This window comes from Panicum hallii, chromosome 6, assembly GCF_002211085.1.
Source record: "Panicum hallii strain FIL2 chromosome 6, PHallii_v3.1, whole genome shotgun sequence".
In the NCBI taxonomy this organism is placed as follows: Eukaryota; Viridiplantae; Streptophyta; class Magnoliopsida; order Poales; family Poaceae; genus Panicum; species Panicum hallii.
In genome coordinates this window covers 32,704,267-32,776,030 of record NC_038047.1, presented here as the reverse complement: position 1 = coordinate 32,776,030, position 71,764 = coordinate 32,704,267, and the positions used below count along the sequence as shown (strand labels likewise).

The window sequence follows — 71,764 nt, the reverse complement described above, 5'->3', positions numbered from 1 at the left end:
ATCAGTTGCAGGATTTGCACCACTAGCCGATCTAGGAGAATTTGCGCCAGGAGAACCAGGAGAATTTGCGCCAGGAGAATCTGTGTCCACGTCGGCTTCCTCTCCTATTGGCAACGTGGCGCCCTCCTGTTGGGTCGAACCTGCACCGGCCGATCGGAGGATCGGTACAGACACCGAATCCCACCTGTTTTCTGCACACACTTCATCACATGAATTATTAGAATTAAACATATGATCACTCGATAGTTCTCCCCCTTGATCAAATGTCGATGGCCTAAGATCAGAAGGAAGAAGAGAGATCTCATGACGAAGATGAGTTCCTGCATTTGGATGAAGTTGGGCAAAGGGGAAAATATTTTCATTAAATGTGACATCCCGAGATATATAAACTCGACCTGTAGAAGGATCTAAGCATTTAAATCCTTTGTGTAAAGGACTATAACCAAGAAAGACACATCGTGTGGATCTGAACTGAAATTTGTGGGTATTATAGGGGCGAAGATTAGGCCAACAAGCACAGCCAAAAATCCTAAGGGAGGAATAATCTGGTTTTTGATGAAATAAACATTCAAGAGGAGTTTCAAAATTTATAACTCGACTAGGAGTATGATTAATCAAATAAGTGGCAGCGATAAAGGCATCCTCCCAAAACTTAAGCGGCATAGATGCATGCGCTAATAAAAGCTAGGCCAACTTCAACAATATGCCGATGCTTTCGTTCGGCAGCCCCGTTTTGTTGTTGAGCGTGAGAACATGAAACAAGATGAGAGATGCCAATGCGCTCAAAAAAGGAGTGAAGTTTTTGATATTCTCCTCCCCAATCAGTCTGCATAGATATAATCCTGCGATTAAAGAGCCTCTCAACAAGATTTTGAAATTCATGAAATTTCTGAAAAACTTCAGATTTGTGCTTAAGAGGATAGAGCCACACAAATTTGCTATAGTCATCAATAAAACTAACATAGTATTTGTTTCTTCCAGCACAAAAGGGCGAAGGTCCCCAGACATCTGAGAAAATAAGCTGCAAAGGTTGACTCGAAACACTATGAGATTTTGGATAAGGAAGCTGGTGACTCTTTGCCTTTTGGCAAGCATCACACACAGATTCTTTATTTGATTCACTTAAACAAGGAAGATTATTCATACTAATAACTTTAGAGATAATGGGAGCAGACGCATGACCCAAACGACTATACCACCTTTCAAAAGATGGCTTGACAACTCCAAAAGCTTGCTTTATGGTGGACGAAGGAGGAAGAGGATATAGGCCCCTACGGCATGATCCTCTAAGTATGGTGTTCTTCGTGACCTGATCCTTGATCAAAAAATAATCAGGGTGAAATTCAAGGAAAGTGGAATTATCTTTAGTAAGACGATGAACGGAAACAAGATTTTTAGCAGTTTTTGGAACGTAAAGAATATTATTTAGATGTAAATCATGAGTTGGGGTATGAACTATTGGATGACCAATATGTCTAATTTCCATACCTGCACCGCTTGCGGTGTGAATCTGATCGCCTCCGTTGTACTTGTCACGAATGGTGAGCTTCTCAAGATCACTAGTTATGTTGTCCGTAGCACCAGTGTCCATGTACCAGTTTTGATCCATGGAATAGAGGCTCATAGCAGCAGCAACGTGTCGTTCCTCTGGAACATAATTCTCATCAAAACAGTGCCAGCATTCAAGCACCGTATGTCCTATCTTGAAGCACACTTGGCAAATGGGGCGCCCATTGCTGTCGTGGGTTGCAGTAGGTCCGGTGGGAAAATTCCTGCGTGGCTGGTTCTGCTGGTTGTGGCGTGACTGTTGCTGCTGTCCACGCCCACCAGAACCGCGCCCACCAGAGCCTCGGCCAAAGCTTGACCGCCCACGACCGCCACGGCCAGAACCACGCATCTGCTGGTTCCCGCCACGGCCGCCTCTCCCTGCGGTGTTGGCTGATGAAGATCCTGTGCCAAGCTGTAGTTCTAATTTAGTCTCAAAACTTAGTAATTGTGAGTACAGTTCAGCAGGGGTAACAGGTTCAATCCTAGTTACAAGAGCAGAAACTAAAGGATTGAATTCTAGATCTAGACCATTGCAAATATACATCACCAACTCTTCATCATCAAGAGGCTTTCCTACTACAGCCATCTCATCTGCAAGTCCCTTCATCTTGCCGTAGTACTGGGCTACGGTCATGTTCTCCTTCTTTGTCGTGGCGAGAGCGAGTCGTACATTGGTGGTACGAGCATGCGTGTGCGACGAGAACATATCGCTGATCGCCTTCCATGCTTCAGCAGAAGTCCTTGAGATGGCGACTTGCGCCAAGATGTCCCTGGACAGGGAGCTGAGCAGAAAACCGAGGACTTGTTGATCCGCGGCAAACCACTCCTCATAGGCTGGGTTGGAGGCCATGATGGTCTTGCCGTCGGCCTTCTTTTCTTCAACCTCTGCAGCTGGAGCAACAGCTTTACCGTTGACATAGCACTCCAGCCTCGCGCCTCGTAAAGTCGTGAGAACCTGCGCAGACCACATTGCATTGTTCTGGCGGGTGAGCTTCTCGGTGACTTGAACGCCGAGAAGAGGGTTGGACGTCAAGCTTGAGGACGCCATGGAGATCTTGAAGCTTGAATCGCCTAGGCTCTGATTACCATGAAAAGATCAGAGGTGCGGTGAATATTGTGGTGGAACGCCGGCCTCCAAACTCGGAGATCTCAGCGGTTGCGTGTTGATTAATTTAAACACACAACATGATGCGATACATATATATGGCGCAGATCATGACCGGCTAGGAGATATTCTAGGAAGAAAAAGATTTACAACAAGAGTCCTAGACTTATACAACAATCTACATCCTTAGCCGGTCAAGTCTCTCCATATTTAGTTACATTTCCATATTTGGTTTATACTATGTTTAACACACGGGACATGCCCCGTCAAGGATTGGACGTCTCCATAACAGCGGCGGCAGTGAAGTCGGCGGTGTTTTGGTGCATGTCCCACAGAGAACCTGCAGCCATAGGAGCGGATTGTAGGCTATCGGCAGCGGCTCTTGTGGATCCAGCATCCCGCGGCTATGCGCGTCAGGTGGATGGGAGATTCGGACTCCCACACGACACTGAGATATTCTGCCTGGAAGAGAAACGCAGGAGAGATTGGGGGGCTGGGGGGGAGGGGTGGGGGTTGCGGTGCGGGTGCGCGGACGGGTAAAAGCATCGCTAGTTGAGTGGCAGAAATATTTTCTTTCTATCGATTTTTCGGTCTGCATCTCTTTCATCATGCCCTGTCCTACTTCTTTGACTTGCATGATGGATCCAACGTGAGAGGTAAAGAAAAAATAGTCTAGGCGAAAAATGTTTCCAAAAGTTTTCGTTGTTTATAGTATATAGGCCTTTACAAGTGGGGCCTATTTACCGTATCATTTACATTCAAATTTTCCATCTCTAAGATTGTCTGGTAGTAAAACAATAACAATCGAGTTTTATCTTTTTATTGCTATGTTACTTTGGTAGTGTGATAACAGCGAGTAATGTGTAACTCCTTTGTGGGGCCATACCAGCTTTCTATCTCTAAGACTGTTTGGTACTAACAATTAAACAAGTTTATGTATCCACATTTGTTTGGTAGTGTAACAGTAGTGGCTTATTTTCTACTGAGAGTGGGACCATCTACTGGTATAATTTGCGATATCTTTAAATCTCTAAGATTATTTGGCCGTGTAAAAATTTGCACGCCAGCTTTCTATCTCTAGGATTAATGGACAAGTAAGGCAATGACAATCAGACAAGAACTTCCTACCTCTTAACATTGTTTGCAGTGAGACAATAACAGTTAAGGATAATCTTTCTATCACTATGATTTTTTTGGGACTGTGACAACAATGAGATATGTGCCACCGTGAGTGTGGCTAGTCTACTAATAACATTTACACAACCATTTTCCATCTCTAAGATTGTTTCATAGTGATGTTGTGATAATAAAAAAACATCTATGTATCTTTAAGGATGGGTTCTGCAACTGAATTTGGCTTATTTAGCTTTCTATCGGCCAAATACCCTTGTTGCATAATACTTTCTAGTGCAACAACAATACCGAAAACTGAGGAGCACGTTTGTATCTTCAAGGAATGTCTTTGTTCGGTAGCAGATCTAAAAAAATCTCTCGTTGAGGTACCCCGGATATGCTGTCCGGATACCCCATTTTCATTTTTCACATATTCAGTTGATATGGTGATATGTGAAAGATATACATCTTGAAATAAATAAGTAGATATCAATGTAACAATAAATAAATACAATAGATGGGCTATAAACGGCAGCGCTGTTCTACATAAGGTGTAGAATTAATTTTACATTTAGAGGGTGTTTGGTCACCGGGACTAAAATTTAGTCCTTGTCCAATCGAATCTTCGAATGCTAATTAGGACGACTAAATATGAGATAATTATAAAACTAATTATATATATAGATGGAGACTAATTCGCGACATAAATTTATTAAACCTAATTAATTCATCATTAACATATGTTTAATACTTCTAATTAGTAATTAAACATTCGATGTGATATTTGATGTGATATGAACTGATCTTTGGAACCAAGCACCCCCTTAACCAACCCAAATCCAACCAGCTAACCAAACCAACTCGGCTTCCACCACCTGGGCCCTCCTCGGATCAGCGGCGCGCGGGGCCAGCGGGAGCTGCAGTGCGCGGGGCCAGTAGGGATGCGGCAGCGCGGTTCAGCGGGGCGCGAAGGCCCCTGCGGGCGAGGCGGCGCATGTCAGCAGGGCCGCATCATGTCAGCGGGGGCGGGCCAGCGGGAGGCGCGTGCGAGGCGGACGCTCAAGTGCAGGCTGCGGTGGGGAGGCGAGCGCGAGCAGGCTCGCCACGCGGGAAGCGGGGGCGCGGCCTCCTCCCCCACGCCAAAAAAATAGATCACGAGTGCGAGCAGGAACGCCGGAGCGACGGGCGGTGCGCGGAGCAGACGCGGCGGATCGGCGACGCGCGGGTCCAGCAGGGTGTCACGACTGGGCCGTGACGCAAAGTCAAGATGAGGACGTACCTACTACTTTACGTATTTACCATTTCAAAATTGTAATAGTTGTGGGCTGACGGGTGGGATCGGTTCGAGTCGAGTGAGGAGGGTATATGTACCCAGACTTGTAACGCGAGAAGACATGAACTGAAATCAAATCACAAATTGGAAGAGGAGAATCATTCCTCATTCCTCCCGAATCTCGTTGTCTCTGCGATCGCTCACGTCTCGGCACCTAGCCGACGGCAACGGGAGTAACACAGGGGCGCTGGCGCGCGCAGACCAGCGAAGCTGCTGCGACGCGGGTGAGGCAGCAGTTGCGGCAGCGGCGGCGCAAGGGCAGCCGGGCGAAGGGTGCCCACGGTGGCAGCAGCGCGTTCTGCCAACCTGGGTAGGCGGCGGTTTGGCAGAGCAGCGGCGGCGCGTGCTCCCGCGCCTGAAGGAGCAGAGATGATGGGTCATTCCCTAAGCCTGGTTTCTGTTTGTTTTCAGGATGGGATTGTTTTTGTTTGCTGCAATTGCTTGTTGCACGCTTTCCAGGTTGAAGTTGTCTGACAGCTTGAGCTCTTTGATGCTTTGAAGGCGCTCGATCCCAGAAAGAGAAATGGATTGTGGCCAGCAGAAGACCAAACTATCTCCTTGTGCTTAGAAGCCGCTTCATCAGCAAAGTTGATGCTGGTGATGTGTGAGCACTCTATGACGAGGAACTTGAGGCTTTGGAATCCACCTTTGCTAAAGGCTAGCATTCTTTCACTACATGACTCTTCCTGAAGCCAGGTAGCACAAGCTAGTGAGCTCGCCAGGTAGTCAATAGTCTCTTATGCATAGTTAGCTTTTTGAGTTCTCTGAGGACTTTGACCCATTGAGGCAATCCATTTGCTAGGCCACTGATTTCTAGTTTCGTGAGATACTTTGGAGGCATTAGTAATGTAACTTCATTTCCCGTGTAAACATCTGCATTCTTATTGTCAGCTATGATCTGAATTAAAGAGTGCGGAGGCTTCTGTTCAGATTCCCAATTGCAAGATACATACAGATGCCTGAAGATCGGTTTTCGACATCCACTGAGAACCAGGCCCAACTTCATTTTTTTTTTTGAGAACGTGCAATGCACGTGTTTCATTATGAAGGAGTAAGAGTGCGACCAAGGCTTACAGACCGAAAACCAAAAAGAAGAATAGCAGAGCGACCGCCTAGACTAAGAACTAGTCAGCTACAAGGAGGAGCAACAGGAAAAGGAACAAAAGAAACCTAGACAGGGAACCATTCATCGAAAACGTTTGCAACCAAACCGGCCGCCACCCATCTATGAAGCTCCTCAAGGGTCACCTCCACCAACCGTGCTGGACGCAAGCAAACTCTTCTGGAGATACTGTTCCTTTTATTCCGTAGGCGCCAAGTGATCAGCAAAGGAGGAGTCAAACAGCTTCCTCGCCTGCTTGTCCAGGAGCTTTATGTGTTGAGCCACCAGGGAATCAATGAGGGGTTGGCGTTTGGGGCCATGGCTCCCTACTGAAGCGCCTTGAACCACAGCTCCCTACTTAAGACGCACCCCATCAGCAGGTGGTCCAAGAATTCAGTCTCCTGTGAGCATAGGGCACATGGGCCGTTGTTCCTCAGACCGTGGCGTTGAAGGCGCTCAGAAGTCCAACAACGACCTGGACAACCAGCCAAAGGAAGAACCAGCACTTGTTTGGCGCACGTATACACCACAACCGTTTGGCGCCCAGCTGTTCTGTAAGGCCGTGGAAGAAGGCCCTGTAGGTGGAAGACGCTGAGGAGTGAGTACTGGCCGTCTCCAGACCACTTCCAGAGGAAGACCTCCGGTTCCTCAGTCAGCTGAAATGTGCTCACAAGGCCCCAAACACGAAGGTAGTCACAAAACTCATCCTCCTAACTGTCGAAGTAATAAAACAATGCCTAATTTCGGCTATGGTTTGCAGAGTGTGCTAAGTGTGAACTGATATTCAGACGCTGAACTAGGAAAATATTCCTTGTATGAAGCAGATAAGCAGTGTAAAAAGTTAATGCGCTGCACACTGCATATACTTTTAATCATGAAGGCATAGCATAGCGTCCATTGATTAATAAAAGAGGTGGAACTTCAGATTCTTGTTGGACAAATGGCGATTGTGACCCCCCACACCTTGATTTTGGATCGGAAAAAGTCTAATTTTCATATGAATCCATGGGGTTTTAGCCAAATCCATGCCTCTCGAAACAGGGTCCTAAGGTAGAATTTGCTGATCACAATAGCATATAGAATACAACATGCAAGTTCGATTTCAGAACATACAGTAACATGGTTACAACAGACATTTTTCATAACTAGACACATATAGTTCGTAACCTGACAAGCACTTACAGTTGATCACGAGAGAGCAAGTAAACTTAGTACATATAAAGTTCATCACCAGACAGACTCGAATTTATCACCTGACACGACATACTTAACAGAGAGCTCAACAAATAGACACTTGCAGTTCGTCATCGGAGAGCACATATAATACAAACCAACAGACAGAGAAACATGTAGTAACGGAACTCACACATTCAATGCCATGATAAAAGAGGAGGATTCAATTGAGCTGCTTCCCTTATCCCTAATACGACCATTAAAGCATGCAGTATGATTGAGGAGTAGATACTGCAGGTCCTCACTCTAAGCATCATTTCAGATTGTTTTCAAACTGGGCTTGTTTTTGTTTGTTGCAATCGCATTTTTCACCCGTCCAAGGTCTTCGAAGCTAGCCTTCAGATTGAGCTCTTTGAGGCTTTGAAGGAACTCGATACCAGAAATAGACTGTAGGGCAGTGGAAGGCAAAAAAAATCTTTGCAAGCTTAGGAGTGGCTTCTTCAACAAATTTGATGTTGGTGATTGTTGAGCAGTCCATGACAAGGAACTTGAGACTTTGGAACCCATTTCTGCTGAAGGTGAGTGTGCTTTTACTGTACGATTTTTCCCCAAGCTTAAGGCAGCACAATCTCGTGAGCTTTCCAAGAATCAAAATTTCATCCACTGCCGGGAGAGTATCGTGCAGTGCTATTTTGAAAAGTTCGTCCATGCTCTCAATCCATTTTGGTATTCCTCTCAGGCCGCTGATTTCCAGTGTCTGAAGATATTTTGGGGGCATAAGTAATTGATGCATGGTGTGAGACATATCTATTTCTGCATTTTTGTTGTCAGCAGTTTCTCGGATTGATAGGGAGCGAAGACCTGGCAGGATTTCAATGGCTCGGTACAAGTGCCTCATGATATGTTCCTGACATTCATTGAGTACTATGCCCAACTTCCTCAACTGCAATAGTTGACCAATGTCAATCAACTCTTCGCCACTGCCAAAAACTGCAACATGGGATAGAAACTGCAATTCTGTCATGGTCCCTATACTCTTGGGCATCTTTACAGTGGCAAATTGTTCCTCTGAGTTGATGGTGTTCTGGCCTTTGCAGTCATTTTGGTGACCAGCAAGTAGATGCTTTAGCTTTGGAAGCGCAACATAATTTTTGGCAAAGGCTTGTACCTTTGTTTGTCAAATGTCCAGAGTCTCTAGGTACTGAAGTTTGTCGATCTACTTGGGCAGCTCGGTGATGTCAGTATTCCGCAGGCTCAAATACTTCAGCTGACGTAGATGGTTGCATATGTTCTTCAGATGGTGATCCTTCAACTCTTTGCATTCTTCTAGGTCAAGCACTTCTAGGATCCCCACCTGTGCAAAGGGAAGTGATTCCAACAATATTTTGATGGCATTGGACTCATCCATTAATGCTGGGTAGCTTGCCTTGAAAAGGCAGCAAATGTTCGGATAGACCTTGGAACGTGCTGCGTGTACTCGCTGTGTAGCTTCTTGCAGTTGGAATGCGTTGTGAACAGGAAGGTGGTGAGCCAACTCGAGGGGAAGGTTTGCGTTGTGGAAATGATCGTGTGATGCAATTTGGTGATGAGTTCATGGATCAAGTCACGCATCACATAGCTTTTGACCTTTCCGGTGACAGTGTCCTTGGGCATAACAAATTTGTGGGCAACAAGCACATCTAAACAGTGGTCGGCCTCAACAAGTGCACCCAGCCTCCCTCTTTTTGTTACCATGCCTTCATCAGCCCATTTTCTTACCAAACTTGTCCGTCTAAAAGTGGTATTCTTGGGGGAAGATGATGAGATACCGCAAGCAGTTCTTGCAGTTGCTGGAAAGGCTATTGTAGGCAAACCTTATTATCTGCCCCTCGTTCAAGGACGGCAAAGAAACCAGGCTGTCTTGTAAGCTCTGGAAATCCTCTAGGGCCCTACTAGGATTTACATAGAGGGCATAAAGGAACAGCTTACAATTGTGGGTTTGGTAGACCAACTTTGCCAGAATGGCCCTTAGCACAGGCTCGAGGTAAGTGATTTTGTGGTTGTTGTTGAGTAGGGAGATCACCTTGCCCAAATAAAAATATGTGAGATAATCATAAAGGCCAGGATATATGCTCTCCACCCTATACATTTCAATTTCATCCGGAGACAAGTGGGTGGCCACGACAAGAGACCCTGTTGTTACTAGTATTGGAGAGCAATTGGTGTTGAGGAAAGCAGATTTGACGCCATCATAGAGAGGACCATCCCTGAGGTCATCTAGCACGATCAAGAACCTTTTACCTTCCAGGTGCTGCTGAATCTTCTCTAGCAGCTGCGTGTCGTGCCACTTGGCGGTGCCATCCAACTAGTCTGCCGGAGGTGCTAGCTTCACTAGGATGTCCCGGAGGAACATACTGTGGCCTACAGGACACTGGTTTCCCAGATGGATCCAGGCCATGCAGTCAGAGGGGCGTTAGCTCGCCGCCCCATGGGTTTTGAATGATGTCCTTGCAATATGAGCCCTGGCCTCTGAATTGTGTCCCACCAGTACAATGACTCTTGGTGTGCCCTTCTCTTTTAGCCTGGCGTCATGTCCACTCATCCCGCCAGTTACTAACAATCCTGGAAACGGTGCAGGCTCAGATTTGGCCAATGCACGCCGTCGAGCGTCTTCCTGCTCCTTGGTGTCGTCATCGTCTCCGGCGAACACCCCGGAGGATGTACAACCATGGCCTCCCCTGGGAGGGGCCTCGACGCCATACCTCAGCCGTGAAAGGAAACAGGGGCGCTACGCTGCTACCGCGTTCAACAAAGATATCATGTAAGCGGATGATCATGGATCATTACCACTAGATGCGCAGCGGAAGTAGAGTTGGGATATCTCGCCCTAGCATAGTCGCGCATCGGTGAAGAGGAAGCAGATCATGGCTCGCAGCTCCTCTCCTTATCCTGCCGATCAGCACCACAGCAACGCAGCAGCGCCTCCTCGAAGTCCACATGTATAGGAAGGGAACGCTGGTCACCGGTGTGCTAGCACCATGTGCTCGGCTAGGGTTGCGTCGAGAAGAGGAGCGACGACAGCTAGGGTTTGTGGCGCAAGAGTGTTCGCCGCCCATAGCCCCGCCCCTCATTATATAAACCCCCACTTAATGGGCCTTCACGCTGGAAGCCCATTAGGATCCTAATCCTTCTCGGATCAATATTCGGTCCACGCATGATTGCCTCTTAGGCACATCACCAACAATCTCCTACCTGCACTAAAGACAATCATAAAGGCAAGTTTTCGTTCCAACCCATTAAAAGTGTGACCCGTAAGATTTATATGTGCGTAGTTGTACCGCAAGAACCATTCTTGCATCACTGATCAGTAGAGGCACCAAGGTGTACTAACTCCCACGCACACATAAAGATCATATCGGCAAAAAACCTTTGGATATACACATTCACTAATCCCTTTACCTCAGGATACCAGTCAAGCTCAAGGCAAGTGTCATGCCACTCTTGTGATAGCTTGACCATTTAACTCGATCTTGCAGCAGATTATAATTTATGACTAACTCTTTAGTCACTTTGTGATTATCTCTTTAACACTTTGGAACGCCCATGCACTTTTTTAATCCAACCGCATCGAGAGAGGCCCACAGATATCTCTCCTGTTGTCTAGGAGGGGCAAATTCCATCTTGATCCGCTCACATCCCATTCCATATTTCATGATACACCCAAAGACTAATTTTATAGCTACCCAGTTACGGAGTGGTGTTTGATAGCCCTAAAGTGCACCACTACGCACAGTAAGAAACAATGGCAATCTCAGATCAAAGGATTCAGCAGGTATACCACTCAAGACCAACTGATGGCACATTTTAAGACAACTACATCCGCAGCGTCTTGAGGTGGGTCAATCCAACACCATGTTCCCTAACATGTGTCCACATTATTGATTTAATATCTCCATATCTATGATCTATGAAACATGATCATCAATCAATACATGTGCTAGTTTATAAACCATTATTATTCCTCATAACGGCAAAACTAGGGATCATTTATAACAACAGTATAATAATAAGAGAGTTCACAAACAAGTCACGCACTTGTTAATCAATGTAAATAATTATCATCCAGGGAACAAATAACACTTTATTGAATAAAACAAAAAATTAGACATGATTACAATAATCTCCCACTCCCACTAGAGTCAACCATGCAAATATCTAATACCCATGCAACTCATATGCGCCTCATGCTTCTGTTGTGAGAGGGCCTTCGTCAACGGATCAGCAATGTTTGAATCCGTGTACACCTTGCAAATCTTCACATCACCTCTATCGATTATCTCAAGGATAAGGTGATAGCGCCGCAGTATGTGTTTGGACTTTTGGTGTGATCTAGGCTCCTTAGCTTATGCAATGGCACCGCTATTATCACAATAGAGGTCCATTGGACTGGACGCACTAGGAACAACACCCAACTTAGAAACAAACTTTCTGATCCAAACAGCCTCCTTCGCAGCTTCCGAAGCTGCTATGTACTTTGCCTCCATCGTGGAATCTGCTACAGTTTCTTGCTTAGAATTTTTGCAACTCACTGCCCCTCCATTCAGGCAGAACACAAAACTAGATTGCGATCTAAAGTCGTCCTTATCAGTTTGGAAGCTAGCATCGGTGTAACTATTTACAATAAGCTCCTCCTTAGCTCCATAGAATAGGAACTTATCCTTAGTTCTTCTAAAGTACTTCAGGATATTCTTAGCTGTGACCCAGTGGCCTCTCCTGGGTTTGACTGGTATCTACTTGCAACACTTAGAGCATAGGCTATATCAGGGCGTGTACAAAAGCATGGCATACATTATGGACTCAATAGCCGAAGCATATGGAATCGCACTCATCTTCTCTTGCTCATCAGGTGTCGAGGGACATTGACTCTTGCAGAGACTGACACCATGTGATATTGGCAAAAAATCCTTCTTTGAATCCTGCATATTGAACCTTTTCAATACCCTGACAATATATGTATCTTGGCTTAATCCAATTAGCCTTTTTGATCTATCTCTATAGATCTTAATGCCCAAAATATATGCAGCCTCACCTAAATCCTTCATTGAGAAACTTTTTTCTAGTGAAGATTTAGTGGCTTCCAACATTGGAATGTCATTTCCAATCAATAATATGTCATCCACGTAAAGGATCAGAAATACAACCGCACTCCCACTAGCCTTTCTATAAACACAAGGCTCTTCCTCATTCTTGATGAAGCCAAACCCTTTGAATACTTCATCAAAATGAATATTCCAACTCCGAGATGCTTGCTTTAACCCATAAATGGACTTTTCAAGCTTGCATATTTTTTTTAGCATTTTTAGGATCGACAAAACCTTCAGACTATATCATACACATCCTCACTAAGGTTTCCGTTCAGAAAAGCCATTTTGACATCCATTTTCCATATCGCATAGTCATAAAATGAGGCAATAGCTAGAAGAATCTGAATAAACTTTAGCATTGCGACGGGCGAAAATGTTTCATCATAGTCAATACTTTGAATTTGTTTAAACCCTTTCGCCACCCATCCGTATCTATCTTTTTCTAATCCACTTGCACTCCACCAATCTCACACCGTCAATGGGATCAACCAAGTTCCAAACTTGATTTCCGTGCATGTATTCTATTTCGGATTTCATGGCTCCAAGCCATCTCTTAGAGTCTGGTCCCATTATTGCTTCCGTATAGATCTTAGGCTCATCATTATCCAATAACAATACATCACGCTGCCCCGTGGTTAGGAGCGTGAACTTTTCAAGTGCGCGACATGCCCTTACAGACCTTCGTCTGGCTGGTTTTCCAAAACGGGTTCTACAACTCCTTGTTCATCCTGTGAAGGTTCAATGGGGGCTGAAACCGTTTAAGGTACTTCCTGAATTTCTTTAAGTTGCACCTTGCTCCCACTAACTCCTTTTGAGAGATTTCTCCAAGAAGACACCATTGCAGGCAACAAACATTTTGCCTTCTGCTTGATTGTAAAAATATCCTTTGGTTTTCCTCGGATACCCCATAAAGAAACACTTGCCTGATTTTGGGGTGAGCTTATCGGACATCAAACATTTGACATAAGCCTCACATCCCCAAACTCTAAGGAAAGATAATCCGGGACGTTTCCCAGTCCATATCTCATATGGAATCTTTTCCACAGACTTAGTTGGAACAATATTCAGTGTAAACGCAGCAGTTTCTAGATCATAATCCCAAAATGATGGTGGAGGATCAGTTTGGCTCATCATCGACCTAACCATGTCTAACAAGGTTCGGTTCCTTCGTTCTGAGACTGTCACACCCTAAAGTACTTAATTTTAGGATGTGAATATCCTATAGAATGTGTTCATCCATCTTTAGAGTTTTCAAGAATTTTTCTATCAAATCTTCTCATTTTCCTATAGCTAAATCCATTTATTGGATAGCTCTAAAATGTTTTTCAGGAGATCCAAGTATTTTATTTGGACTCGTCGTGTCCTAGGTTTTTCCCTGAAATTTTTTGGATCCTAAAGATATATTTTTCATGGTTTAAAATATCTAACTAGAATTTTCTAGATTTATTTTAAGGTTGAAAATATGTTCTAGAAAATCAATTCATTTTCTTTCCATCTCGACTGGATTCAACTCATTTCTGGTCCAATCCACCCTAAACACTAGAACATGCTACGCACAAGCTTGAGGTCGGCCACCGCTCTGATCTCGTCGTTCGTTGCTTTTCCATCGACAAAAAGTAAATCAAAAGCTTTTTGTTTGTGTACCGAAGAAACACCCTTGTTTTCGCCTTTTGCCATTCTTTTCCGAAGCTTAATAGCTCGTCGAAGCTACCTGACCGACACTCACCTCCGATCACCTTCCTTCACCAAGTTGGTGTTGTCTAGATGTTTTTTCGTGAGATGATGAAACTCCCAAAGCTGTTTCCCCCTCTTTCTTTTTCTCATTCTGATGTTCTCAAATTTCTTGTCATAGTCAGACCGATCCGTTATATCACCATCCTCTCTTTTTACTATGTCGTATCCGACACCCCAAAATATCCATTCGAGTTCCCCTTTATCCCCAACCAAACCATGCTCGAAATAATGCTTAGAGTTAGACTTTGGTATTTTCCGATGATGGTTCGATGTCATAAGTGTTAGCTATGGTGACCTACGTCATCACTACACGACCCTGGCCTGACTCACCAATACCTAAACCTCATCCGACCCGGTTCAGCCACCACAATCCCCATCCTCTCTTTTCCTTCCTTGACACGGCAGCTATGCCAAGCCAAACTCATCTTTCGTGTTTGTGCATGCTAGGACACGTTGATCGAGTCCGATCTGGCCACACATCATATTATTGTATACTACCTGCAGGCCAAGCTAGCTATTTGCCACGTGCTCGTTTTGGACTTCTTTCAAGCCCGATCAGCTCTAGCGGTTGTCCTAGGCATGTTCGTTACGCAAGCCCACCTATTCATGGCCTATAAAAAAGGGTGCAGTTTGCTCACCTTCATTTTCTTTCTTTCTCTCCGTGGCCAGGTTTCTTTTTGGCTGGCGTGTCACTCTATGCAGCTTCGACCTCCCCATCTTTTCTTCTTTCTGCAGCCCAGCTCAGTGATCCAGCCCAGCACCAACCGAACCTGCTCGGCCAGCCCAGGTTCAGCTCTCGGCCCACACCTAATCCATCTTGGTCTAACCCAACCCTGCCCACAGCTCCCAGCCCGGGTCAGCCTCGGCACGGCTTGCATCGCGTCTGTGTCGCTGCCTGAAACCGTGGTGTGCGTGCCAAGCCGAGCCATGGCAGTCCCTCCCTATAAAATGCATAGCCCTGCTGCCTAGGCACCCTACCCTGCCACCGCACGCTCCCCACTAGGCGTCGCCCTACCCTGCGGCCGTCACTCCCCCCCCCCCCGCACCCCCTGCGTCGCCTTTCTCCCTGTGCCCTAGCTCCTGTGCACCCTTGTATCGCCTCCCTGCTCCGCTCCCCCTTCTGGCTGTGGCTCTCTCTTGAGCCCGTGCGCCACCACCAAAGTGCCGCCGCCCCTATGCTTCGCCCCTGCTTTTGCGTGCTGCGCAGGGCACCGTCGTCAAGGGAGTAGAAACCAACGACGCCTGCTGCATCCTGCCTCCCTGCGATCCCCCTGCACCGCGCCTCCCTGCCATGCGGGCCCCCTCCTGCATCGCCCTTGTGCCATCGCCCAGGAACTCGCCAAGCAGAACAGAACGCCGCCCTGATCGTTCTCCTCGGAATAGACCACCAGCGCCTCCGTCCCGATCAAATTCCGGCTACCACGGTGCTTCTCCGCCATGGGTAAGCGGTAAAATCAAATCCCCTCATCGTTCTCTTTCTTTTCCCCCAAATCCCAAACCCTCTCGTGCCCGGAATCACTGGGAATCCGGACAACAAAGGGCGCCGGCCACCATGGGAGCTGTTCCCAAGCTTTTTGCATCTAAGCCCCCGAGAAACTGCGTAATAAATCTATTTTTCTTTGTGTCTTGTGAAATCTGCAGGAAACCACCTAGATTTATTGCATCTTTTCAACCTAGCCCCACCCATGGTCTTTTTCAGATCTAAACCTAATCTTTGCTGAATTTGCCAGCTCAGTTTTTCTGAGTCTTGTAAAAATCAGCAACTAGTTTCTTCACGTCTATAGTTAATCGTGAGTACATCCTTGCAACCTTGTTTCTTCCATAGTTTCCGCGTTTTAGATCTATTTTGACCCATTTTTGTTGCGTTAGTCGTGTTTTAGCGTAAGCTACCGTTTATTAGTGTTTTTAAACTGTAGTTCCTATTTTAAAATTGAATATAAATTTAATTTAATTAATATCCTCTCATCTAGTTTTTCCAATTAAAATCCAATTAGATCTATACTCCGATTTTCACAATTAATGTAACTTGATTAATATCAACTCAAATATGTTTGTAATTTAATTTGTTTAGCTTAACTCGAATCGTAAAGTTATACGCTTAGATGTTCTCACAAGTCTTCTTTCTAATTAATTGTCTAATTAGTATAATTTGTACATAGACAATTATATATAAAATTTGACTAAGTTCTACTTCATTTTTATTAATGAAAATATAATATAATTTAATTATAATTAGGGATATTCTCATTTGAATATATTTTATATTTATTTTCTAATTAAAATAAATGAAGCTTATAGTTCCGTTGTTCTCTTTTGTAAAATAAATTTTTCGATAGCTGTTTCTTTTCGACCGTATCTCCGTTTTTCGCGTTTCTTGCGCTCTCGTGACCGTAGCAATGAGCCCTCTCCTTTAGTATGCTCTTTTTAATCTTTCTTTGTGTTTGGTATATCTGTTCTTAGTTATTCTTGTTTGTGTGTTTGCTTGTATGCTTAGGCCTGATGCTTGTGTGACGTTAGAAGGAGCGAGATCCAAGAGATTTGAAGATTAAGAGTTTCGAGAACAAGAGTTGAAGACACTGAGCAGCTATTCTCTAAAAGAAAGGCAAGTGTTTCTTTGATCATTCTTTTGTCCTAATAATTACAATAAATACAACTTTTCTTTTATGCATGCATGTGTCTTAACCTGATGGATCCTAATTAAGGATGTACCTAGTCTTTATGATTATTCCTTGTCAACCTGGGTTTTACCTTTATGTTGGGTAGCTATTGCTTAGTGGCTATAACTGGTTCCGGTTTGGGAATAATATATAACCATGATGACCATAATGATAATGCTAGACCTGTTTTATCCATGTTCATGCTCTTTGTTGTTAATTACAAGACCATATGTTTAATCGAAACATGGAGAACCATCCAGAAAAATAGTGCAACCATGGCTCTGGTCTTGGCTAATTAATTAGAAACTTTAGCTTGTGATGATTTTACCGAAAGGGCACGAGGGGAGTATGTTGATGGGGTATAGCCCGGTCCTCTTGGAGGCTTTGTTTATGGTCCTTGGCTAAGGTACCACCTCACTAGTGAGGGTTATGACCACGGCCTGAAACCTTAGCGGATCATTGCAAGTTGGAGAATCATTGTAAAGGTCTCATAGTGAATCTCTTACCACTCACCTCGGAAGTGTTTAAGAGGCCAGCTACCCTGGGCATACTGGGAGACACGAATTGTGGGTGAAGTATCCAACCTCTGTGAAGTGAAAAATGATATATCAGCTGTGCTCACGGTTAAGAGCGGCTTAGACCCTCACATAATAATTGAACTTGAAGATAAATTAAATCATGGACCATATTTACGGTTATCATTATGCTTCTACTATATCTCTTTTGTTTCTTTTAGTGTGGGTTGGTATGAACTTATACCTTAGTAATCAGGTGCTAATAAAACTTGACCAACTAAAATTGCTTGTCGCAGTCAACCAGTCTGCCTTTCCTTGATTTTGGCCTTCATGTCATATAGTTCCCAACACTTACTGAGTACCAACCATAAGTGTACTCACGCTGTTATAATTGCTGCTTAGAAGAGAAAGTTGCCGTGAAGTCTTCTAAAGATGATGCTGAGTTCTAGGCCTACGCAACCCCCGGTCGATTGCCTGTGAAGTTTGAAGTCTTTATTTTCAGGATAAGCTATATAACTCTAATAATCTTTTATAGTCTTTTAGTTCTCTTTTCATGATACCGTTGCTGATTATTCACTAATGAAGTCACTATATGTATGGAACTTGATCCTGGCATACATATAGTTATGCATTTAGTTTTGTCCATAAAATCAGGTGTGACAGAGACCCCATTCCACTGAGACATTCCAGGCGGAGTCAATTGTGGAACATTTCCACATTATTTCAAATGATCAGATCGTAGAAATTTAGTAGTCTTGCCCAATTAATTTTGTACTTCATTCTGAAATTCTTTGAACTTTTCAAATGATTCAGACTTGTGCCTCATTAAGTAGATGTATCCGTATCTACTAAGTTATCAGTAAAAGTGATGAAGTACTAAAAACCACCTCTGGCTACTGAACTCGTTGGTCCACATACATAGGTATGTACAAGTCCGAACAAGTCAGTTGCCCTCTCACTTTGACCAGTGAAGGGCGCTTAGTCATCTTTCCAAGTAAACAAGACTCGCACGTGTCAAATGATTCAAAATCAAATGAGCTCAATAAACCATCTTTATGGATTTTTTCTATACGCTTCTCGTTTATATGACCTAAGCGACAATGCCAAATAAAAGTGGGATTTAAATTATTCGGTCGAAGCCTTTTTGCATTACTGTTATAAACAGGTTTATCCTCGAGATCAAGAACATACAATCCATTCACCAATGGACAATGAGCATAAAGTATATCATTATAATAAATTGAACAACGCTCGTTCTTTATTACAATCTCATAACCATCAACTTCTTACAAACATGAAGAAGAAATAATATTCTTACTCAAAGCAGGAATGCAATAAAAATTATTTAATTCCAAAACTAATCCAGAGGGTAACGACAAATGATAAGTGCCGACCGTCATAACCGCAATCTTTGCTCCATTGCCTATACGAACATCCAACTCACCCCTTGCAAAGCTTCTAGTCCTTTGAAATCCCTCCAACGATTTGCAAGTGTGAATCACTGACCCAGTATCAAATACCCATGATTCAGTAGAAGATATAGCAATATTAATTTTTATAATATTTATAATATTTATACCTGAGGCGGAAGTCTCACTTCCCTTCTTCTTCTTCTACTTCAGATCCTCCAAGTATTTCTTGCAGTTTCTTGACCAATGCCCCTTGGCATGGCACTGGAAGCATTCATCATTAGAAGTAGGGCCAGATTTGACCTTTGGCTTTTGCTTAGAGCTTGAGGGCTCATTAGGAACCTTTCCTTTAGCTTTGCCTTTAGGAGGCGTCCGACGCTTTCTCTTTTTGTTCTCCTTCTGAACCACCATCACATGAGTGGGGTTTAGTGCCTTCATCTGCTATTTTTAGCATTCCATGCAATCCAGCCAATCCATTCATCTGAAAGTTTATGATAAAAGGCTCATAGCTCGCTAGGAGCGATTGGAGAATGACATCTGTCAGGCTTGAGTTTAGAACCAAGTTTCTCCAAAGTCTCAATGTAACCAATCATCTTGATCATATGAGGGCTGACCGGGCTACCCTCAGCTAACTTGCACGCAAACAAGGACTTTGAGATATTGTACCTCTCAGTCCTAGCTTGGTTCTCAAATATTCCACGCAGCCCCTCAATCATGGAGTGAGCATTGGCACGCTCATATTGGTTCTGCAGATCAGGGGACATGGTGGCAAGCATGAGACAGCTGACATCAAGTGAATCATTGCATTGCTTCTCATAAGATCTGCGGGCTGCAGCAGTTGCACCATCGGGGAGGTCATTAGGATATTGTTTCTCAAGAACATACTCCTTTTTTCTCTTGCCTGAGAACAATTCTCAGGTTGCGGTACCAATCAATAAAGTTCATTCCATTCAACTCTTTTTTATCAAGAACAGATCGCAAATTGAAAGTGAAAGTGTTACTGGCAGACATGATCTACAACATTAAAATAAGAGCAAGCTTTTAGCACTAAGTTTTAAGCAATGCTTCTATTAACAAATTTAATAAAAGACTTCCACTATATTAACGTTGTCTTGCCTCTAATGACATATAGGGGACCAAAATCCATATTCACAAAAATCCTAGTGAACTTTGGCTTCACTGCTAGAAAGTTAGTGACATAGGTAAACAACAAATTGCTAATCATATCTCTATATGACTCTTGTTTGTTGGGTGGCATCCAATGCCCCAGCTCCAACTCCATATCCTAAAGCCCAAAACCATTTTGATAGCTTTGTTGAGTAAATCAATACTTTGCTAGTGAATGTTCGATACCCACCCTATTTACGATGATAGTTGATGGTACTCTACTTTGGTAAACTTACCACACAACGATCAAAATTTTAATAGGTACAACTATTGGAAAAGGATATCAAAGTTCTCAACTTGAATGAGGGAAGCTATTCTATCATGATTAAAAGCATATAGACCATATAAAAGACATGAGAGAATATTATGACAGGTAAATAAACATCACAGGAATATAATCATATTATATTGTGAACAATATGGCCTTTTGCATCACAATGGGCTCCATCATCATGGCTCCATAGTGATCCCCATTGCCATCCTTCCTGTCTTGTGGTGATCATCATCGCCATCATGCTTGAAGCCTCCAAGGATAAATACTAAGCTATTACATCTAATAGCACTAGTAAAGTAAATTACATAAGAGGATCAAGCATCACATGTCGATACGCAGGCTGTTATACAATAATGGGACAACCTCAACCCGATTGTTTCAACTTGTGACTCGCAGGTCACACAACTTATTACACACAGATCATCACATGATATTGGGGCCATACCATTCACATCATACCATGCAAAAACGAGTTAGGCGCAGAACGTATTCTACCGTAGGGGTATGAAGAGGCTGTATCAACAGATTAAAACGGCGGTCCCGCGGGTCTCAGGGTAGCGCCCTGAAAGCTGTTCAGGAAATTATAGGTTGTGTCTATAGAATCACTACGAAAATCTCATCGGATTGATCCAATCAAGCTGATTTAGAGTCATTCATAATGTCCCTTATTTTTACTAGATCAATCACATTGACCATCGCGACAGGTACATCGAAGAAGACCGCAACACATGACTTAGATACGCTGGTTCAATCTCTTCTCGTTTGCACAGTTAGCCCAGATGGTGATTCCAGCCGGTATGGGCATATCGTGCGCACGGTAGAGAAAGAACACGAACCAATCTACAATCATCGTGATGCTATCAACTCGTACTGATCCCACACCGTGCATCAATCTATACATCACATATGAACAGATTGCAAAACCCTAAATAAAGCATATCTCTATATGCGCATCCAGACCAAAGGCTAAACATGATCGCTCTGGTACCACTGAAAGAAAATAGGGACGCTACGCTAGCTACCGCGTCCAATAAGGATCTCATGTAAGCGGATGATCATGGATCATCACCACTAGACGCGCAGCGCAGCGAAAGTAGAGTTGGGGTAGCTCGCCCCAACGTAGTCGCGCTTCGTTGAAGAGGAAGCAGATCACGGCTCGCAGCTCCTCCTCCTTATCCCGCCGATCAGCACCACAGCAACACAGCAGCGTCTCCTCAAAGTCCACACGTACGGGGTGGGAACACCGGTCACCGGTGTGCTAGCACCGCGCTCGGCTAGGGTTGCGTCGAGAAGAGGGGCAACGACAGTTAGGGTTTATGGCGCAAAAGTGTTTGCCGCCCATATCCCCCGCCTCTCATTATATCGACACCACTTAATGGGCCTTCACGTTGGAAGCCAATTAAGGTTCTAATCCTCCTCGAATTAATATCCGGCCCACGCATGATTGCCTCTTGGGCATATCACCAACAGAAATAGAGTAGGATTGTCGTGCCTGCGGTCAATTTCGCGTGGAGAAAATCTCCTTTAATTTGGTTGTTTTATCGGAACAGCCACCAGCTCACTATCCCATCCCATCCTATTCGATTGTCACCTTTTGTTAATTTTATTTATGTTATTACAGCGCACGGGCTGGGTAACTACGTAGAGTATTTCATCCGTTTCTGTTTAGTCATGGTTACCAAGTTCACGGCACCACACTGCACAGAATCATGTCACTGAGTAATGGTCACCTTCAATTCTTCACTACAATCTTTACTCGTATATAATACTACTACTAGAATATGTCAGCCTGTGAGCTCATCAAACTGTACGTGCATGCACCACCGTACCTGTGTATAATATATTTAATCTCCTCCGATCCGAGAGCAAGCTACCTAGCTAGATTAATTTTAATCTACCTCTGAGGCTCTGACCTCGATCATCGACACATCATCATTAATTAACTCTCCAAAAAAATAAAATATTTCATCATCATCAACCAATGCAAGCAACCAACCAATTGCAAACATCATTTCAGTGCCAGTCCCTCAGGCATTCAGGGGCAGCAGCCCACATATCAATTATTCCTAACAAACAGTCCAACCATGCATGCTTTGACTAGTAAGTAGATTGATGACCCCACCTACACTACACACACACCTCTCCTGCTTCATAACTAACCTCCTCAAGACTCCTCAAAACCATACAGTGGGCCTGTTTAGTTCCATCCGCAAAAACGCAAAAAAGCTGTAAACGCAAAGATGCTAAAAGAATCTTACTAATTTGAAGTGTTAAATGAAGTCTATTTATAAAACTTTTTGCATGGATGGGTTGTAAATCGCGAGACGAATCTAATGAGCCTACTTAATCCATGTTTTGCAACAGTAATGCTACAGTAACCATCCGCTAATTATTTCTTAATCATGGATTAATTAGCATCATTAGATTCGTCTCGTGATTTACAACCCATCCATGCAAAAAGTTTTGCAAATAGATTTCATTTAGTATTTCAAATTAGCAAGATTCCTTTGCTACAGTGAAATTTTGCAAAAATGCAAAATGAACTAAAATGGCCCAGTATGCCACACACTCCAAACCTAGCTTTCTGGTATGAATCTTGTTGACTGATAGGTAGGTTCTCAGCCACAGCCAGACAAGTCTAATCAACAGAACCTGTAGAAACAACTGAAACTGGAACACAACAGGTTCTGATGCACAAAACATCGCAATCGCACATCACCTAGATACCCGCAGCATATCACTCACACCTGCGGCACGCCATTCTCATCCACCTGCTCCACAACTTCCTTTGATATTTTATATTCACGAGCACCACAAAAAAAAAAAGCAGTGCCGTGCACACAAATGGAACCACAAACTTCCACAGTCCCAAGCCACTGATGCACAATCAAACAAAGTTGGTGCTCATTTCCCTGCTAACCATATTTCTGGCTACTGGGAATTGTTGTTGCAACTGATTTAACATGTCCCCTTCCAAACACATTCCTTAAACATTTATCACTAATATCTCCAAGAGTAAAAAAAAGAGCATCATTTTGTAGTAGTGCAATGCCTTCAATATAACGTACGGCTCCCAGTATACAAATCACTCCCGCAGTTTTCAGTAGATAACCTATATTAGCCCGTAAATTGTCTTAAGAGGAACTGTGATTGCAAACACTTTCCACAAATATGGTAAAAAACCCAAGATGTAGACACAACATAGGCTAAATTGTCAACATGCCACAACATGCGATTTATAGCGATTTTTTTAATTAATCTACCAAATTCTGATTCATATGTTGCACTGCAGGTGTTCTTGGTCTGCTTGGTAGCAGGGTGCAGCATCTGCTGGTTCAACACAGTCTGCTTTGTTCTCTGCATTCTCAGCTTCTCTGCAAGCAACCGCCCCCTGGCCCTCTCCCTCTCAATAAGCTTCAATGGGCTCAGCACCGCCTTCTACACCCTCTTTGCAAATGCCTTCTCCCCCACCTCCCCATCTGTCTACCTCCTCCTCAATGCCATCCTCCCTCTTGCCGCCTCTATTCTTGCGCTCCCAGCCATACTCCTCTGCCATACACATGACAGCCACCTCCAAAGCGTGCCCAAGTATGACAGGCACACCTTCCTCGGCCTCAACATCCTTGCATTCATCACCGGCATATATCTCGTGGTCTTTGGATCTTTAAACACAACCAGATCCGCTGCGTGGGTCATCCTCACAGGCGCCATGGTCCTCCTCGCCCTTCCTCTCATCATCCCTGCCTGCTCCAGCTGCTCATATGTGGATACACACAGCATTGACTCTGCATCTCACCATGATGACCCGCATAAGCCCCTCCTAGTCGGTAACAATCTTCAGAATGAATCCAATGCCGTCATGGAAAAAGCAATGGAGCAGCAGTTGCAGGGCAGTAGTGGCGGAACAATACTGGATAAGGGCCACCTGGTGGTACTCGGTGAAGAACATAGTGCAAAGAGGCTCATTGAGCCACCTGGTGGTACTTCTGGCTCTACTACACAGCCTACTTCTGCGGAGCAACTGTTGGCCTGGTATACAGCAACAACTTGGGGCAGATTGCACAGTCATTGCACCAGCAGTCACAGCTCACCATGCTACTTGCTGTCTACTCATCCTTCTCCTTCTTTGGTCCTCTTCTCTGCACTCCCCGACTTCCTTCACAGGTATCTGTCTTGCTCTAGTATATCAATTATCATCAGATGGCTTCCTAGTAACTAAATATATATACAATCTGTATACAGGAAGGTGTCACTTGCTCGGACAGGGTGGCTTGCTGCCGCATTGGTGCCCATGCCAATGGCCTTTTTCCTTACGCGGAAACAGCAGGATGGAAGCATTCTGGCAGTAGGAACAGCACTAATTGGCCTAAGCTCAGGGTTCATATTCGCTGCAGCAGTGTCAGTGACCTCCGAGCTCTTTGGACCAAATAGCATTGGTGTGAATCACAACATCCTAATCACCAATATCCTGCTGGGCTCACTCCTCTATGGCCAGATTGCTGCTCTGGTATACGACGCAAATGGCCAAAGGATGAGAGTAACGGATAACCGCACTGGCATGATTGATACCATGATTGTTTGCATGGGGGTGAAGTGCTGCTACTCAGCCACCTTCTTCATGTGGGGTTGCATCACATTGCTGGGGTTAGCATCGAGCATAGTTCTATTCATAAGAACAAAACCAGCTTATGCCAACACTGCAAGTCGATCAAGTTGTAAGCACCTTCACCAAGTTTCCAGTTAACAGAGAAACTCCTTGATCAGTCCCCTGCTTCTTTGAAATCACTGTTAGCTTGTATAAAATTTTGGTTTAGTTTTAGCTGAGATGGGTTAGATATGGATACATCAAATGAATACCATCATAGTAGACATCAAGGGGGTAGGAAATTATCAGCTTAGCAGCTGGCATGTAAAGTACAGAACTGGCATTCCATTTACTGGCATTAATACTAACAAGTCAGCCTAAAGGCTGCATGAAATCAGTTTGGAATGTTTGTTGCTGGTTGAATTGAGATATGTGCAAAATCCTCCATATCTAGTGTTGTTATGTATTCCCTTCGATGCAAAACACATGCCTTTTAGGATTTATCTACATGATCTACAAGATGAAACTTTGGCCAGTGGAAATATGACATTTCAAAGTAAGGTAATTGAATATTTGAAAAGTACTTCTCATGGTGAATCTATTAACATTTATCTACTTAACGACTCATCACAAAACTAGAGTTTAGAGCAAACAACTTATCTTTAAATCGTTGTCAGCGTGATACTGTTTGCATTAAACAAGGAGAACAATGAGTTCTCTAAATAGCAGGAAAATGACACGGAGTTATTAAATTTTGGAAGAATGACCTAGATGGATCAGTCCAGTGAGCTGTAGTATTAAAAGAACAACTTCAGTAAGCAATCCATGGAGCATTCAATTATCGTGGAAACTGCAAAGAAATGGTCCTCTGTTGCCTTTCTGAACCTATATTTAGCTTGTCCATAAACCTTTAAACATTCCTAGAAGCTACCATCCAACAATTTCAGAGAAGTAGGCGAGATTATTCACCAATGCTAAAAATCATGTTAATATTACTTCATTCGACGGGGTTGCAACTGGAGGATGTGAATGCAAACACTTGACAGAACAAATACTTGAAAGGGACCAACATGGTCGGAAATTAACAGCTTAGCATCTGATTTGTAAAGTACAGAACCAGCATTCCATTTACAGGCATTCGTATTAAAAAGTTAGCCCAAGATAGCATGAAATCAGTCTGCACAGTCAAATGGAGCTGTGTCCAAATCCTACATATTTACTGTTCTTATGTAAAACAGAGTGACTCAAAAGTATGCAGGACTCTGGAGATTGAATCTAACTACCATGCCAGCTTTCTGCCAAAAATGATAACCAAATGACTTGTCTTTCAATATTTGTCAAGGTGCTACTTATACAGCAAACAAGGGGTCTGATGAGTTCTTCAAATACACAAAATCACATGCAAAGTCTTTAAATTTTGCGAGAATGGTCTAGATGGACTATTCCAGCGACAATAACTAAAAGGAAATATGCTTCAGTGAGCAATTAACAGAGCATTCAATTATCATACCAAGAAACAAACTTTCACCCTTTTCTAAACATATAACTTCACTGATACACTATTAAAACAAAATATAACAAGTGGAATCCAGTCTGAACGTGTACAGCTTAGCTCAGTTGTTCCCTCAAAATTTTTTTGCTCCCTTGGAAAAAGTTTATCGTAGCTGCCTACAGCCCTTTAAACTTTGCTGGAAGGTACCATATCCAGGCATCCAGAAATTTCAGAGATCTAGGACAAATTATTCACCAAATGCAAACAATTTACACAAATTTTACCTTATTCAAGGGGTCTACAAATGGAGGATGCAAACACTTGACAGGACACATAACGCATGACTATTTCTTCTGTTGCTCATCATGCTTGCGCCACGGATTCAGGGCTTCTCTCATAGCTCGGGCCTCTGGACTGCTTTCCCAAGCTCGTTTTTCTGACTCCAAGACAGTTACCTTCTCATCTGTAGCATATAACCATGCAGAAAAAAAGGGTGTATAAGAGGCATTCCTATGTAGCAGTGAACAACATAGAAACCAAATGAACTTGACAGAATGAATGGTGCTAGGTTCTGAACCAGTTATGCGGCCACCAAAATATCCAAAGTTAAGATTGTTGCTGGTACGAGGATGCACTGAACCGTCCAGTTTAGATAGCTGTTAGTTATTTGTGGTATTTTTGGGAACCTTGGCAACTTCCCAGTGATTTAAACAAGCCCGTTGGTTTCGTGGTAAACCACCTGCTAGTCTGATTTTGGATAAAAGCAAAATTCGAATGGCGGTAGGATCTGGAGAGTAGCAAAGCTGCACTTGGAAGTCTTTCAATCTGCCGAAAAGCTACCAACAGCCAAAACTGGGGACTGTGGCTGGACTGTAGATAATTCGTTCACGAAAGTCTGATAATGAATTAAAAGCTTCAAAGAAACTACAAGAGGGAAGGGTTGAATGCTGGGCAGAGGGGGAGTGAGGGGAGCGAGAAGCGTACAGAAGCCGGTGTGGATCATGAAGAGCTCCATGGCGGCGCCTATGGAGGCCCCGACCACCGCGATCTTCAGGTACCAGCCCGCGAACCTCATGATATGATCCACCCCCCAGTAAATCCTCGAGGGAAGGGGTGACCGGAGCGAGCTGAGGTGACGGCGGCGGCGGCGGCGGCGGCGGCGAGCAGACAGGCGGGTCGACGGCTCGACGCCCAAGGCCACAGACGACGAATCGTGTCCGTTGAAGCCCAATAATGGACGCCGCTTTCCCACCGTTCCAACAAAATGGGGGCCCGGCCCACCCAGCTTAAAAAGCAGGCCCGCTTCGCATTCAATCCTCTCTCTGGCATCTCCACTGCCACACCACTGTGACCACACGCTCCCGCGCCGCCCATGGCGGCTACCTCGCCGACGGCCACGAGGCCGGTAGCCGCCGCACTTATACGAGTCCCGCGTCCAGGGATCAATCGCGTCTCCTCGCCATGCTGCCACAGCCGCCCCCGCCCCCGCCGCGCAACTCCTTGGTGGAGTCGTCCGCGATGCAGCCGTAAAGAGAAGCCGGTCGTCACGGACGTCGTCGAGGAGGAGGCACCAAGGGGCCCGGAGACTCAGAGGGAGGATGAAGAAGAGGCGGAGGCCGGCTCGCTGCGTGGGGTGCTGGGGTGGCTCAGGCTTGACGGGGTTGCGGCGGACATCATCAGCATCGCCGTGCCCGCCGTGCTCGCGCTCGCCGCCGACCCAATCACGGCGCTCGTAGACACCGCCTTCGTCGGCCATATTGGTAAGTCGTAACGTTCCTAAGGTTCACCATGTCATCCAGTGCGCTCCTTCATTTGACAACTAGAATCATGCCATTCAAATTTACATCTGCTCTGAGAGGGGATCAATCACTTGATGTGCATGTATCTGTCAGGCTCGGCTGAACTTGCGGCTGTTGGTGCATCTGCTTCCGTATTCAATTTGGTATCCAAGCTGTTCAATGTGCCATTGCTTAATGTCACCACATCTTTTGTTGCTGAGCAGCAGGCAGTCGATGCCAATAGTTCTAATACCACAGGACAAAGTAAGCAAAACAAGAGTTCCTTTTGCTGTCCAAAAACCATCTCTGTCGTTCGCATTACGTTGATTAGTTTTTAGTTCTCGCCTAGGAGATGAATCTTTGACGCCACAAAAGGGAAGCCAACAAAGGAAGGTTCTTCCGGCGGTTTCAACATCCTTGGCTCTAGCTGCTGGCATTGGATTATTGGAGATGGCGGCACTGATTGTTGGATCTGGGACACTGATGAACATCATTGGTATACCCGTCGTACGTAAGACTAATTTATTCGCATACTCACATTTCTAGGATCTATTTCTTCTCTGTAACTTGATGTCAGCTCTGGGTGTTCTTTAGGATGTTTCGTGTGTCTTCTCTTGGTCTGAATAATATAATGCCTATGCAACTCCAGAGTCTATGGTGCCACTTTTGATGCTTCATTTTGAAGCCACTATTCCTAATTTATACTTGAATCCCTGAAAGTACATTTTTGGGCTGTCCGTTCACATGCTTGCTGGTAGTTGTGGCACTAAGAAAATTTCCTTTTCGTCATCCTGGAAACAATGGACAGTTCACAATGTGAAGCAAATTATGCCACTAGGACATATGTTCATCCTGGTAGTTGTGTGGTCTATTTACTTCAATTTTTCTGACCTTAAGGTTCCGTAATGTTTGCAACTGCTTTTAATTTATACTTGATGGTAGCTGCTTTGACTAATTCCCAATGCAGTTTGCTGTTAAAACACTGTTGCTGCAATTAAGTTCTTTTGTTTACTGTCTACACAGGATTCACCAATGCGAGCACCAGCAGAACAATTTCTTATGTTCAGGGCATATGGTGCTCCACCAATTATAGTGGCACTTGCAGCTCAGGGTGCATTTCGTGGATTCCTGGATACAAAGACACCATTGTATGCTGTGGGTACGTGTATGCTAGCTCACTTTGACAAATTATGTAACTCGTAATTTTTGTCCATATGGAATTTCTAGGACCTTGGCATTTAAATGCGTGATTTTTGTTGTGACAGCTTTTTTTTCTTAATTAAGATGCTCTATGTCTAAAATGCTTAAGCAAGGAACTAATGTCATGATGCATACAGGTGCTGGCAACCTATTAAATGCAATACTGGATGCTGTACTTATTTTCCCACTTGGTCTAGGAGTAAGCGGCGCTGCCTTGGCCACAGTGTCCTCTGAGTATGTTGGTGGCATCATGATACTTTTAGCAATAAAGTTTTGCTTACTATTATTGTCATCTATACTAACATAATTATAAGCCCGTAAACTATTTGGACCAATTGTCTACAACTCTACATGTATTCAGGTACTTGACTGCGTTCATCCTCCTTTGCAAGCTGAATAATGAAGTAGACCTATTTTCATGGAATATCATTGGAGATGGAGTAATTCGTTACCTGAAATCTGGTTGGTCAATATCCCTCATGCTCATATCCCAGGATGTTACATTTCATGATTTTGCTTTAGTTGGAGCAAGCACTGGTTCAAACAGACAGAAAACTATCCATGATTCATTTCTGTTTGATAGCTGTTGCATTTAGCATCCTGTGTTACATCTTAGTGCAAGAGACCTTTATGACAACCACTTGAACGTTTTTCAGGTGGACTGCTAATTGGCAGAACAATTGCAGTATTCCTGACACTGACACTATCTACGTCCCTAGCTACAAGGGAAGGGCCTGTTCCAATGGCTGGCTATGAGATATGCTTGCAAGTGTGGTTAACAATTTCTCTGCTGAATGATGCTCTAGCCCTTGCTGGTCAGGTATGCGAAATTACTGTAGTGGATCTTTCATCAAATCTCTTATCTATGTATTTGCTTGTGAGGTATCCCTAATTTGCGCAGGCTCTACTTGCAAGCGAATATGCGAAAGGGAACTACAAGCAAGCCCGCATGGTTGTATACAGAATCCTGCAGGTTAAGAAGTCATTTCTTGTGAAAGTTCAGAAATGACACCAAGTTTCTTCTTTTCCTGAAGGAGCTGATAATGTTCCTTGTTTGTGTAGGTTGGAGGTGTGACTGGTGTTGTGCTTGCTGCTACCTTATTAGTGGGGTTTGGATCTTTGTCCTTGCTGTTTACAGATGATCCTGCAGTTTTGGACGTTGCCCAATCTGGAGTTTGGGTACTGATAATTTTGAGACATTGATTCTTAGTTTCTCAAGTGGTGTGCACCGTGATTCTTTTGTTAACGTTGTGAATATTGGATTGTTGCAGTTTGTCACTATTTCTCAGCCAGTAAATGCTATTGCATTTGTGGCCGATGGACTTTACTATGGTGTTTCTGACTTTGCCTATGCTGCATACTCCACGGTCCTGATTTATACTCCTACTCTATCTCATTATTTTATATCTAATACTACCACGTTATCATGCCATTAGTTATCAGTTATCACTTAGCGTGTCATGCTAACCTATAGACTCTTGGTTGTTTCAGATTTTTGCGGGGGCCTTCTCATCAGTATTCCTACTTATCGCTGCTCCTAATTTTGGTCTTGGTGGCATCTGGGCTGGTCTTACTCTATTTATGAGTTTGCGAGCAATTGCTGGTTTCTGGAGGTAGTAACGGTTGATTCATTTGTAGAAAACTTTCAATTAGGACTTTCTTTTTCAAGGAACCAAGTTTCAGATTTGGGGAAAAGGAAATAGTCTTCTTACTGGAACAGTAGCAGCATGAATGAATAGTGGCTTGTGGGTGATTTTCTGATTTTCAGGTTAGGGAGCAAAGGTGGACCTTGGGAAATAATCTGGTCAGAGAGTGAGTAAAGCACAGATTTGACCATGTATATTCAATTGATCTCATACTGTCAAGTTAAAGGGGAACTGAAGCTGGCTACAGCCTGCAGGCCATATAGCCCTGGCCCCTGGGTAATAGAAGACCTTTTGTAACATTTAGCAAGGTAGCTGATGTAGCTCTGTCGAAGTATGTACACAGTAGACATGTATTTGGTGTTGGCTTGCTGGGCTCTCGTGTTATGCCTGGTGAATGTAGAAGGCCTTAACAGCCTTTCACGTGTTTACCATGTACAACAAAACTGTGTTCCAATAGAAGGCCAGCCCTTCCTGTAAATTTCTTTTCTGGATGCCGTGCCTGAACGTGTTTACCATGCACTCGAAATCTTTGATGATATTCACATGACACAACCTAAAACTTCAAGAACCGGGCCGCAATCTCCTGCTTATCTTGGCCATTCTTAAATTGAGTTCATATATAATTGAAAACCTGCGATTTTGACTGTTCTAGCATTGAGGGATAAAACAAGAACTAAATAAACTGAGGCGGCATCTCTAATGTCTATCAAGGATTGATTTAATGACCATTGTGATCACTCAGTCAAGAAATGTCAAGCCATTGGTCTAGCAATTTCACTATCAATCTGACTACTGAATAGAAATTTGGTATCAGGCCGCCAAGAACAGATGGCTGATGAAAGTCTATGCTCACAGTTTTCTGGACCGGATTTCTAGCAACTGGCAACTCGTAGTGTACCATTCTCCAGCACTAATCACAAGTACTGTTAAATTTGTAGAACATGGGCTGCATGTGTTTTTCCTTTATGTTATCCCTAACACTGCAGCCATCAATCTTATATACATTAATGTTAAATGTTACTGTTTATCAGTCATTGATGTTAGTGTTAGTGAGACAGCTGCTTTGCTACATGGTTGACTACCCAAATTCTTATGTTCTAGTGACCTGACCATACTAGAGGTTACCATATGTTAGCCATGTAGTCTAGTTAGTGTTAGTCGGGCAGCTGCTTTGCTAACTATATATCATGGACAAAAATGACCTGTCTAAATATTTTGGTTCCGAAACCTTAACCAAGCTAGGCTTATTCTCATACTGTCACCCTTTGGATTTCTGGTGGTGACCTGTGGTGCTAGTCTCAAATTGCTGAAATTTAGCTTTTATTGTTTCTCTGTGCTTGATTTGTTTAGTCAAAGCCATTTCTCTTGGTTACTAAAATCTTGAGGAATAAGCTGGGATGCTTGTCCTCCCACAGTACGTGATGGTTGTTCTCAAGGGTTCAGTGCCTATGGCATTTGGAGGTACCCAGGAGCCTGCAGCTTATGGTGAGCTGGTTTCCATTGGAGGGTTGAACCCTGATGTCAACAAGAAGCTGAGTGCTGCCATTGCTTCTATTCTGGAGTCAAAGCTGTCCATATCCCAAGTCCCGCTTCTACCTCAAGTTCCACGATTCAAAGGCAAGCGGACACTATTTCTTGTTGATTCGACTTACCATTCATGGGTCCCTTACATCACCTAGTTCTCATTTCAATTTTGTTGTTTTTAGGCTCATCCTGCTCTTTGCATGCTTTGCATCAATAATAGATCATGTAAATAAACATCTGTTGTTTCACCTTTCATGCCATATCCCTAGCTCTGCATATGTTTCCTTTCCTGCTTGCTTATGTAGATGGTGTTTGTGTCTTTATTCTAGCGATGTCTTAGCACCATGGTAATTTTGAGTATTATGCGATGATGCAGCGCTCGGACTTTGGTTGGAATGACTCCACCTTCTAGATTCGAGGTCCATGGGTGTGGCTCCACCGCTCCAGTGAAGGAAGATCATGTTCCCTAATGTCTTGTCCATTGCATAATGACCTAATAAGGACACTGTTGTAAGATACCAGTTAATTTGTGCTGAACTGAAGTGAAAACTGTCACGTGGAACTGGGGCACAGACTTGTTCAATGCAACCTAGCATATTTGTGCTGTGCTGTGTTGGCTTGCACAAACTTGGTTATCTTGGTTGGTCCTTTGGGTTGGGTATGGTAAGGTTAAAATGATTCTGTCTATCTTGTTCTGTTTGATAGGGGATGATGGCTGGTAAAGTAAACTTGCAAAGGGTACTCTTTGCTGTTGTGATTTGCATGCTTAAAGCTTAGTACAGTATACTGTTGGATTAAAAGAAAAAAAAGGAAAATCAAGGGATAAATGAAAAATGCAAGGGGAGGGAGTTTTGCACCTCAAGTATGGATGGCGCACGAACTTTGCTGGCATGTTGCCAGTTTCTTCCAGAACCAAGGACATGGTGCTTGCTTGGTTTTGAAAAAGAGGGAAGAAGATGCGTTGCAGTTGTAGGCACTGATGCTTGAGCTACCTGTGTTCTGCTGCATAACCTGCTGAAATAGAGAGCCCCTCTCCTGTCCAACCCTTCGTTTGTTTCTTATTGTTGATGAATTTGTAATATTGTAATAGTACATCACATCACATTGCGTCTCTACCTAACCATTGTTGTTCGTTGCATCAACAGCTCTGTTGCTTTTGTTAGCAACCCTATGGCGTTTCCTTCTCTAAGGAAGTCGTTCGCAGCTTTGAAACAAGATTCTATAAATCTCTAAAACTATGGAAAATTTGCACAACCTTTGCGTTGATTGTTAAGTGATCACCAATTTTGAATGAGATCTAACAATAAAGAAGCTTCCAAAGATCCAAAATATTTGCCCTTTGTATTCATCTGGAGCCATCACCCCTCCCCGCCCCGCTCTCAGATCCGCCAAACCCGGCCGCACAGAGACACCATGGCCGCGGCTTCCCCTCCGCCCCTCCCCACCTCCGTCGTCCCGGCGGCAACACCATCCCCCTCCCCCATCCCCACCGCCGTCTCCTCCGCCGACGTCGCCGCCGCCGACGCCAACCCCGCCGCGGCGCGCGCCTTCGTCTCCCGCCTCCTCGACTCCGCCAGGCGCGCGCTCTCCGGCGCCCGCCGCTGGGCCGAGCTCGTCGACCGCTCCGCGCTCTCCCGCCCGGACACCCTCTCCGACGCCACCTCCCGCCTCCGCAAGAACCTCGCCTACTTCCGCGCCAACTACGCCGCCGTCGTCGCGCTCTCCCTCGCCGCCGCGCTCCTCGCCCACCCCTTCTCCCTCGCGGCGCTCCTCGCCCTGCTCGCCGCCTGGTGCCTCCTCTACATGCTCCTCCCCGCCGACGCGCCGCCGCTCGCCGCCTTCGGACGCACCTTCTCCGACAGGGAGGTGCTCGGGGGCCTCATCGCATCCTCCGCCTTCGTCGTCTTCCTCACCTCCGTCGGCTCGCTCATGTTCTCCGCGCTGGCCCTCGGCGCCGCCGTCGTCTGCGCGCACGGCGCGTTCCGCGTCCCGGAGGACCCCTTCCTCGACGAGCCCGACCAGGCTGCCGGCAGCGGCAACCAGCAGGATGAGGATGATGATGGTGGATCATCGGCGGCGGTGCTGCTGCTGCCTGACGACATGCTCGCCGACGTCCTCCGCCGCCTCCCGCCTAGAAGCCTTGCCGCGTCACGCTGCGTCCGCAAGCAGTGGTGCTCCATCATCGACGCCCGACGTATGCTCCGCGTCGACCTCCTCCCTCTCCAGCTCGACGGCTTCTTCTGCAACCCCAACCACCTCCAAGACCGCCCATCTTTCTTCGCACCCCCATCGACAATGCGCCGAATCACCACCTGCCTCGACGACATCTACGACACCCTCGGCTACATGAGCATCGAGGACCACTGTAATGGTCTGCTTCTACTTGGGCAGCAGATGGTGGTCAACCCTGCCACACGACAATGGGCCACCTTGCCTGCCTTCCCATCATCATCATCATCATTATTATTTTCTCGTGTCGACGATCAGCTGCTTCTACATGTTGACAATCAGCTGATTGTCTACGATCCCATGGTGTCGCCGCAGCACTACGAGGTATTTCTCATCCCCATGTTACATGCCATCAACCACGGAGAAGACGACGACGACGACGACGAAACCCAACATCTGTCAGCAGACTACTCAGCAGATCAGTACTGGCCACCGTCGCCATACACAACACACGTCTTCTCCTCGAGGAAATGGAGGTGGGAGGAGAGGTCCTTTGTCCGCCAAGGGGATCCTGCCGGAACCATCGCCGATATGATGTGGCGGGACTCCGGCGGAAGCCTGGACGGCCAGGGGGTCTATTTTCAGGGAGCACTCTATGTGCGTTGTCGAAACGATTCTGTAATTAGGTATCTCTACTCTCCATTATGTATATGTATATATATATATATCATTAATTAATTATTATTACTCGATCGACTCTCTTCGATCATATAATTCATATCCCATTATATATTTGCAGAATAACCTTATCAGGTGACAAGTACCAAATGATTAAATCGCCTGTATCAAGGACCAGACTTGGTGAATATGATCTCTCTTACTTGGGAAAATCAGAAAAAGGGGTCTACTCTGCGCTACTTCGACAGGATGGTGTTAGTTGCCCACAATGTCGAGTTTGGTTGCTTAATGAACTTTGCGGTCAGATGGAGTGGGTATTGAAGAGTAACATCAACCTTCAATCCCTTGAAGATATTCCTCATCTTCAATTTGCTAATAAATATAGCAAACCATGGACGACCGTTGACGACTTTAATACCAAGGATGAAGCACCTGCGCAAGACCAACTCGATGGATGGGACTTCGACGATGGTATGGTCCTAGAGATCACAGATAACAAGCAGGCCACTACAACAAACTGGAGTTTTGGTAATGTTTTCCATGGATTTCATCCTTACAAAGAGATTGCCTTCTTTGATGTATCATCAGGAGTCGGAGTCGTATCTTATCATTTGAATACCTCAAAGGTTCAAGAGTTGGGCACCTTTCATATAACGGGCTTGGAAAGCGTATTCCCGTACACAGCATGCTGGATGCGGGACTTGTTTGAAAACAATTAAGTGGCTTATCAAAAGGTTAGCGTGCGTGCATGGTTTTGGAACATGCATATAGATGTTGGATTCTCTGTTACTTTAATACTCTGTACATGTAAGTTATCCATTCGGACCTGCTATAATAAAGATTAGAGTTGCATCTCTAATTTTATTTTATTATCTTCCCGTCATGTTTTCCTTTCGTTTCTAGGCGGCGGCACTTAGCCGCATGTTAAAAGGCATCAAAGAGATGGGAAAGACTGGTTATATAGTTGGGTGAAGATAACACGCCAAAATAACACATTTGATAAACTTTAGAGATAGTTGGCAACCAACACATCAAATTATTTTTTTTAACTTACAAATATAATAATGAATCAAATTGTGGACGCATACACTACTACAGAATGCTTTCCTGAGCCGAGTCCAAACCTATTTTCAGAGCCGGTCTTAGGAGGTGGCACTGAACAAGCGGAACTGAAAATAAGATTTTCAGCACAGGTTCAAAACAACATTTTCACAGCCGGTTTCTGCCGCCAACCGGCTGTGAAGGTTTATTTTCACAGCGGGTGGGGTCCCGAACCATTGTGATAACTTTCTTGAGATTATAAAATATTTAAAGTAGCACTATTTTTACAGCACAATAATATAAAAATATCGCAATCTGTGGAGCATATCAACGGTCAGACTTATGTCACAATCATTTGCCTTAAGCAACTCATCAATGAAATCTATGTATATATTTGGAGACATTGAAACAAGCATTTTGGCTAGAGCAAGTGGATCCATGTCATTTTCCTCGTACCACGAAGGATCAAAAGTGTCACCAGAAGGGTAGAAGGGTATCCCTTTGATGATGACTCTGCGAAAATGTTATGACATGCTCAGCTCTGAGTGTAGTCATGTGAATAAAATAAATCTATGAGTTCAAAACCTACAGAACCATTAGAAAAGTGCTTTTAGTCTCACCTGCTTGTTTTTCTGGGGCCTTATCTACAAATGAACTCAGGAATCCAGGTATGAAAGTACTGGCATTTGGGTTCAACTCGAACGGCCCTTCCATGGTTCTTTGATCAACAAAACTGTAAATGCACAAAGAGGAAAATTTAGTGCAAATATCTATGTGCAATCACAAAAGAAAATAATATAATTTACGGACTCAACAATGAAACATAGTCAACGAGTGGACATGCATGCCATATATCAAGAGATAATAATATGCCCCAAGTGCCAATTCAAAGCGATAGAAGTTAAGAGACCGAGCAGAAAAGACAGTATAGCAGAAGTAGATCGACAGGGTTAATACAGATCTGATCACATGCACCAATTTCAGTATTGATGTGCATCAGAATTGACCTTCTTGCGCTAAAGTAACCCCTAAAAAACATTACTTCTAGCCTTCTAGGACAGTAAATTTCCAAATATAGGAGATTCTTGGAAACAACAATTATATTCCTAAAATTAGAATGTTGCTTCTTAAAATGGAGCCTACAGAATCCAAATGATAAAAACCTGCAATTATGCTCACACAACAGTAGTTGCTCTCAATCAGAATATTATTGATATGTAATGCACCTATATGTTCCCGTCCCATTTGGGTCATTGGGTGCCTGGCATAGGAAGTACAGTAGAGAAAGTGTAGTTTCATGCAACATCCTGGCCCCAAGTAATAATGTTGGATGTTACTGTTTATCAGTTATTGATGTTAGTGTTTGTGAGACAGCTGCTTTGCTACATGGTTGACTAGCCAAATTCTTATGTTCCAGTGACCTGACCATACTAGAGGTTACCATATGTTAGCCATGTAGTCTAGTTAGTGTTAGTCGGGCGGCTGCTTTGCTAACTATCATGGACAAAAATGACCTGTATAAATATTTTGGTTCCGAAACCTGACCAAGCTAGGCTTATTCTCATACTGTCACCCTTTGGATTTCTGGTGGTGACCTGTGGTGCTAGCCTCAAATTGCTGAAATTTAGCTTTTATTGTTTCTCTGTGCTTGATTTGTTCAGTCAAAGCCATTTCTCTTGGTTACTAAAATCTTGAGGAATAAACTGGAATGCTTGTCCTCCCACAGTACGTGATGGTTGTTCTCAAGGGTTCAGTGCCTATGGCATTTGTAGGTACACAGGAGCCTGCAGCTTATGGTGAGCTGGTTTCCATTGGAGGGCTGAACCCTGATGTCAACAAGAAGCTTAGTGCAGCCATTGCTTCTATTCTGGAGTCAAAGCTGTCCATTCCCAAGTCCCGCTTCTACCTCAAGTTCCACGATTCAAAGGCAAGCGGACACTATTTCTTGTTGATTCGACTTACCATTCATGGGTCCCTTACATCACCTAGTTCTCATTTCAATTTTGTTGTTTTTAGGCTCATCCTGCACAAGAACATGCTCAATGTTTGCATGCTTTGCATCAATAATAGATCATGTAAATAAACATCTGTGGTTTCACCTTTCATGCCATATCCCTAGCACTGCATATGTTTCCTTTTCTGCTTGCTTATGTAGATGGTGTTTGTGTCTTTATTCTAGCGATGTTTTATCACCAATTTCCTTTTCTCCATGCTGGCCCTCGGCGCCGCCGTCGTCTGAGCGCACGGCGTGTTCCGCGTCCTGGAGGACCTCTTCCTCAACGAGCCCGACCAGGCTGCCAGCAGCGGCAACCAGCAGGATGAGGATGATGATGGTGGATCATCGGCGGCGGTGCTGCTGCTGCCTGACGACATGCTCGTCGACGTCCTCCGCCGCCTCCCGCCTAGAAGCCTTGCCGCGTCATGCTGCGTCCGCAAGCAGTGGTGCTCCATCATCGACGCCCGACGTATGCTCCGCGTCGACCTCCTCCCTCTCCAGCTCGATGGCTTCTTCTGCAACCCCAACGACCTCCAAGACCGCCCATCTTTCTTCGCACCCCCATCGACAATGCGCCGAATCACCACCTGCCTCGACGACCTCTACGACACCCTCAGCTACATGAGCATCAAGGACCACTGTAATGGTCTGCTTCTACTTGGGCAGCAGATGGTGGTCAACCCTGCCACACGACAGTGGGCCACCTTGCCTGCCTACCCATCATCATCATTTTCTGGTGTCGACGGTCAGCTGTTTCTACGTGTCGACAATGAGCTGATTTTCTACGATCCCATGGTGTCGCCGCAGCACTACGAGGTATTTCTCATCCCCATGTAACATGCCATCAGCCACGGAGACGACGACGACGACAAAACCCAACATCTATCAGCAGACTACTCAGCAGATCAGTACTGGCCACCGTCGCCATACACAACACACGTCTTCTCCTCGAGGAAATGGAGGTGGGAGGAGAGGTCCTTTGTCCGCCAAGGGGATCCCGCAGGAACCATCGCCGATATGATGTGGCGCTCCGGCGGAAGCCTGGACGGCTAGGGCGTCTATTTTCAGGGAGCACTCTATGTGCGTTGTCGAAATGATTCTGTAATTAGGTATCTCTACTATATATATCATTAATTAATTATTATTACTTGATCAACTCTCTACGATCATATAATTCATATCCCATTATATATTTGCAGAATAAACTTGTCAGGTGACAAGTACCAAATGATTAAATCGCCTGTATCAAGGACCGGACTTGGTGAATATGATCTCTGTTACTTGGGAAAATCAGAAAAAGGGGTCTACTCTGCGCTACTTCAACAGGATGGTGTTACTTGCCCACAATGTCAAGTTTGGTTGCTTAATGAACTTTGCGGTCAGATGGAGTGGGTATTGAAGAGTAACATCAACCTTCAATCCCTTGAAGATATTCCTCATCTTCAATTTGCTAATAAATATAGCAAACCATGGACGACTGTTGATGACTATAATACCAAGGATGAAGCACATGCGCAAGACCAACTCGATGGATGGGACTTCGATGATGGTATCGTCCTAGAGATCACAGATAACAAGCAGGCCACTACAATAGACTGGGCGTATGGTATTGTTTTCCTTGGATTTCATCCTTACAAAGAGATTGCCTTCTTTCATGTATTATCAGGAGTCGGAGTCGTATCTTATCATTTGAATACCTCAAAGGTTCAAGAGTTGGGCACCTTTCATATAACGGAATTGGAAAGCTTATTCCCATACACAGCATGCTGGATGCGAAACTTGTTTGAAAACAATTAAGTGGCTTATCAAAAGGTTAGCGTACGTGCATGGTTTTGGAACATGCATATAGATGTTGGATTCGCTGTTACTTTAATACTTTGTACATGTAAGTTATCCATTAGGACCTGCTATAATAAAGATTAGAGTTGCATCTCTAATTTTATTTTATTATCTTCCCATCATATTTTCCTTTTGTTTCTAGGCAGCCGCACTTAGCCGCGTGTTAAGAGGCATCAAAGAGATGGGAAAGACTGGTTATATAGTTGGGTGAAGATAACACGCCAAATAACACATTTGATAAACTTTAGAGATAGTTGGGAAGCAACACATCAAAATCATTTTTTTAACTTACAAATATAATAATGAATCAAATCATGGACGTATACACTACTACAGAATGCTTTACTACAGAATGCTTTCCTGAGCCGTTTCCAAACCTATTTTCAGAGCCGGTCTTGGGAGGTGGCACCGAACAAGCGGAAGTGAAAATAAGATTTTCAGCACAAGTTCAAAACAACATTTTTACAGCCAGTTTCTGCCGCCAACCGGCTGTGAAGGTTTATTTTCACGGTGGGTGGGGTCCCGAACCATTGTGATAAATTTTTTGAGATTATAAAATATTTAAAGTAGCACTATTTTTACAGCACAATAATATAAAAATATCGCAATCTGTGGAGCATATCAACAGTCAGACTTATATCACAATCATTTACCTTAAGCAACTCATCAATGAAATCTATGTATACATTTGGAGACATCAAAACGAGCATTTTGGCTAGAGCAAGTGGATCCATGTCATTTTCCTCGTAGCACAAAGGATCAAAAGAGTCACTAGAAGGGTAGAAGGGTATCCCTTTGATGATGACTCTGCGAAAATGTTATGACATGCTCAGCTTTGAGTGTAGTCATGTGAATTAAATAAATCTGTGAGTTCAAAACCTGCAGAACCATTAGAAAAGTGCTTTTAGTCTCACCTGCTTGTTTTTGTGGGGCCTTGTCTACAAATGAACTCAGGAATCCAGGTATGAAAGTACTGACATTTGGGTTCAACTCGAACGGCCCTTCCATGGTTCTTTGATCAACAAAACTGTAAATGCGCAAAGAGAAAAATTCAGTGCAAATATCTATGTGCAATAACAAAAGAAAATAATATAATTTACAGACTCAACAACGAAACACAGTCAACGAGTGGACATGCATGGCATATATCAAGAGATAATAATATGCCCCAAGTGCCAATTCAAAGCGATAGAAGTTAAGAGACCGAGCAGAAAAGACTGTATAGTAGAAGTAGATCGTCAGGGTTAATACAGATCTGATCACATGCACCAATTTCAGTATTGGTGTGCATCAGAATTGACCTTCTTGCGCTAAAGTAACCCCTAAAAAAACATTACTTCTAGCCTTGAAGGAGAGTAAATTTCCAAATGTAGGAGATTCTTGGAAACAACAATTATATTCCTAAAATTAGAATGTTGCTTCTTAAAATGGAGCCTACAGAATCCAAATGATAAAAACCTGCAATTATGCTCACACAACAGTAGTTGCTCTCAATCAGAATATTATTGATATGTAATGCACCTATATGTTCCCGTCCACTTTGGGTCATTGGGTGCCTGGCATAGGAAGTACAGTAGAGAAAGTGTAGTTTCATGCAACATCCTGGTCCCAAGTAATAATTTTGCTGCAATGAAATAAAGGCCAGTGTATACAGTGAGAATGCTCTGTATAGTAAGGCCATTCTCAGAACTATAATGCTTTGTAAGACCAGCAAGGCAAAGTAAGCATTCTCAGAACATCAAGGCAAAGTAAGAATTCTCAGATCTATAACGAAGTCTTGGCATTAATAACAAACTAATATGTCGAGCATTTAATAGTCATACAAAGAATCCATTTCCATGGTTTATTTAACATGAAGCAGCATACTTGCAGAATTTTCGAAGTGCTACTTAATATGATTGAGTATCTTCATATTCGAACAGAAGGTCTAAGAGTTTAAAAGTGTAGAGGCACTTACCCCCTATTAAGTTAACACCTTCACTCTTCATCATAGCCTAGCAATAGCAAATTGGATTCTGAGAAGTAGGTGTAAATTAAAATACTCATCATACATGGTCAAAATAAATATAGCGCTGAGGGTCAGTTCTATCTTATAGATGCAGTGTCCGTTATAGTAATTATTGGATCGTTCACTGAAAATATGGTTTCACCTTTTGCTGTCAGACTTATGTTCGGAGGATTGATAGATCCCTTTGGAAGAGCATGTTTGGTTGCCAGACACAATTTGTCACGCCTAAGGTTAGGTACCAGCCACACCTGTGGCAAGCCACATTATGTGGCAAAAATAGAGTGTTTGGTTGATAACTAAGGTTTGGCTGCTGTTTGGATTAATGCCACAAATGTTTGGCAAAAAGTTGTGGATGCCGTTTGGTTCCCTGCCATATGTTGGTAAAAAACACCTCAATGCTCCAGTAAGAACAAGCAACAATAGGCATATATTTGACCAATATTACAAGCAGGAAGCAGAAGCTTGATGTTCAATGGTAAAATAGCATTCCAGTAGTTTTCTAGCCCAATTTTTCAAATATTAGTTCGATGAAATAATAACAGCAAGTACCCAATATATTTACATAATGAGCAAACTTCCCAGCATATAGTATAGGATCCTGAAAGAGCCTCTGACACATAGTATCTGACACATAGTATACTGGGACTTGTTTCTTTGAACCTTCGTTTTCGACTTCCCGCACTAGGGTGCGCTGATTGCCGACTGAGATGCTACAACATACATCAGCAGGTGTTCTCCTGACATATAGCCATTTTCTCAATATAATCTTTCAATTCTGCAAAAGGTTTGGTTTGTTCGGGTCCCCACTCCAGTTTTCCGGATCCCCTTAGTGCCTTGAAGAAAGGCAAGCTTCTTTCAGCTGATCTGGATATGAACCTATTTAAAGCCGCGATTCTTTCAATAAGCTTTTGTACATCTTTTCTGAACTTTGGCTCTTGCATTTCTCTGATTGCTTTAATTTTATCCGGGTTTGCTTCTACCCCCTTAGTTGATACCAAACAACCCAGAATTTTTCCTTTCTGAACACCAAAAATATATTTTCTAAGTTCAATTTTAGATTTGCCTCTTGCAATCTAGCGAAGGTCTTCGCCAGTTCTTTAATGTGGTCTAGCCTCTCATCACTCTTTACAATGATATCATCAACGTATGCCAAAACATTTCTGTTGGTTTGAGGCATAAAAACCTCCCCCGTCATTCTAGTGAAAGTTGGCCCTGCATTTTTCAGCCCCTCTAGCATTCGGACGAAACAATATGTTCCAAAAGGAGTGATAAAACTAGGTTTCCTCATCTTCCTTTCTACATCCGCACTTGGTGATATCCTGAGAAACAATCAAGAAGTGACATGATTGCTGCTCTTGCCGCTGCATCAATTACTTGGTCCACTCGAGGCAAAGGGAAATTATCTTTTAGGCATGCTTTGTTCAGGTCGGTGAAATCAATACACATTCTCCACTTTCCATTATTCTTTTTGACAGGCACAGTGCTTGCTAGCCATTGAGGGTATATGACTTCCCTGATGACCTTCGCATCTAACAACCTTTGCACTTCAGACTTCACTGCTTGAATCTTGTCATCTGACATCTTTCTCAATTTCTGCTTTTTGGGTCTGATAGCTTTCTCAATGCTTAGCTTGTGCTCAATGATATTTCTGTTGACTCCCGCCAAATCATTTGCAGATCAGGCAAACACATCCTTATTTTTATGCAAGAACTCAATCAATCCCCTTTCTTCTTCCGGATCAAGGTCAGTCCCAATAATGACCTCCCGGCCATAGACCATGTCATCAAGAAGCACTCTCTTTGTGTCGCAATTTTCTTCAATGTTTACTTTCTCTTTATTTCTTTTGGGCTCTTCTATAATCTCCTTAGTTTGCTTTTCTAGTTCAATTGCATTTACATTTCTTTGACCTGGGGTCCTTCCTCTTACTAGATTTCTCCCATCACCCTGATCACCAAAAATTGTGATGACACCTTGCAGGGTGGGCATTTTCATACATAGATAGGACTGATGAATTACCGCTTCAAATTTATTCAAGAATCCTCTTCCAAAAATCCCAAAGTACGGGTACTACATTTCAACCACATCGAATGAGATGTACTCAGTTATTGCATTCTGAATTGTACCGAAAGAGACCGGTAAAGATATTTTTCCTAACGCGTGAATTACTTTCCCACCAAAACCATACAACGGTGTATCTGGGGGCTGCACAAGATTTCTGTTTAATTCCATCTTGTCGAAAGTGCTGGCGAACATGATATCCACGGAAGAGCCATTGTCCACTAGAATTTTTCCGATTGTCCAGTCTGCGATATTTGCGTTGATGACAAAAGTGTCGTTGTGTGGGAAACTTTTCGGCTGCATATCTGCTTCTGTGAAAGTTATCGGAATGTGAGGCCACTATGTTTTGACCACTTTGCCCTCCACACATATGTTTTGGACCTCTCTGAAATAATTGCTTCTATGTTTTTTGCTTTCAAATTCTGTGGCTAAACAGCCAGAGATAGGCATAATCATACCAATAGTTGGCAATGCTTCAGACTGCCCCGATTGTCCCTCTACTTCGCTGGTTGAGGAGGTGCTGATGCCCCTGAGTACGGTGGTGGTTGAGGTATTGCTGGGTGCTCGTGCGGAGGCTTCTTTCAACATTTTGGGCCTGAAACGATTGAGGCTCCCTTTGGTTCAGCTTTTCCCAGCAGATTCTCTACTAAAAATCTGAAATCCGAACCAAAAGACTAACTGTCAGTCATAGATTATCAATAATCTCCAGATTTTTGTAGTTCAAAGAAAAATCTGACTCTACCCCAGATTTTCCAGATTCCCACCTCTCTCAACTTGCTAGTAATTACCCACCATGCCATTGGTTACGCAATCGAAATGTTTTTTTTCCTTTCTTTCTCATCTCCCACACGAGGTCGACAAGAAGACCAGGGGCGCGGCTAGGGTTCCCGGCGGCGTCGGTGGCCCCAAGTCGTCGTCTGGCCGGCCGTGCGCCTCCAAATCGTTGTCTGCTCGACCACCGGTACGACTTCTCCGACCGCCTGGCACCCGCGACGCGCAGCTCATCCGACCGCCAGGCAGGGCTGCTGGGACGACTCCTCTGACCGCCAGGCGACCGCGCAGCTCGTGCGCCTCCAAATTGTCGTCCGGCTGCGCCTCTCCTCCGCCTCTCCGCTACACCCGCGACCCGCGGCTTCTCCGGCAGCGGGCAGCAGACAGGGCGCCGCGTACGCGCAGGTCCTCTGAACGACGGCGACCTGTGCAAATCCAGGCTGTGACGCCAATCTCTAGCCCTCGCGGTGAGTTGTCTCATCACACGCCAAAGACTGCCAGACCGGTTTGCTGATTGAGCGATTGTGCCGGCTGGTAATTGAAAGCTGGGGTTGAAATGGAGCTAGCCACTGAAACGGGATTCATTCCCTGATACTGCGGGCAAAAATGCTGCGGAGACCAAGCTGAAGAAGTGTGATTGACAAGATTCATTTCTTTCCTTTTGTTTCTTTTCCTCCTCTAATATTGCATCCATTCTTTTCTTGTTAGGGCAATACGTGGATCCGTGGTCAAAATTTTGACCATGGAAAATGCAATAAATTTTACTCCTTTCCTGTGGTTGCTGACCTCCGCTTCTTCTGCCTCTGATCCCCCCCTGGTATTGGTTGCTTGAGAAAGTTTGCGATTGATTGCTGCTTGGATTTGGTGCATAGTGGTTGCTTGAATTCTTAGCTAAACTCTGCTCAGGCTGCTCCTGTTGATTTCCACCTTCGACACCGAATATGGTTCTGGTGGGATGAGATGGTATATTTCTGTGATTTGCCCAACCCCTGTTATTGTTTTGATTTTTCCTTCCAGCTTGCCTTTACTGGGCTTGCTTTTCCATACACATTCGATAGTCATTATCGGATCTGCAATATTTCTCAAATTCCTCGTGCAGGTCTTGAATTGTTTTGGGTGTTTCTCGCATGAGGTGTGATCGACACTGCCCTGGCCTTAAACAATTGATGGCTGCATTAATTGCCACAGCATCCAGTATGTTTGGAGCCTGGGCCCTTAAATGCATGAATCTTCTATCTGAAGTAATTCTGCAATGGTTCCTTATCTTTTTGTTTGCAACAAAACAAATCACTTTCTGTTAGCTACGACGTCTGAAACCCCTAAACATTTGAAAGTATTCTCAGCTTCAAATCTTCCCAGCAATGAATTATCCCTGGGCTTAATAATGAGTACATTGAGCAGCTGAGTCTTCTGCTGCAATAATGAAAGATTTAGCCAAAACTGAGTCATCACCTCCGGCTGATAATATTGCTGCCTCGTAGCTCAGGAGAAACTGCCTTGGGTCCGAATGCCCTGAGTTCTTTGGAGGAGGAACTGGTCTGTAAGTTTGTGACCAGGGGGTTACTTGGATTTCCTGCAACAATGGAGACTTTCGATCCCATGCCCTGGTGCGCAGGATTCTGACTTCCTGAAGCGAAGGACCCGACTCAAATTGATTAGCCACGAATCTGTCCCCTGAACCTGCACTCGTGCCTGCGAAGGTGCTGGGCTGATTGGTTTGCCTCTCGAAATTAGGTGGTGCAAAGGTGCTGGGCAGATTGGTTGGATTCTGCTGTGTGTCTTGATTTGGAAATGGTAAGATAGTGGTTAGCACTTGTTTGGCTTTGATGATTTGTAGTTCTTGCTGAAGTTTGCTTATTTCTTCTCTTGGCTAATTGCACCTCTTTTGCAGCTTCCATAGCTTTTTGCTATGCCAACGTTTTCTCAACCAATCTTCTTTTTGCTCTGCTCAATTCCTCAACCTCCTGCCTCTTAGCTTAGCCAATTCGATCTCAAGTGGGGATAAATTGCTTGCTACCCTCGCTTCTACTCTTGTGGTTTTCTCTTGCTGTGTAGGGTTTTCTTCACCCTATCTTTGTTGCTCTGGATGGGTATTTGCATTCGGATTGCTATTATCTTTTGCTTTACTAGGTACTATCTTCCTTGAGTTAACCATTGATCTCTTCTTCTTGGGAGCCATCATGAATTTTTTTCTCATGCACAGACGGTGGGCGCCAAAATGTTGTGATAAAGCGAGCTCTATCACAAATACTTGAGGTGAAAAACACACAGAAGAAATTACACAAGGCTCTTAGGGCTAGTATTACTCCAAAAAATGTGAACCCTTGTACAGTAGGGGCGACTCCTCTTTTATAGGGAGATCAACCAACTTTTACATACCGCATTTACCCCTATACAACCACTATATTCTAAGAATATGATGCACAATTTGGTAAAGAAAGAGTCCTAATCCAACTTGTTCACTCTAAGGTGATCACGCCATTCACGCCACCCTGGTCACGCTTACAACATGACCCTTTTCACCAACACCTCCGCCAGGGTCACTTGGAATGCCATTTACCTTCACCTTGTTATTTGGAGAAACAAGTGATTGGTGGTCCTCGTCACGTTCGAATAGATTTTCTAGGGACCTTCGCATCGTACTTGGATCAGCGAAGGTGCTATTAATCATCACCTCATCCGAATAGGTTTTCCCAGGACCTTCACTATGCTCTCGATGTGAATCCCTGCGACCACAAGGAGAAACAAGTACATCCTATGCAACTTGAAGCGAGCGAAGGTACAAACGAAAGGGCGGAAGCGTAAGCGAATCCGTTCAGTATTACACGAACCTACCCCTGGCAAAGAGGCGAGCGTAGGTGACGTTTGAAACATTGATCCAGATCCCTGATAGGTATCAAAGTTTGTTGAGGCTATGGAGAAGCACGCTCGCATTTGCAAGACGATGCAAATACGTTGTCTGTGTTTTGACTGTAGCAACAAAATTGTATAGGAGGATACTGATGTCATCAAGATGCATTTGATAAAGTGAGGTTTTGTGGATGGATACACAATTTGGTCCCACCATGGTGAGACAAAAGGTACTTTCAACAACGCAGACATCGATACTGGCTGTGATGAAGTGGGTGGTGATGATGCAAACGAAAATGATCATGTCATGATGCATGATGATTATGATCGTGGAGATCAAAATGGTGATCAAACAGATACGCCACAGGTGGACGAGGAACGTGATGTTGATATGGAGGACATGTTGCGCCACATTGAACCGGAGGTGTTGCTAAGGAGTGCTAAAAGCTTAGAGAATTTCGAGACACTCAAGAAGGCAGCAAAGGACCATATGTATGAGGGATGTGGAAGGAGTGGACAGTGTTGCATTTCATCCTTCATCTTCTGATTCTAAAGGCTAAATTCGGCTGGTCAGACAATAGTTTCAATGAACTTTTTACTCTGTTGGGCAAGCTACTCCCGAAGCCTAACTTTTTACCAAAAAACACATATGAAGCAAAGAAGATTATCAATCCATTGAAGATGTGAAAGATATCTAGGCCCCTAAGTGGGTTTTGGTGTTTAGATGACAAAACACATGTACGTTTAATCTCGTTATCTAGTATGTGTGCAGGTGCTAAAGTTGAACAAGCAAAACATATGATCAAGTACGACCCCTCGAAAGGAAATAAAAAACCGGTGGTTGAAATTTACTCGAAGAGTAGACTTTTATTTTATTTTTGAGTATAGGAACCCCGTACTATCAAGAGGAACTTTGATCTGCAGGTTTTGACTTAGAACTAGTGCTCAAGAGAACCTATACAAATTCTTGTGAGCCATGAAAACCACTTCAAAAAGATATACCAAATGGATTGATATACCATTTTTTGTAGAACGTCACCACAAATTCATCGTAGAAGGTCACAATTTTTTGTAGTTATATACCAAATAACTCAAATTTCATGCACATGATCGATGATACCTTAGGCTGATCGTTTATAACGAATTAGAAAACAAAAATTATTGAAGGAAAGTACATTAGGCCGAGCACTCCTGCTGTTCTTCTACCAAAGTGGCCCCTTGTTGATGGTCCTTAGATGTCATATCCAACCGTCAAATTCACTATAAAAAACAATAAAACAACATTCACCAACATAGAGATAGGAATTTCCATAACCATTTCCATAAGCTTTGGTGAATTGTTACTTTCAGAAACCCCAAAATTGCATATGGGGAGAAAACATGCACAAGCGCAGAAGAAATACACCAAAGCACACGCTACTCAAAGCATGACTATCAAAGGGCCCACACATCAGGGCGAAACAGGCCAAATCAGGCGAACTCCACAAGGACTATGGCTAATTCACGTGCACACCATAGTCCCCTTGCTATGCTCATATAAGATTTAGCATTCTACCATCCATCCATTCCACAAAATAAAGCTCCATATGTGGTGTGACCTCTATCTACAAAAGTATCCTTAAAAATGAGACATAGGCTATGCAAAAAGAAAAAACATGCTCAAAGCATGATGAAAAGAAAAAAGAGAAAAAAAAGATAGCCCATGTCCAAAAGAAAGAGAAAAAGGAGAGAGCTGGAATCATACAAAAGGAGTCTATACATCTTTCCATCATATACCATCTACCATATCCATACACGTGGACATCTTGATCTGATTGTATGAATTGCTTTTCTCCTTGGATCTGGTTTTTGACTTTGCAATATATGTGATACAAGTATGCCTTATCCTTCATACCCTACCTTGAGCTCCACATATAGCCATCTTTAGAAGTAGAATGAAGAAAGGCAAGTCTAATGCCTTGGTGAGGACATATACATATTGAGCGATCTGAGGGAATCAAATGAGGAGCTAAGCAAGGTTTGTTTTGAAAACTTATTGCAAAACCCCAAGTTACTTGACGTAAGGAGTAGGAGCGATTTGATTCATGACTGTTCCATTCCTCAACTACCCAAGATGGCATGATAGACACTTCAAAGTTCATAGGTACAATGTAAGGCTTGGAATATCTCTTATGCTTGCTTCATACCCTTGGAAATCATGTTCCACCTTAGTCCTTTCTCCTTCACTCGAGGACGAGCAAAGGCTAAGTGTGGGGGTGTTGTTGACGGTGCTGAAGTACCAAATTTAGGCCATCAACTCCTGCATAGACACATAAAAGATGAGCATCAACATTAGTGGTAGGAGTTATTTACTAATGAATTCCACAAGTGTTGATGAATATTTGTATGCAGGTTCATTAAGCATGAAAACACCCTCTATGGGTCCAAGAAACACAACTCCAACCAATGAGATATCGCCACGAGGGCAGCACATGGATCCATGAGCCCACAAGGGAGCAAGGAAGCACACTCTCAACCAATCAGGACAAACATGGATTGAAGGGCCCACAAACGGGAGGAAAATGACTAGAAACACCCAAGTCACCCCCGTACCCATGTGAGGACCCACCGGGCAGCCACCCAGTGAAAGGCGGTTGGCTAAGACGTTGCCAGGGGTCGGCCAAACCCCTGGTTCGAGCGAACCCCCTTGGCTCCGTTCGTCTCCAACCGCCTTTACAATGACGGTTCTCAAGATTCCCTAAATATTCCTCTTGGGATCCTCCCTCCAAGTGCCTATAAATATGTGGGGAGGAGGCTCAACTAAGGACACACACTTCAACACAAGATCAACAACTCCTCTTGAGTTGAGAGCTCCATTGCATAGGCCTAGGTGCTGGCTTGCTAGTGCTTAGAGTAGGGAGAGAGTGAGGGGGTATTGACGGTCCCTAAATACCAAATCTAACCATCAACTCTTGCAAAGAATAGTGAAATAACTTTCACCAACATAGACATAGGGGTTTAACTCTAACAAGTTCCATAAGCTTTGACGAATCATTGTTTATAGGAGATCATGCCTACATACAGGGATAAACGTGCCCAAAATGCATTGAAGAAATAGAGAAACATACTCCTTGCAATTTAGGATGAAGAACATGATCTAGGGGCCCACAAACAAGGGAAAACCACCCTAACTTTGCACCAGACCCAAGGTACCCACATGAGGGCCCACTGGATAGTATCTAGGACAAAAGGCGGCACGACCCACTAGGTCACCCGAACCATCATTGGGCTTGTTTTGGCCCATCTTTTGTGTAGAGTTTCCAATCGACGTCCTGAAGGTGGTGGCATGGGGCATGCCCATGTTGGGCCAATCCAGGGGTCAGCCGAACCCATGGTTCGACCGAACCGCCATAGATGGTGGGCGCGCCAAGTTTTAGCACCAAGGATCCCCACGCAATCCCCAAGGAGGTGGAGGATGTTTCCATGTATAATACCCCCGAGAACCACCGTACTCACCTGTAAAAGGACCCCCATCTCCTCTCCATTCAACACACCAACACAAGAGAGAAGAAGAAGAAGAGAAGAGGGAATCCACCATAGAGCTACCTAGTAGAGTAAGATAGGGAGTTTGCGAGAAGAAGCTTGGAGGAGAGCCGGAGTTGTCAGCCTCCCAACACTTGTACCTCGGCGGATACGAATCCCTTGAGTAAGTATCCGAGTTCATCTACGGTTGTGAGTATCCAGTACATATATACTTCCATTGCTATAAGCTTGTGGGTTCATCGCTCGTCCTTGTGATGGGGGTTCTAGCCTAAGGACTGGTGTCTTTAGATAGAGTTTGGCCAGAGCTATAGCGGTAGTTGATAGCGTAGGCGTGGTACCTAGGCTTGAGGTTACCTTTGTTTACTACCTTTCTCCAAGGTTTGAGAGGTAGGTGGCAGGTGGTGACAGCCCTGTCTGTCCTTCATAGCCCTCCATGTTCGGGTTCAGCGTAGAGCTAATAGCCGGAGACGGGTGCAACAGCATCCGTTATCCGGTGCCTGAAGCAAACGCGTAGCAGCCAAGTATATTCTTCCTGAGTATCATACCCCTAGGTAACCACACTACCCAGGCTATCATATTTCTTTCTCCTTTTCTCTAGGCACGACTATCTAGAATACCATTACACCTCCGTTCCTCGTATAAATATAGAATACCCTAAATATTCTCTGGTGAAGTGTTACAGCGGTATATCTGCGAGCTTGCAGATTTATTCGTGATTGTTAAGAATTCCAACAAGCATTTCTGGTGCCGTTGCCGGGGAACGGTTGCTGTAGTTGTCCTTGAACCTAGTCTGCCCGTGTATCCTTTGTTTTACCTTTATCTTATTTTTATCCTTATACCATGAATCACCTTTCTATCCAACATATCTCTACCCGAAAACCTTATGCTCTCGAGGATGAGTTCTTAGAGCCATCACCCTCTCCAAAGCCTATCACAACTTTTGGCTATGAACTCCATCCTGGCATCATTGCCATGGTTCGGGTAGAAACCTTCTTCAGAGTTGAAAATGAAGATCCCACCATCATTTGTAAGAGTTCGAGGAGCTATGTTCGTGCTTGACAATCCTAGGAATGACATTGGAAACCTTGAGGTGGAAGTTGTTCCCTTTCTCTCTCGTAGGGAAGGTGGAGCAATGGTGCAGTCACAATGTGAGGAGTGTGAACGGTGATCGGGAAGAGCTCCGATATGACTTTTGTCGCTCATTCTCTTGCATTGCCTCTCTTCGAAGTGAAATCCTTGCATTTAAACAATTAGAGAAGGAGTCTATAGGTGCATCATGGGCTAGATTCTCACGCCTTTTAGCGTCAAGCCCAGACTATTCTATACCCAATGAGATATCATTGCAAATCTTTTGCATGGGTGTAGACATCACCTCTACCCTACATCTCGACATCGCCGCTGGAGGTTCGTTTGCACACAAAACTCCAAAGGAAAGAAAAGAATTCCTAGATTACATCTCAGGAAAATTCTCCTTCCTCACCAATCCTAGCAAACCCCACCAGGAATCCATGTCGAGTCATAAGAGACCCTCAGTAGCCGAATCCGAGCCTTTACCATCCACTTCCAAAGATTCGTTTGTCGAGCCCTCACCCGAACCAGGAACATCGGAGGAAGAAGAAATTGAACCTCCAAAGTTCCCTCTTCAATTCGAGGATGATCCATCTGGAAACTATGGAAACACCTTGAATTTCTTCGATGCCCAATTAGGGAAAGAACTTTCTTCTGTCCATGCCGATCAATCTAGAAATCTCTTGACAGAACCTTCCCTTAGGCCTATGGAATGTTTTTCTCCTCCCAATCCTCCAAACGAAGCACTTCTCAAGGAGGCCATGAAGGAGGAATGGTCAGATGGAGTGAGATACTTTTTTGAAGCTATTTGGAGTAGTTCACCCTATATGATCATTCCTTGTTCTATAAGGCGAATTGCCTAGAAGCCCATTTTAACCCCATCATGAAGGCCAATATCATGCCATGGCACTTAGTGTACGCTCTTTTGGGCGATGTTTCGCTAAGACCATCCGACAAGCTTCTCAAAAGTTGTCCCTTTGGACATCCTTGAATGTCGGGGGGTCGCACATGCTGTGCCGCTCACACTAGACAAGATCGAGGTCAACCTAGACTTCCACGTCTTTGATATCCTCAATCTTGATCTTCTCATTGGCTACCCACTAGAAAAACTTCTCGATGCATCTCAAGGGAGCCTAGACAAAAAGCTTAGGGAAACTTCTTCGACCACCATTATTTCTTGCCTAGAAAATCCTATGGTGAAGCCTTTTCCCAAGAAAAACTGACTCGAGAAGGTGATGCATGTGTCTCTGTTCGTATCTTCCAATCCCATTCTCTTTGAGGTTGCAGGGCCTCCTGCCGCCAAAGAGTACGATTCGGAAGAAACCCTTCACTTTTGTGAAGACGAACGATCGTCATCACCTCGTTTGAGTTGGAGTGTCTTCTCGCTAGCCCGTATTATGACCATGATCGAGAATCAACATCAATCTTCCATGATGAACCTCTTGAGATGGAGAATCCTTGGGCCATGGAATCTTGTGAGGCATTAACTCTGGAGTCTAGAGGAAAGGATTCTGTTGATGAGCATGGGAGCTTCATCCTTGAAACACCACAAAAACCATGCTCGTCCAATACCTCTCCAGAGTCTACCACACTTAGTGTCGTGTGCTTGTACAAGGACCACAACCACCTTTTAGTCCTCTCTTCTAAAACTTTTAGAAGGATTGTTGTAGATGCTTTTGTTTATCATAAGCATTGTAAATTTCGTGGTTGCACCATGGCACTAACCTTGCAGCTTAAACACCAATTCAACGAATGGCAGTGAAGGTGGGAACAACATCGCCAATAATAGCTGCAATGAAAAGACCGGCATGGTCGAGCTTTTGACCATAAACAAAGCACTGCCGGAAGATGGCTTGGACTTTCACTTTCCTTTCCAATGAAGTTTCCCTTTATCAATAAAAGCAAGAACATGTTTCTAGGATAGTATGCACCTTTGGGTATTTTTGGTCGCTAACCATTTCAGGTTGAGATTAAAAAGAACGAGGAGCATGCGATGCCTGAGAATATGAGAACCGCACCAACTGTACGCTGAGTACTCTTCGGTGATGGAACACACTCTAAAGGAGACACCAACACCGCACACTTGATTTTTGGTGTCGTGGAAAATCAAAAGTCCAAGCGTGGGGGAGATTGCTAAGCATCTCGTGACAGGATCCATCCGTACCAATGGTGCAAGTTCTACCTTGCTCAAAAAAAAGAAAAACAAGAAAAAGGGAAAGATAAAGAAAGAGATAAAAAAGAGAGACTAAAAGAAAAGGAGAAAAAAGGAAGAGAGATGAAAAAAGAGAAGGGTGAAAATAGAAAAAAAATAAGAAAGGAAGAAGAAGGAAGTGAGAGTACGCCAGCATGCTCCACATGGATCAAGGGTGGCATTAGGAGCGTGCTTTTAAGCCATGGCATTGCACCTTCATAGATATCATTCTCACTTGTCTCCACATGCCCTTGCTCTCACGCGCATGCAAGACATGGTTTAGTCTCCACCCAGCCTTGCTCTCTCGTATGCTTGCAAAACATTGATATAATCCTCATCCAGACCTAGCTTTGCGTAGCTCCACTCTAGCAGCCCGTGCGCACATAAAAGTAAGAGGAATTCTCCTCTTCCTTTCTAAGACTTTGCTGCTCCACCCCATTTGGCAATTGCTCACATGCATAAGGGGGACACAATCTGCGCCTCCCATCCTATAGCATTGTGCTATCGGATCATGCCACCGAGACCCATGGTTCTTACACACTAGGTGTGTAGTACGACCTAGACTCGTTGCTCGCTTGAGTTGACATGGTCAAAGTACCTTCCTCCACTACAGTCTGCATCAACACGGAGGAACTATCGACAACCATATGTGACCATGCCACTGCCATAGCAATTTCGAATCATTCATCCTCATATGCTGTCAGTAAGAATACTCAGGTACGTGAAGGTAAGATTCACCAATCCGTTACTCATATTTATCTCCACATGAACATAGCTTGATCACACAAACTCATGCTTCCTATGTTTATTTTGTATGCTCTAGTTTGGGTGTTCTTTGTATAGATTCACCCATAGGCTTTTTAAATTAAGCATGGTGGTTAGGTTAAAATAGCCTTCTTTAATCAAATAAGATACGGTGTCGAGTTTGATTAATGAACCGTTGAGATAATACTTTCATAAACTTTGGACGCATATATCCTTCGTGGACTAACCCATGCACGAAAGATTTCAAATAGATGGGTAAGTTCTTAAGCTTAATTTATACTAGAGATAAACCAAGACCCAAACATACTTCAACAAAAAGCTACGCAACATGCAAAGGAGATGCGTATCATCTTCCAAGGTGCATTGTGAGAATATTGTCAAAATACCCCTTTGTTATGCTTGTGTAATTTTATCTCAGCTTTGTTTGAGTTATGCTGAAAAAATTATAAACTTGGCGAACAATAAAATAAAATAAAATAAACTTCTCTAAAATAAGTTAGTCTCTCGAAAATAATAATGAAATAAAGTAATGGCAAGGATTTTGGGATCCATGCTTCTCGAGCTTTAAATCCGATCTTCCTTAAGCATAGATGTGAACAACAAATCCCAAGGCAATATCCTCTCTAATTCTTTAAGTATCCCTCGAGCTGTCCACTAACCTTTTGCAGAAAATAAAATAAACAATTAAGAAGCAGTGTACAATAACTTCAGCAAACATACAAAGCTCCTTGGTCCCATGGGAGGTCAGATGCACGAGGAACCAAGTAGAACTAATTATGAGCTTTGCTTTATGGAAAAACTCTTGCATTTTGTTCTGGGTTTGGGAAGATCTACCAGGTAAGTATCCCACACACCTTGTGCATCCTCGCCTCACAATTCCACCCTGCTAAAGTGACCCATCATGCCATAATAAAAAGAACATAAAAATACATAAATAAAAATATAAGAAAAACAAATCTCAGGTGCTTCAAACATTTCTTACGCCTTTGTTCAATAAGGTTTAGACTCTCCAGTTTTAAAACAAGCAGAGTCTTTTCTTATTTCCGCCATTGTTTGCTTTGTTGAATAAAACAGGTACAAGAATAAGTGTGAGAGAGGTCTCTCAAGCTTACCGAACGCACACTCATTGGAAATCTCCCACCAATATGTTGCACAACATCGGACAAACCAACACATAGAAGAATAGAATAGATGGGTTCTAGAGTGGGATGGTTGAACCTCTAGTTCAGCCGACCACATCTGACTCCTTTCAATTCCCTCTTCTTCCTCTTCAACGATGGTTTGTACAATACAACCCTCAACTCCCTAAGTTCTTGAGTTTAAATAAAGTTCATCCTGCTCTATAAGAATCAGTGACTGATTGGAACACTGAGATGGTCAAAGAATCAGTGGGGGATGCCATCACAAATTTTAATTGGACGTGCTGAGCGTAGCAGACAGCACGGCAGCAAGGACTCTCATCACAAAATGCACTTGACAGGTTCACGTGCAAATATAAGAGGCACATGCTGGCTGAAGGGATTTTCGATCCGGTCAGTGGTTTTTTTTAGCGACCGCGCCTGAGCACGTTTTTCATTAAGAGGAGAGAGGGAACAGTAACATTACAACACGTGATCTCGATAGAGATCACCGCAACACAAAAAGGCAGTAGTAGCGATTACGTATTAACCAATTCGCGACCTAAAATGACTACCCTTGCAGGGTCAGTGGCGTCATACGCTAACCAAGGAAACAGCTGAATAAGGTGTTTTAAACCGGCGTAGCACCACAGCCTTCCGTCATCGATGATGAGATCCACCAATTCATTAGTTGTCACCTTCTCCTTTTGGAAGATGCGCCGGTTGCGTTCCTTCCAAATCGACCAGGCTACCAGGATCACCAGGGAGTCGAAGGCTTTTCTCAATTCTTTTCTGATTTGCTTTCATGATGATAACCACCAGTCAAAGAAATCTTGAAGTGTGCCTGTAGGAGTCAGCCTTTGTAAGTTGCATCGCCATAGCATAGCAAACCAGATTTCTTTAGCCAGCGCGCAAGTAGACAGCAAGTGAGAAATTGTCTCCGAGTGCTGATCACAGAAAGTGCAGTTATCATCATTCTGGAGGTTGTGTCTCTTCCGTCTTGCTCCAGTCCAGCAACGGTCATGCATAGCGAGCCAAATGAAGAACTTACAGCGACCTGGTGCTCGTGTTTTAGCAAGCACTTTTGCCCCGGGCACGGCGTGTTGTCCAATGAAAAGAGCTCTATAGGCAGAAGCAGTTGAGAATTGCCCATCAGTTGTCCATTTGCATCTGAACTTGTCTTCAGTACCTGAGTGCAAGCAGAGCAAGGATGTCAACAGGACAGCAGGAGCAGTGTGGATGGCATCAAACATAACCTTGGTCTATGTTGGTCCTCTGATACATCAAACTCACGTGATGGTGTGCAACTACCTGTAGCATATGGTGGTGTAAGGATTTGGCTACCGGACCAACAGTTTGCCAGGGAACACGAAAGGGGAACTGGGTGGCATTGCTGTTCAAACAGCAGGGGTAGCAAGGATGGCGTGATGAATATCTTAGGGACTATGACACATGGTCGAACCATCTTGCTTGGTCGTGTGCAGGTACGAGATACATGTGCTGGTTGAAAGATTCAGCCATTGGTGATCTAGGTCAATAGGAACGCCAATGCCAACGGGTGATTTCGTGGCTGGCCGCGAGGACAGCGACGAGTTTCATGGGGATACAGTGCCTGGGGTCGATGGGAATCGAACTATGCGCTAGGTGTTTGTGCATGAAACATTAAACACAGGAAGGGAAGTTGATGAGGGTGTCTTCACATTGGAGAGTTCGTGGTAGTTGGAGGTGATCTAGATGGCGATCAGCGGTGGCGAAGAAAAGACAGTGGTCTGCCCGTGAATCAGCAGGGGCAGCAGGTATGACGAGATTAATATCTCTGGCAGCACAGCTCATATGGTCGATTCCTCTTGTGGGTATGTGTGCAGATATATGATGCACATTGTGATTAAAGGGGTTGGCGGTCGGGTGACTGGATTAGCAGGGAACGTAAATGCAAGACAGGATGTCACGGCTGTGTAAACAGAAAGGGCAGCGAGCATGGCGAGATTAATATCTCAGGAACCGTGGCACATATGGCTCAGACATCTTGCAGGGTGTGTGCAGTTACAATATGCACGAGTTGGTCAAGGGGTTTTATGATCGGACTGCTGGTTCTCCAGGGAACGCGATGCCAATCAGCAGCAAGGCAGCTGGCCGCGAGGACAGCGATGGGACGAGCGGAAGAACTGTGCTGGGAATCCAGGGAACTTGCAATATGGTATGTGATTCATGATATGGAACATCAAAACAGGAAGGGGGTGAAGGGGGAAGTCTCACTTTGGGGTTTGATGTGGCCAGGGGCATACTTGATGGCGGCCGGTTGGCGACGACGATATGCCGGAGACGACGAGGGCCGCCTACATCCTGTGCTGGGCGTGCCTCTGATCCTGGTGCCGTGGATCAGGGTGGTCGACTCCTAGGTGATAGAGTGTACAGGATCTCTAGGAATAGATCAGCCGGATCTTTCCATTAATTTTGTGAATAAAAGCATAGATTACATTTAGGGTACACATAAACGGGAGAAAGAGAGATAGAGGGAGATCGACCTTCGGGCTTGGTGGAGGAGCTCGCCATGGCGATGATGACGTGTTGTGATGGCGGGAGCAACGTTGGTGGTCGAGAATGCCGACGTCGAGGACGCAGGAGTAGCGGCGCGGTGCAGAAGGTGGCGAGCTTCCCACCGCTTCAGCGCTCCCCAGTAGATCGGTTAGGGTTTTATCGGTGGGGTTTTGGGGCTTGGTGAACCTTAGCGTGCGTGCTTCCGCAGCCCCCACCTCTTCTATATAGCGTTACACGATGGAGCCCACCAACCACATCTCAGTTGGGCACCCCCGATCAGGGTGCGATCAAGGACTCCAACTCGGTCGTTGGACCGAGTCGGACGAGATCAATCCTAACACTAGGAGGCCTCTGATACATGAGTGATTAGAGAGTGCAGCGATGGTGATGTATGGGAGGAGGAGAGGGGCGACTTCATCGGGCCAATGACGGCTTTCACGTGGATAGAGACGATGATTACGCCGGCTGTCTCCAGTACGTAGCTTGGGTTCTATAGATAAATGGTACAGCAGTAGAATGGATTCGCAGTGACATGTGCTCTCCATTTTGGTGGTTTTGGAGGGGGGAGGGGGTGGGGGAGGGCAGCCATGGACAGAGAGAGAGAGGGCACGGCTATGGGGGCTTTTGTGATCTGGATTGGGAGATGACAGGGGTCAGGAAGGGGACGTCACATGCTGTTTTGGCGATGGATGGCTGTCCAGGTTCATCGGGAGAGACATAGGGGCGCCAGGGGAGGATGACGTGAGGGAGGGACGCTCGGCCTTGGGGGGTTCTGTTTCTTCTACTTTTTCTCTTGTGGAGGGTAGGGAGGGGTGCACGGGGAAGGGGTGGTTGGATTATTTGTGTTTGGCCTTAGCTTGGGATGATCAAAGTTGGATTCGATTTGGTTTGGGTGATAAGGAATGATTCAACCTCGAGACGAGATTGAAGTTGAGCCCGTGAGAGAGAATGGATAAGATTGGATTGGATTGTCATGGGTCGTTGCGGGCTTAGGTGCTATGAAGGTTAACAGGATTATGACATGGACATCATGGATTTAGCTTAAATAGGATTGTTTCGAAACAATGGGAGAGAAAGAACATGAGGATTGGTCGAGCAGGATTAGCTTATATTAACCAGGAGTTCGAACTTGGATGAGAGAGAGACGGGAAGAGAGATGTATTGAGCTAGGTTTGATTAGGATTCTAGAGGACGAGGTTGAATCGGGAGCTAGGCGTGTTTCAAAACACTTTTAAAACTATTTTGCATACAAAACACAATGCAAACGGCTTGGATTCAACGAACAAGTTTTATAATCTATGTTTATTTGATTTTAGAACATAATTTGTTTTCAAATAGTTGTACGCACACTTCCTAATTTAATTCTAACAAATTTTATTAAAATATTAAAATCCTAGCAAAATTCAAACTAGGGTGTTACGCAGAATAAGGTCATCCATGTTTGGGATTTATGGGATTTAAGGGCGAATTGGAAGAAAAATTCTCCCGATTCGCTCGCAAATCTCCTACCACTCCGGTGGGACTCAATCCCGTGCACGATGGAGAAAATCTAGTACCAGTTGTGATGGTCCTAACTGCACCGGTGGCGCATCGGCGAGCTTCAGACGGAATTGCGATGCTAGTGGTGGCGACGGCTTGGAGGAAGGAAGAAGGGGGACAGTAGAGTTGCCTTCGACTCTCGACGGTCGGTCCTTTTACCTGCCACACATGCCGCCGCGGTAGCAAGGTTCATGGGCTCGGCCGAGTTCGATACACGGCCTTGGGCCCAAGCAATAATAGTAGACAATGGCCTCAGACCCATATAGTGGTCAGGACACCCTCATCATTGGGTCGGGTGGGTCATTATAGAGAGACAATTGATAAAAGAAGAGATCATCGGATGGGTCATCACAGAGATACGATTGATAAAGAAGAGATCATCGGGTGGGTCATCACAGAGAGACAATCGATAAAGAAGAGATCAGAAGAGTCCTATCAAGTCCAAAGAACTGTAGTGGGGGTGGAGGCGGGGTCGTTCTGGCGCGGGGGCGCCCACTTGCTAAGGTGCCCCAACACATCCTTGACCAACGCCCTGACGTGGCCTGGCGAGAACATCATCGGTGGCACTGCTGCAGGAGACCGCAGACCCTGTATGTCCATGGAAGCAAGGCCACCACCAGCGCCAGACGCGTGTACCGCTTCTGGGACATCGTTCTCCTGGCCCACGTCAACTCCGCCGAAGGCCCCCGCTACTCGTGTCCCCGTGGACTCCCCTGCATAGACAGATTAAAGAATTGATGTAATGATTAGTTGCATGCCCTGGCCCATTTAATTAATTAATGTTGCATTATATATTTTTGACCCAAACTAATTGCTAAGCAAGCAAAGTAGCAGAGCAATATACCTGCCGCCGGCGTCCTGCTAAAGGACACCAGCCAAGACCCGAGCCATAATGACAGCCATGCCTGGCAAGCCCAAAGACACGGCGATGGACAGTCTCCAACCATGCAGGCCTCATCATCGAGCAGGCCGTGACGGCGGCGGCGGCGGCTGGCGGGGCGGAGGGGCGGTGCGGACCGCGCCGGCACATGGGTGCAACTGTTCGGATCCTTGGGAACGGCCTCCTAGCGGCCCCCGCATATCCTGTAGAAGCGCCAGACCATATCCACGCCAATGTTGGATTGGGTGAATTCAAAATCTTCAGCGACGCTACAAAGGGACCCGCGGTCCGCACTGTCCATGGTCTCCAACACACCCACGCAGCAGCCTGGAGGACAGAGGACGGGCACTGCTCCACAACCGTGGAGGCGAGGGAAGAACTGTTGCAGGCTCCTGGATGCCCATAATGCCGGAGTGACTTGCCTCCTCTTGGTTGCTGCCGCTTTGGCTTGCTGGCAGCAGCAAAGTCAGACACACGTGCTGGCGGCGGTAGCAGCAGTAGCGTGTGGCGAGGCACGGCAGGAGGAGCGGGGCGATGATGGGGACGGCGGCAGAGGGTGACGGACCTGCACGCAAAGAGACATGAGAGGTTAATGGTGTTAGTCCATAATAATTCACAGATTCAAATGGTAGAGGATATACTGTAGTATGTTGCAAGGGTAGTATCGTCTTTCGGGCAGAAAAAGCATGCACCGAGGCGCCATTACGTGAGCGCCAAGAAACAAAATGGGCAAAGAGAAACCAAACGGCATGGTCTTTGCGGGCAGGAATCCTGAAAAGTTGTAGGCTGTGCAGCTGTCTACTACGCAGGATCAGATCAGAGGGCGGTTACAAGGCAGAAACACAGCAAACCTTTTTCACGCAGCAGGAGCAAGAGGCTAAAGGGAAGGGGTGAAAAGCAAAAAGAAGGGCAGCATTTCTGACCTCGCCCGCTTTGAGCAGCTGAGCAGATTCCAATGATGATCAGAACACATAAGAAACGAGTCAAATCAAAATCAAGCGATTCATGACGATTATATTGAGCAAAAAGAGACAGTGAAAACATCATAAATGCAAAAATAGAAACGGTGAAAATAGAAAAAGCAAAAAGAGACGTAGGAAATTCTAGCCTCACGATTATATTGAGCAGTTGAACAGATTCCAGTGAACAAATTATGAAAACATTATAAACCAGCGGGGGGGGGGGGGAGGGGGTTCAAATAATTAGGCTTTCATGGCTGAAAGGCCACGTACAGATCAGAACCAGCACCTCCAAAATTAACGCTTCCAAACCAAAACGATCGAAAAGGTACAGCAAAATCGGGAGACGTGCGCATACGGAGCCCGTACATTCATCTCACCCAACTAGCTAGTACTAGTCACACTCCTGTCATGTGAACCAATCCGATGGAGAGAAATTAGAGCCAACGAATCAAAAATGTTCCGAAACAGGCCGGACGTACGGGTTCGTCGCCATAGTGGAAGACGGGAACTCGCAACGAAACACCATCGCAACAACGAACAGCTCAAGAGGCAAATCACAAAGCAGCACAACATGTACAGCTATGTCGCCATCCCCTGCCAACAAGCCACCCATCTCGCGCAAGGCACAGATGGAGATCCAGAGAGAGAGGGAAGAAGCGAGCGAGAGGGCGCGGACATCACGTACCTTGGCAGGCGGCTGCGAGGTGGGCGCCCCCGGTGCGCAGCAGGCGCCTGCATGGCGTGTAGAGATGGGTGCGCTTGATGGTGATGGTGGAATAGTGTGACACCCTAGGTGTTAAATAGAGCAAGCCAATAGGAAGAATGGTAAGCGGTAAGCCTAGTAACCAATCGACCCGGCAAGTGGACTCGTCCCCCACCACTCGACTTTTATTTTATGTTTACACGCACCGATGTGTGGGAGTATGTTCTGCAAAGCAGATAGGAATACGGTCATGTAGTCGCGCTACAGACGTATGTCCTGCACATTGGATGTGCGTACGGTCCTACAGTCGCTTGTGGTGGCTTTGTTCCATGACCCGGAATGAAAGGCAAACGGTTGCTTCGGAACGACCTGTTGGTGTTCTAAGCATGTGAGTTAGGTTTACCTTGCAAGGGTTGAAATTCGATTCAGAATCGTCTGTTTCTCACGGAGATTGAGACTGCTTAATTCTTCTACCACATAGAGTAACAAGGGCAATCTTATGATGAGTAATACTGAAGTATGCTTTAAAGAGGCTCTACCTTGCTTGAGTAGTTATAGGTGCTTATCTAGAATGGTTAAAGGAACTAGAAATTGAAGCTAAAATATGAAATTAAGGATCTACCCTTTGTTGCTTTTCAACAAAAGCTAAAACCAGAACCTTTGCAACATCTTCATGGTCTAGTTATGGGCTAAGTATACCCTAATTCCGGGTAAGCCTTGCTGAGTATTAGAGTACTCAGTCTTGCCGTATGTTCTTATTTTAGGTAATGCTTCTGAAGACCCTACTTTTCCCATGCCTTGGCCCTATGCTTTGCCTGATGGTTGGTCCGTGGAGTGGGACCCATCCCTGGCCAACACCGATCATATCGAGTGATGTCATGCCATGGCTTAGCATGATGTTCATACTGGCGACGTGTACAGTTATCGTACTTTGAATTCCGCTGCTGTGAACTTGAAGTATTAAACTGGTTTGTAATAACTTCTATCAATCTAGAACTTATGCTACTCTATAAACTCTTGTAATATGAGTGCCTGTAATATAAAATATGATGATGATTGTATCTCTGGACTCGCCTTCGTGCGAGGTACCTTGTTGGATCCTGTTTTCGGTGGTTTATCGGGACGTTACCCGATAGGCCAAGGGGTTACACCGTTTGAAGCATGTTGGAGCTCATGAGAGAGGACTTGCGTACTTGAGCTGGTGTAATTCAGGTTGGTTCTGCCACAGCTGGTATCAGAGCTAACAAGTGTACCCTGGAGATACGGTTGACCTTAAAAATGTTTTTGGTATAAAATTTGACCAACAAAGTATTTTACAAAACTACGTTGGTTTCGTTAAGGATTGTGCTTAGTACGTAAAGCCCTAGGGTAATATTTAATATGGGAATTAGAGGTGGCAATAGTATATGTATATAACTCTGACTTTTAGCACCACTTTTCTGTTAAACCTTAAATTTATGCACAATCAACCTTATGTTCGGTAATGACACCTTCGACGATGAGGTAAGAAGGTAAGGATCCTCAGCTAACTGGGGAGTTAGCCTTCCCGTCGGTGATGCGAACCGAACGTTGTTTCTCAAGCAGTGGCCTACTTGAGATGCTGCCAATGTACCAACTTCGCTTGCCTACATTGAGAGTATATGGTTAGGTGCAGGGTATGAACAGCAATACCCCCCCCCCCCCCCGCATTTTGCGGTACCCCCGTGAATACATTGTTTCGATAACGTATGTTAACGTCGTCTGTATGGTGGTAATTGTACAGATGCTGTTTCTATAGTGAACAGTACTGTTTGAGGACGCTTTCATGAGTGCTGGCATGGAAGGTTCGTATCTATTGTGATTTTCTGCAGGTACGCTAACCACGGATAAATAGGTTAAGACGAATAAGGATATTCGACTAGCTATTATAGGGAGGGACGAACATATTGTGCCACCAGAACTAATCACGTAAGTCCAAACATATTGGCAATTGTTTTGAGTTGTGAGGACGCGTAGCATGTGCATGCATATTCCTTGATTTGATTGAATGAGTGGCATGGTTGGTTGTTTTAAGGATATCTAGAGTGTGTCAGTAACTAGTACAGTTTTGAAATGGTTATTTTGACAGCCTTAAGGTTAATGTTTCTACCTTTATCATTTCATTCTCAAGATCTAGAACAATCTTCCAATTTTCAGATTCTGCTGTTATCAGAATAGGTCATCTTGTTCCTTTTACCTTGTGAGTTCTTAGCCGGATAGCTGCATTCCAGTCATTTCATAAGTCTAACTCACATTTTTCCGCAATCTTCTAAAGGTGTATGGTTGAAAACTTGTAATCTCACCATTTGAATCCTTGTTTCAGATGGCCGAGTTTCCAAGGTTCTTTTGGGATTCCGCAGGACACGCTCATACCAATGCCTTGCATTGGGAGGGTTTTCCTCGTCTTTTGTGGGAGTCTCTTCAGATGTTTGGCTATACCGACCCTCCACCTTATGATTGAGTAGAATATGATGAAGAAGGCGTTCCTCGTTGTAGGGTGAAGATGATTGTTCCTCCACACCCTACCTTATCTTTGTGGCAGTCTATTGAAGTTAACGTGATTGGTCATCGCCTTGCCGATACTTTTGAAGCGGCAGCTATGGAAGCTATTCACATCTTCTGTGATTAACATCCTGAGGAAGTTGCGGGACATTCTATCGGTTTATTTCCTGCAATGGATTCTCGTGACCCCGACTTTCAGGGTGACATACTGTGACCACTTATTGGGAAGTCTGGCCGGAGAGACTCTACGCACTGCAGTCAGATTTATGAATGCACAGTACCGTTACCAGACACTTCAGCAGGCAGATGGGTAGTTAGACCTCCTCAGCAGCCCCGATTCAACAGGCCACCAGTGCCTCAACCTTTGCAGCAGCAATGACAATTTGGTCCAAGGCCGAACCCTCCGCAGTTTAATCAGGGGAATAACATCAATCGCTGTTTCAATTGTGGTAGTCTGACGCATTTTGTTAAAGACTGTCCACAACCAAGAAAAACATTCCCCGGGCAGGCCTCCAACTCCAACCCCAAGAATAAAGGCAAGAAGCAAGTTATGCAAGTCCGTCAAGGAAGAGTGAATTTCACCACTCTATCGGAACTCCCGGAAGGTGCACCAGTAATGACGGGTACATTCACTCTACACCATCATCCTGCTATTATACTTTTTGATTCTGGTGCAACCCATAGTTTTATCAGTACAAGATTTGGGACCAAAAGAGGTTTGGATTTCTACCCCACTAATGGAACCTATATGATAACAACTCTTGGAGGTAGAATTGCATCAAATCAAATTTGTAGAGATGTACCAATCCAGATGGGTAGCACTTTAATAAGAACAGCCTTAATTTCATTAAACCTAGAAGGGATGGATATTTTTCTAGGTATGGATTGGATGACCAGACATCGAGTATCCTTAGATATCTTTTCTCGAGTAGTTGAGATAAATTCTCCGGAATATGGACATACCATCCTTCAAATTCCACAACAGGAATATATCAGCTCTTGCGTGTATACTACAGTAGGGATCAAGTTAGAGGATATTCCTGTTGTATGTGAGTACCCAGATGTTTTTCCGGACGAGTCACCCGGAATGCCTCCAGCTAGAGATGTTGAGTTTGTTATAGAGTTACAACCTGGTACAGCCCCCATTTCTAAGAGACCCTATCGTATGCCACCCAATGAACTCGCAGAGTTGAAACTTCAACTTCAGGAGCTCCTTGATAAAGGTTATATCCGCCCAAGTGCTTCACCTTGGGGATGCCCTGCCTTGTTCGTTAAGAAGAAGGATAATAGTCTTAGACTGTGTGTTGACTATCGCCCCCTCAATGCGGTTACTATTAAGAATAAGTACCCTCTTCCCCGTATTGATATCCTGTTTGATCAGTTAGCTGGAGCCAAGATATTCTCCAAAATTGACCTTCGCTCTGGGTATCATCAGATAAAGATTAGGCCAAGTGATATTCCAAAAATAGCTTTCTCCACCAGATATGGACTCTTTGAATATCTGGTTATGTCCTTTGGTCTTACCAATGCACCGGCATATTTCATGTATCTCATGAACTCTGTCTTCATGCCGGAACTCGATAAATTCATCGTGGTTTTTATCGACGATATTCTGATCTATTCCAAAACCAACAAAGATCATGCTAAACATATTCATATTGTTCTTCAACGTTTACGAGATCATCGTCTGTATGCCAAATTTTCTAAATGTGAATTCTGGCTTGATACCATCAAATTTTTGGGTCATACCATCTCCAAGGACGGTATATCTGTTGACCCGAGTAAAGTTCAAGAAGTGATGGATTGGAAGCCTCCTACTTCGGCCCATCAGATCCGTAGTTTTCTCGGTCTTGCTGGCTACTACCGTCGTTTTATTTCAGATTTCTCCCGGATAGCCAAGCCCATGATAGAGCTATTGAAGAAAGGAGTTAAATTCTCCTGGAATGAGAAATGTGATGAAGCTTTCCACACCTTAAGAGCACATCTTACCACTGCTTCAGTTTTGGCTCAGCCAGACCCATCCAGACCTTTTGATGTTTATTGTGATGCATCTGGCACCGGACTTGGATGTGTACTTATGCAGGATAACCGCGTGATTGCATATGCCTCTAGAGCACCGGACATGAGCAGAACTATCCTACCCATGATCTTGAGCTTGCAGCCGTAATACATGCACTTAAACTTTGGAGACACCATCTTATGGGTACCAAGTGCAACATTTACACAGATCATAAGAGTTTAAAGTATATTTTCACGCAAGCGGACTTGAATATGAGGCAAAGACGTTGGTTAGGGCTTATAAATGATTATGATCTTGAAGTACACTACGATCCAGGCAAAGCCAATGTGGTTGCGGATGCACTTAGCCGCAAATCACGTTGTCATTGCTTATCAATAGAGGCTTTCAATGATACTCTCTGTTGGGAAATAAGAAAGCTTAATTTAGAGATCGTTCCTTAAGGCAGTCTGAATCATATAGCAGTTGAGCCTATACTCCAGGATAGTGTCGTTAGGGCACAACAGCATGATAAGGGAGTCAAAATTATCAAGCAACAACTAGCCCAAGGAGAAGAAAAGTATAAATGTTTTCAAGAAGATCCTAAGGGAATTCTACGGTTTAATGGACGTATGGTTGTACCTAAAAATCATCAGCTTCGCAAGCAAATACTAGATGAAGCCCATTTGTCTAAGTTTGCTATGCATCCTGGCAGTACAAAAATGTACCAAGATTTGAAATGAAATTTCTGGTGGACTCGTATGAGAAGAGAAATAGCAAAGTACGTCTCTGAGTGCGATATTTGCCAGAGAGTTAAGGCCAGTCATTTAAAGATTTCTGGTACGCTGCAGCCTCTACCTATTCCTTCTTGGAAATGGGAAGATATCAATATGGATTTTATCGTAGGTTTACCCAACACTTTCCAGAGGCATGATTCTATTTGGGTGATTGTGGATAGACTAACCAAGACCGCTCATTTTCTCCCGGTGCATAGCACCTACAATGCTAAGAAGTATGCTGAGATTTATCTAGACCAGATCGTTCGTCTCCATGGGATACCTAAGACAATCGTCTCTGATCATGGAGCACAGTTTGTTGCTCGTTTCTGGGAGCAACTTCAACAAGCTCTTGGAACCAAGTTAATCCGAAGCTCCGCATATCATCCGCAAACAGATGGGCAGACAGAAAGGATCAACCAAATTCTAGAAGATATGCTTCGAGCTTGTGTGATCCAGTACGACAAGCATTGGGACAAGTGCTTAGCTCTGGCAGAATTTTCCTACAATAACAGTTACCAATCAAGTATCAAAATGGCTCCTTTTGAAGCCTTATATGGTCGCCAACGCAGAACTCCATTAAATTGGTCTCAAGCGGGTGAATGCGAAATCTTTGGGCCTGATCTCGTCAACGAGGCAGAAGAAAAGGTAAAGATCATTCAGAACAATCTTAAAGCAGCTCAATCAAGACAAAAGAGCTACGCAGACAAAAGGAGGAAACCAATACAGTTTGAAGTAGGTGATTTTGTATACCTGCGAGTATCTCCTACTCGAGGTGTTCAACGATTTGGTATTAAAGGCAAACTCGCTCCTCACTACGTTGGTCCTTTTGAAATCCTTAAAATTTGTGGATCCGTAGCCTATTGACTTCAACTTCCTCCTCAGCTAGCAGCCATTCATAATGTCTTCCATGTATCTCAATTAAAGAAGTGTATCAGTATTCCCACCGAAATCATTGATACACAAAGCATCGACATCGAACCCGATCTTTCCTATAAGGAGCATCCAGTCAGAATCTTAGATACCAAGGAAAGAAGTACCAGAAGGGAAACAGTCAAGATATTTAAGGTCCAGTGGAATCATCATACAGAAGAAGAAGCTACGTGGGAAACCGAAAACTATCTTCAGAAAAACTTCCCAGACTTCCTTAAGAATTCTTAGGTATCTACCCTTTTATTATATCATTACTGTAATCTCAGGACGAGATTCCTTTTAGGAGGAAAGGTTGTGACACCCTAGGTGTTAAATAGAGCAAGCCAATAGGAAGAATGTTTGGTGTGGATTAAATTGTGTGAAAATTTAGCAAAGTTATGAAAATAAGGGTATTTGTGTGAATTTATGAAAGTACAAGTCATTTTATGTAAATTAGTTGAGGTATAAAAGTAACTTTCAAAGTTACTAAGGGCTAAAATGTAAAACTGAAAGTAATCATGACCAGTCATAAATGTTTGCAGATAAGCCCAAGATTACATAAAATTCACACTACTAAGGACAAAAACTTTATTAAGTTTGAGTTGAGTGCAAAATTTTAAAATAAACCAGTGCACTTTAGGTTTCTGAACTTGAGCTCTAAAGCAAAATTGTAGGATTTGAAAAGTTCTACAACTTCTATTTTGACCATTTTCTCATTAGAGCTTTGGATCAGTAGGAAAAATTCTATTTACAGTGCAGTCCTTAAGGTTTTTGCAATTTCCAATGAAGTCCCTCGGACCTCCTCCCCTCTTCTTCCTCCTCTGGCACCTCCTCTGCTCCCCCTGCTTCGCCCGCTGCTCCTCTGCCGCTGGTGTCAGCGCCGCTCACCGCCGTGCCAGCTCCTCCCCGGCGCCACCTCCTGCTGCCGTCGCCTCCACGCGTCGTTCCCCGCCCGAGCACCGCCCTAGAATCTTCCCCCGCTGGCCTCTCCCGCGCGCTCCACGCCAACCCGAGCGCCGCCCGGCCGCCACCTCGCCGTCGCCACGTTCCGCGCTTGTGCCTAATCTTCTTCTTTCCCTCTGTTGCCCAGTAGCACGAGTAGACTGCACTCCATCCATTTCTCTCTATTTTCCTTGCCACGCGCCACCGGAGCCCCGCTCACCACCGCCACCTCCTTCCTCCCCTTTGGCGACTCTCTGCTCACCGTGGGCCGCCACCGTTCGCCTCCCATGGCCCACTACAAGCCCCTAGGAAGCTTCCCCGCACCCCACTGACACTCCCAAGCCACTCCCCGTGGCCGGACCTCCACCGGAACTACCTCGCCGTCGATCCCCTTCCCGCCGGTAAGTTCCTGTCGCCGTCGAGCCCTTACCTCCGCCCCTCCTCCGCCTAATTCGACTACCCCAACGGCTTCCCCTCGTCTTGCTGCAGCTGTCAAGCCCGAACTTAGCCATCCTCCTCGCCGGGAACCCCCTCGCCGACGAGCTCCTCCCCGCCGCGCCTCGGCCGCCGTGGGAACCCCACCTCCGGCCATTCCCTCTTCCTCCCAAGGCCACCCATGGATGCGCCGTGAGCTCCTAGTGCCCCTAGACCAGTCCTTCTCCACCCCTCGCCACCCCTTCGCCGGAATTTGGCCGACAATCTCCCTGTTCTTCTTCCCCGACGAGCCAGGGCCATATGTGTGAAGATTTCAAAAGTTCTACGGGTCTTTCTGCAAGATTTCTGCACCCCCCAATTCAAAAGCTGTGAACTTCAAAAATGTGTAGAAAATTGTAGAAAATTCAGAAAAACGCCAAACCAGTTTTGTTTGAATCCTTAAATTATACTCGACTACTTTTATATAGCAAGTTTAAGCTGTATGTGTGTAGTGTTTGATGTAAATTAAATACAAGGAATTGAGTGTTTTAATTGTATCTCATGTTATATGAATGTGTTGTAACTGAATTTTGGAACCTAGGTTGTATGTCCCATGAGTAGCTTTGTGTAAAAATCTCGAGTTCTTTACTGCTCATTTACTTAAAAGTTCGAGTACCTTTGTTATATGTTGATAGAAATTTCATAATTTAATTCTAGATGCATTCCTTCATGTTTAAAGCTGAAAATTTTACCTTAGTTTTTCTTCAAGATGTTTAACCCAAAATAAAACTTTGAGAGTTAGAATCCAAGTGCAACTCCAGTAGTGAATTTAAGCTTAGATTCAAAGGAAAATTCATGAACAATAGCTTTAGTTCATGAAAAATTATGAAAATATTTTGAGATGTTACTCTTAAGTAGTATAGCATGTTCTCAAAATTTCAACCCATGATCAAAGTATAGAACAACTAAAATAAATAGAACTTGATATGATAATGTTATTTTCTTAATTAATTCAAAGTAGATCCCCAAT

General features: G+C 44.5%; 4 protein-coding genes, 1 non-coding gene and 1 pseudogene across 6 annotated transcripts; 4 read left to right on the top strand and 2 right to left on the bottom strand.

The window, feature by feature from the left end:
- Positions 1–1,977: 1,977 nt before the first annotated feature.
- On the bottom strand, positions 1,978–2,116 carry LOC112898643. The gene has a single exon (XR_003229904.1). It is a non-coding gene; the product is annotated as a small nucleolar RNA Z247 (small nucleolar RNA).
- A 21,366-nt stretch (positions 2,117–23,482) lies between these two features.
- On the top strand, positions 23,483–25,013 carry LOC112898209 (annotated as a pseudogene).
- On the bottom strand, positions 24,898–27,545 carry LOC112896630. 2 transcript variants are annotated; one of them, XR_003229516.1, is made up of 3 exons: positions 27,315–27,545; positions 26,615–26,793; positions 24,898–25,021 (listed from the first exon to the last, which is right to left on the bottom strand). XR_003229516.1 is itself a non-coding variant. In XM_025964665.1 (2 exons), the coding sequence occupies exons 1-2, from the start codon at positions 27,403–27,405 to the stop codon at positions 26,675–26,677; spliced, it is 210 nt and encodes a 69-aa protein (XP_025820450.1). In that variant the 5' UTR covers positions 27,406–27,545; the 3' UTR covers positions 26,346–26,674. The 2 variants fall into 2 exon arrangements, 1 of the variants encoding a protein (XP_025820450.1); XM_025964665.1 differs by lacking the exon at positions 24,898–25,021 and having other exon boundaries at positions 26,346–26,793.
- Positions 27,546–27,636: 91 nt separating this feature from the next.
- LOC112898208 lies at positions 27,637–36,189 on the top strand. Its single transcript, XM_025966582.1, has 14 exons — positions 27,637–28,090; positions 28,223–28,372; positions 28,458–28,615; positions 29,132–29,267; positions 29,446–29,542; positions 29,670–29,770; positions 29,965–30,128; positions 30,210–30,281; positions 30,371–30,487; positions 30,580–30,675; positions 30,800–30,921; positions 31,077–31,120; positions 33,788–35,333; positions 35,447–36,189. Exons 1-14 carry the CDS (start codon positions 27,703–27,705, stop codon positions 36,042–36,044), a joined length of 3,789 nt encoding a protein of 1,262 aa, XP_025822367.1. The 5' UTR covers positions 27,637–27,702; the 3' UTR covers positions 36,045–36,189.
- A 1,909-nt stretch (positions 36,190–38,098) lies between these two features.
- LOC112898041 (macrophage migration inhibitory factor homolog) lies at positions 38,099–38,433 on the top strand. Its single transcript, XM_025966455.1, has 2 exons — positions 38,099–38,293; positions 38,383–38,433. The coding sequence occupies exons 1-2, from the start codon at positions 38,099–38,101 to the stop codon at positions 38,431–38,433; spliced, it is 246 nt and encodes an 81-aa protein (XP_025822240.1).
- Positions 38,434–38,521: 88 nt separating this feature from the next.
- LOC112898207 (putative F-box protein At1g32420) lies at positions 38,522–39,199 on the top strand. The gene is made up of 2 exons (XM_025966581.1): positions 38,522–38,530; positions 38,633–39,199. Exons 1-2 carry the CDS (start codon positions 38,522–38,524, stop codon positions 39,197–39,199), a joined length of 576 nt encoding a protein of 191 aa, XP_025822366.1.
- The last annotated feature ends 32,565 nt before the right edge of the window (positions 39,200–71,764 follow it).

Coding starts and splice junctions, on each gene's coding strand:
- LOC112896630 (XM_025964665.1), bottom strand. CDS start 27,405: ATGAGGTTCGCGGGCTGGTACCTGAAGATCGCGGTGGTCGGGGCCTCC. Junction 26,794..27,314: donor CATGATCCACACCGGCTTCT/GTACGCTTCTCG, acceptor TATATGCTACAG/ATGAGAAGGTAACTGTCTTG.
- LOC112898208 (XM_025966582.1), top strand. CDS start 27,703: ATGGCGGCTACCTCGCCGACGGCCACGAGGCCGGTAGCCGCCGCACTT. Junction 28,091..28,222: donor CGCCTTCGTCGGCCATATTG/GTAAGTCGTAAC, acceptor TGTATCTGTCAG/GCTCGGCTGAACTTGCGGCT. Junction 29,771..29,964: donor AATTCGTTACCTGAAATCTG/GTTGGTCAATAT, acceptor AACGTTTTTCAG/GTGGACTGCTAATTGGCAGA.
- LOC112898041 (XM_025966455.1), top strand. CDS start 38,099: ATGGTTGTTCTCAAGGGTTCAGTGCCTATGGCATTTGTAGGTACACAG. Junction 38,294..38,382: donor TCAAGTTCCACGATTCAAAG/GCAAGCGGACAC, acceptor TGTTGTTTTTAG/GCTCATCCTGCACAAGAACA.